Below are 69,906 nucleotides of genomic sequence, written 5' to 3' on the forward strand. Positions count from 1 at the left end.
CTGGAGATGACGCGTGCCCTAAAGACGCGGGTGAAGTGTGTTTGCTCTCCGAGGTGACAGGGAGGGCTTAGGAGGGAGGAGGGGGCCCGGGAGGCTGGGCACACAGCTCTCTTCCTTGTTAGAGTGGGGTGGGCACAGCGGGGGCGTCTCTCTCTCTCCTGCGGGGCGGCTCAAGGACAGAGCTGTGTTCCTATAGCGACACGGCCGCGGCTCTTTCCTTTAAAACCTGAGCAGCAGCCGCGGCAATGCTGAGAGGGACCTGCAGGATGACGCCTTCCAGCAGGGAGAGCTGGGCTCGGTTTCCTGACTTTGGGGAGAAGACTTTGCTCTGGGAGGCGGCTGGGAGCAGGGCTCGCGGGCCTCCTCCCGGACCTCCTGGTTCTGTGCACCACCAGGGCCTCGGATGGCCCCCCGTTTGCTGGTAACACTAGTTGCAAGCCCTGACTCTGGAGCCTGCAGGCCGAGACGCAACTGTGAGCACTAGCCCCGTGCAAGTCAGTGAGCCTGTGCCTCAGTTTCTTCACCTGTAAAATGGGAGACTCGTGGGGTCACAGGGCCTGCCTTCGGCGCCCCTTGATCGTCTGAGTCACCTTGGCTTCTGCGTCCCCCAGCTTGTGCCCGGGCTGGCTCTCCCCGGCTTCACACCTGCATCGGTTTCCAGATCCTGCGGGATCTGCTTGCGGGAGGTCCTATCTACCACCCTCCTCTCCTCTCACCTGGATTGCGGCCATGGCTCCCCACACGGTTACCAGGTGCTCCTGCTCACAGCCAGGCGGATCCAGTTGCCCCGGCATAGCCTCCAGCGACTCCTCCCCAGCCAGATCGACACCTCCTCGCCCCCGCCTGGCCTGGAACTGTGTGCACCCCTTTCCCTCCCAGGCTGTGGTGGGCCCCGGCCTCATCTAGTCTCTGCAGCCAATTCTGGGGTCCGTGGCCATGTGTGGTGTCCTTGTGGGGGCTGGAGGGGAGGAACCCTGCTCCATGGGGCGGTCACCCTCACACCGCCCCCCCCCCCCCCCCACTGTCCTTTCCTGCACAGGCAGCCGGGGCTGGGGAGGCAAGGCCGGTATTAAATGTTGACACTGAACAATGAGATGCTGAATGGCAGCCTCTCCTTTTTGCAAGCACCCCCAGTCTTGAGTTATTGCCTCGGGCTCACCTTCCTAAAGAACCTCCCCATGGCTACGTTCCCGGATGCAGTACGCTGTGTGCCCTGGGGAAAGTTACTTAACCTCTCTGGGCCTCAATTCCCTTGTCTGGGAAGCCGGGATAATCACCCTGTCCACAGAGAGACCTGGGGAAGGGTTCTGGTCCCGTGTCACCCCAGAACCTAGTGTACTGTCTTGCCCCGAGAAGGGCCTCTGTCCGTACCTGTTGAATAGCTCATTGCTTGGGATGCGAAGGTGTGAGCAATGAAATGAAGCAGTCATGGAGGGATTGCGGGCACCTGGCAGGTGGGGTGGGGTGGGATGGGGTAGGTGCTGGAAGCTGCCTGTGTGCCCGACACCCCCCACCCAGAAGCCAGCCCATTCTCTGGCCCAAGTTCTGCGCTGCCTCCTGGGCTTGCTCTCCTGTGGCTCCTACGTGGGCCACTGAGCAAAGGGACTCTGAGGCCCCCTTCAACCCCAAGAAGGCCCAGAATTTCTGGAGCAGAAGTGGGCAGAGTGGGTGGGGGTCTGGGGACAGTCCAGGCTCAGGTGGGGGCTTGAGACTGCTGTTCTAGAAGGCTCCGAGCCACATGAGCGAGGAATGTGGACCATAGAGTAACGCGTCTCCCTAAGATCGTGCTGGGAACCGAGCCAACCTGGGAGCTCACGCCTGTTGCCAAGCTCACGACTGAACTTCCCCAGAATGCCTCGGGAGCGTCAGGAGAAAGACGCCGGGGCCTTTGGGGGGTGGCGAAGGTCCCCCAGAGACTGCAGGGCGGGTCAGAGGGTAGGGTGGCAAGGACTCACCGGGGGAGCAGCGAGGAGCAGGCGCGCCTGGTCGGCCTGTGGGGGCCTGGGTGCCCGGCTGGGTCAGCTCCCCATGGCCCCGGTGTCTGAGGGCGTCGGCGGCAGGAGCTCTGGAAGAAGAAGCCTGAAGCTGATGCCTGGACTCGGAAACCCTACCCTCCGTGAAACAGGATCGGCCCTGCTGTCTGTCTCCGGAGGACGCCGAGGGGCTGGGCCAGGGGCGGTGGCAGGCGCAGGGCAGCGGGGAAACTGGGCAAAGTGGATTCGGGGAAGGATGACCCTCCACCATCCGGGTCAGAGCCGATGCTGACCCAGAGCCTGAATCAGCTGCTGATTCAGGCCCATTTCCCCAAAGCCGTGATCACATGGAGGCACAGAGGGGGCGGCGGTGGGCCCCGTCTCCCACATCACCCCCAGCTCGGAGACCGGCCCTCAAGGGGGTCGTGCACCAGTCCTGGTTCCCTGTGCTCCCCAGGGACTGTCCCTGGCTCTGAGGTTCTTATGAGGAATCTAGACTTTGCTGGAGCCACTCCCTATGAGAAGGGCCAGCGTGGGGTGCAGCTGGGGCTTGCTGGAATAAAGCTGCACTGGTTATGAGACGTGACGCTGCGTTTACATTTACTAGCTGGTCACCTTGCGCACAGCCCTCTTCTCTCGGAGGCAACACAACACAGTGGTTCAGCACAGGCTCTGGAGCCGACCGCCTGGGCCCACATCTAGGCTCTGCTACTAGCTGTGTGACCTTAGGCAAACTGCCTAACCTCTCTGAGCCTCCAAGTCCCCCTCCTCCTCCTCATCACCACAACCCTTTCTCTCTTCAAAGGACATTTTGCATGAAAGTCCAAACACAAAACCAAGAGAAGCTGCCCTGCTTGAGTTAGAGGCGAGGTGGGGGTCCTGACCCTGCCTGCTGGGCCCCGCACTCCCTGCTCCCTGGAACCGCTCCAGCTCCTGGGTCACAGTCTGCCTAAAGTCCTGTTTCTCATGCTGCCCCGTTGAGGTCTGACCTCCCGGTCGTCCCGGCGCCCCCACCTGGACACGTTCCCGGCCCCCTCCCCACGGCGTCAGGCCAGTGACGCAGTCCCGCGTGCTCCCTGCCCAAGAACCTGATCTCCCTGCTCCCCACTCTGACCTCTGGCTCCGTTACCGCCAGCCGGGAGCGGGCAGCGGCCTGGGCCTCCATTCGATCCGCTGGACACCGAGCCATGAAAAACAACTCCCTGATCAGATCCCGGGGCCCCTCGGGCCTTGGGCTGGGCTTGCCCTTCCGACCTACACTCCCGCACTCCCGTTTCGGGGCAAAAGGCCAGGCAGGGCCATGCACACTCAGCGACGCCTGGACCACCCCAACTGTGTGCCCTGGGACGAGGCTTGGCAGGGGAGAGGCGGCCCAGAGGTGGGCGGGTGAGGGCCACGTGGGGGTGAATGGGAAGCTGTTTCTGAGGCCAGGGAACGAACGGCCCTCAGGCCTGAGCGGCCCAGAGTGAGGACCCGCTCCCTCCCTCAGCACTGAGCACTGAGCACTGAGCATTGAGCACTGCGGACTGAGCGCTGCGGACAGCACTGCGAGCAGGCTCTCTTCCTACAAGTGCATGTTGGCCCTGCACTGTGCTCCCAGGTGGAGACAGAGAGGTAATGGGGGGAGGGAGGGGGGCGCAAAAGCAATAGGTGTGGACCTATGACTGTAAAGCGGACCTATCAGGAGCTATTGTGGGCCCAGCACCCAGCTCTGAGCAGCTGCAGGGGTGGTGGGGAGGTGGGGGGGGGGGGAGGTGGGACATGAGCATCTGCTGCAGAGCACAGAGCAGGGGACGCTCTCCTCCCTCCCAAGCGGCCTGGGCTGAGTCTCGTAGGATAAATAGGGTCCCTCGAAGCAGGGACGAGAGTACGGAGACGGCATACTCGGCACATGCAAAACGGCACGCGCACAGGAAGGCTGGGTGCATGCAACAGCCTGGTTTGCCTGCAGATTCCAAGCTCGGGGATGGCCTGCCCCCATGAGACATGACAGCAGGGACCCTTCCGGGCAGCATCGTGGAGAGCGGCTCTGGACAGACAGACCTGGGTTCCCAAGGGTGTGGCCCGGGGCGTCTCTGAACCTTTCCGAGTCACGGGCCCACACCTTGTTGCTCTTGGCCTACCCGATTTCCTCGGATGTAAAGGGCAGTTTGCTGTTTACCTTGCGAGGCTGTTATACGGGGAGACGGGGAGCACTGCAGTCACAGGGCAGGCCGCGGAGGTGGCTCCTGCCTCTTCGACGAGGCGCAGACACAGATCGGAGCTCTGGAATCAGGAGATGTCGAAAGGTCTGCTGCAGCCCCTCTCGGGCAGGAAGCCCCTCCCAGCAGAAGGGATGGGGGCATCCAGGCCCTGCCCGGGCTGCTGAGCTTGGGCGAAGGGCGCTGGCCATCGCAGCCCTGAGGCCGTGGCCACTTATTCCATCGCAGTCTGACCCTGTCCTAGGGGAGAGGCAGTAAGGGGAAGAGTGATTAGGATCGTGACCGCTGGTTCGCAGATGCAGGGGTGTAGACGGGATGTTGGCCGTCACTGATGCAGACACAGAGGCCTGTGACTTGCCAGGGTCCCCCTGGGAGTTCCTGGCAGGTCCCCCGAGTTCCCGGGGCAGCGCTGTTCTAAGCGGCCTTTGACTCCAGCCTGGTGACATCGAAGGAGCCCAGCCATCCCCGCAGGCTCTGCCCCTGGGCCCAGGGCTGTGAGCTCAGGGGGCCCTGCCCTGAGTGTCACCTGCATCGCGGTTACTGCCCTGGAACCCTGGGCCTGTGGGCAGGACCGGGCCGGACCGAGTGCTGTGACTGGGGCCTGTCCTCGCACGATCAGGGACACGGGGCCCAAGGGGTAGACTGGGGCCGGCTGGTGCGACGAAACCCACCGCCTGGGGGGAGACAGGCGGGCAGTACTTGTAGGAAGCATGCCATGCTGAGGAATGCGAAGGGGGTGTGACTCCAGCTAAGAGGCAGAGCCCGGAGCCCCCGTGGAATCATAGCATTAGAGTCAGCATTGGGGTGTCTCTCATTCCTCATCCCGAGGGGGCAAGAATGGCAGGAGCAAGGCAGACCCCACGCTGGAGGAGCGGCCGTGGCTAGGCCCTGGGAGGTGGGCTGAGACTCGGAGCCAGGCGGGGCCGAGGCTGCTACTGAGGACAGGGCCCAGCTGTGGGGACGGAGGCTACAGAGGCCGGAGCCAGGCAGGCCAGGGGCAGCTGGGCCAGGAGGGGCAGCTGGGCCAGGAGGGGCAGCTGGGCCAGGAGGGGCAGCTGGGCCAGGAGGGGCAGTGCCTCCAGATCATGGCTCATGAGCGGTCGGATGAGAGGAGGACTGGGCGGCTGGAGGGCGCCTGGAGCAGCTCTGCCACTGACTTGCTGGGGGACCTGGGCTTTTCACCTGCACGCTGGGACAGGAGCCCCGTTCCGCCGGCCTCACAGGCTCCTCCTGATGAAAAAGGAAGCTGCAGAGCCTGGCGCTGGAGTGACAGCTGCTTCCCCTCCCACCCGCCATGAGGTCCTTCCACCTGTGAGTCCCCCAGGGCAGCAACCTGGCCTCGGGCTGCCTCTGTGTCCCCAGGGTCCAGGACAGGGCAGTGGCCGCTGTGCAGACGGAGGGAGAGGACGGGCCGCACTGGGGCCAGGCTGCCAGGCCCTGGCAGTTGCAGGATGGGGAGGAGGGAACTGCCTGGTGATGGATGAGGCCGCCCGCCAGCCCTTGCCCATCTGGCAGCCTGAGCAATTTGCATAAAAACAAAGACAGCTCCAGAAGCATGAAATATTGATGCCCCAGACTTTGCAGAGCGGTATTTCAGTCTTGCTCCGCGAGGGCCCCCTCCCGCCCGTGGGAAGGAGGCTCATTCCGCGAGGCTGCAGCGCCCCTGCGGAGGGAGCCGCCTGCGAGGCCCTGGCCCCGCGCTGGCCTTGGGTCTCAGGTGAGACTGATTTTCATTAAACTGGGGGAAGCACATTGGATCGCGTTCTGAGAGGCTGTTTGTAGTCGGAGGAAGGCAGACGGGAGCTCGGTCCCCCCAGGAGGCCCTGCTCCCTCAAACCCTCACAAAACAACCCACTGACCCATCTTTCCAGAGTGGCACCTTCAAGAGTGTGACCGCGGGGAGGGAGAGGCCCCGCTCTGGGGAGGGTGTGCTTGTGCGGGGGTGCATTCTCACCGGCGTCCTGGAGGGGGCGCTCGAATGAACGATGCCCACACAGTGCAACTAGGGCCACGGTGGGGGGCTGAGCCCGAAGGTGGGAAGAGGAGGTGCTTCAGGGGCAGGCACAGCACCGGGGGTCTCCGTCCTCGGGTCAGGTCCGGGACGCTGTGAGCCTCCAGTTTGGCTTCTCCCGGAAGGCGGGGGTGGTGACCTCAAGTCCGTTCTGTGCTGTGCGGCGCCCCGCAGGCGCGGCCTTCTGGCCGCGGCCCCTCCATGTCCATCTGCCGGAGGAGCACACATTCGGCTCCGGCCAGGTCCCCGACAGCAGGCCGGTCCTGGAAGGTCTCTCCGAGCGAGCGAGCACCTCGGGGCCGGGGGCCAGGGCTTAGTCATCTCTGATCCTCGCTCCGGCCACGCGGGAGGCACCTGAGAATGTCGATGAGATTAACCTGAGCGTGGGAGGTGGGCGGGGCGGGGCCAGGGCCGACCAATAGCAGAAGGGAGCGTCCCAGGCCCCCAGGCCCATAGCCAAGGCTGTGGCTCCTGGCCGAGGGGCTGGGTAGGGGAGGCTTCCCCTGGGCCCTGGTTGGTTGACAAGAACCAGTGAGCCTCCTCTCTAGCCAGCGGCCCCGCCTTTCGTCTCTTTTTAATGTTTTTTAAATTTTATTTTCCATTTTTTTTAAATACACATTCACAATAAAAAAAAACAGTGAAAAATAGAAAAGTGTAACAATAAAAACAATGCTCCAGCCGGTTTAGCCCAGTGGATAGAGCGTCTGCCTGCGGACTGAAGGGTCTCGGGTTTGATTCCAGTCAAGGAGACGTACCTCCGTTGCAGGCTGGATCCCAGGGAGGCAACCAATGGATGTGTCTCTCCCTCTCCCTTCCACTCTCTCTAAAAATCAATGGAAAAATATCCTCGGGTGAGGATTAACAAAAAATAAAATAAGAAATAAAAACAATTACTACATTCGTAACAAGTTGAGCCTTTTCTTAAACATTCTTATTCCAAGTACAGCCGACTTGGCTGGGGTAGGGGTTGGAAAAGTAACCCTCTACTGTGAGCAAGCGATGCCAACCCGCAGTCGCCTGCCCAACCCATGGCTCAGGGAGCAAACCCCTGGTCCCGGTATCTCCCTCTCTTCTGGGTTAAGATGAGGACCCATCGCCCGTCCTGGTGGGCCTGGCAAGGTCTTGGTAAACAGGCTGACGAACCCAGACCCATTTGGGTCAGTGCCTTCGTCCAGTGACCCAGCCCTGGTGGTGCCGCCCCGGGTCAGGACCAGGATGCTGGCTGGTCCTTTACAGGAACTGGAGTGTGGAGGGGGCGCTGGAGGAGGGGAGTGGAGGAGGGGGGAGAGCTACATAGAAGATCGTCTTGCCCTGTAGAAAGGCTGCTAACTCTGAGGCCTTCTCTGAGACCAGAGATAATCCCTTTCTGAGTGCTTACTATGTGCTAGACATTGTACTTTACAAATGCGATTTTATGTAACCCTCATGCCAACTCCTCATTTATTTTTTTCATTTACTATATAACAAAGATTCACTGAGCATGACTCCCGTCTTATTAGAAACCAGGGGCCATTTCTGACTGCCTCCCACACCCCAGCCCCTCTTCTAGGTAATCACCCACCCCTCTCATTTCCGCGTCCCCAGCACCCCCCGCTCTGTCCTCCTCCCTCGTCGTCTGTCTGGCCACTGATGCTCTGAAGTGGCCTTTGTACCAGTTTCTCCTCCTTCTTCCCTCCAGTGTTCTCACCACACAGCACCCTAAGTGACTGTTCCGTATGCAAATCAGATCTGTCACTCTCCTCCTCAGCACTCTTCGGGGACTCGCCATCTGCTACGGTGCGAAACTGCAATTCCTTTCCTGGCGAAGCAGGAAGGCCGCGGTTTAATTTAGGAGGCTTCTTTGAGGATCAGATGAGACCGAATGCAGCAAGATGCTCGCGAACTAGAACGCGTGCGAGCAGTGTCAGGGGTGGTCACGCCAGGAGGAGGTGCAGGCGGCAGGGGCACCTGTGGCAGCTGTGTCATTGGCCCCGTCCTTTCCTCCTCTCTGTATCCATGCCTTTGTCGCGTGACTCTGTAGTTCCCCCTGGCCCTTGACGCTGGGTCCAGCCATGTGACTTCTTTGGCCAATAGAAGGAGGTGGGAGTAACAGGGTGCCAGTTCCGAGCCTTCAGCTTCCAAATCACTCGGCCAGCCTGCTGGTCCAAGGAGGGGGAGAACCATGAAGACCCCAGTGGCCTTAGCTGAGCTCAACTCAGTTCAGAGATTCCCAGCAGAACCCCAGGGACAGGAGCAGGCCTGGCTGGGATCAGTGGACCCACAGCACAGGAGAAATCATACGTGACCCCGGTTGGGAGCCTGAGTCTGAGGGTGGTCTGTGATATTACAATGTCTACCGATACAGCATCCCTCCTCCCTCTGACTATGTGACCAATAGTTAACGGGTCAGAGACACAAAATAACCTTCAAGAAAGAGAATGCCAACAAGACCAAAGAGACTCGATGGCAAAGAAATGTATTCACATGCACCAAGTAAGTGTCAGAAGAGAAATGAGTCCGAGACGGGAGCAGAAGGAAGGGGAACCAGCCCATGAAACAGCTGGGCCCACCTGCCCGGCTGGTGGAGCTTGTCTGGCAGGTGTCGTGGGGGGAGGGGAGCTGGTGTGCCGGTGGTGAACACCCCCCCCCGCTCCCCCCCCCCCCCGGTGGCGATGGCAGAGCAGGAGAGCCTGGTGCCATTAAGCAATCACATAATTTAATTAACTCGTATTGGCCAATTCCTCCATGTTTCTATAATTTGGCTCCTGCGGAGACATTGCAGTCGGCTTGGGTAAGTTTCCAAGCCCTCTGACGGTTATATTGCTCCTTTTGATTTAATTGGCATTCTGGTCTTGGGTTTCTAATCAGGATCCAAAACTTGATCCAATTTGATTTGGGATCCTGATGGCATTTGAGCTCACCGGTCTGTGAGAGCGAGGGCTAGAATCCTGTCGGCAGCGAGCTCATCAGAATAAAAGCTGCCTTCTCATGCCCAGCCAACAGGCCTCGAGTAGCCTCCGCATTAACCCCCATCTTTTCTTCCAGTTCCATGGCTGGGTTGTTACCCGGGCGTATATATATCTCTGGTGCGATCGCAGGAGTGATCGCTCCTGCTTAGGAGGAAAAGTTGGGTGAGGGAGGCATGGAGACTCATTACCTCACAGCATCTTTCCAGGCCCTCCCCTGCCCCCCCCCCCCCACTCGAATCTCCCTTAGAAAGACCTTCCTGGGATAGTGATGAATGCTTCCAGCCCCTCTAGTCCAACCTGCTCCCTTCACCCAATTGGGCGCTCGGGCTCAGAGAGTTTACACAAGTTGTCCAATTTCACCGTCCCCAGCCTCCTCCACGTGGGAGGGTTCACACTGGGGAGGGCATGGCTTTGTCCTCCCTGTGGGGTGGCCGAATGAGCAGAGACAGGGCACGTGGCTGAGTGCATCTCTGAGGGCAGGGGCCACGCCTGCTTGACCCCAAGGATTACTACTGTCCACGTCTGCGGGGGCCTCAGCGTGCGCTGCTGACTAGCTGAGGTCTGGGGGTGGGGAATGGTCTCCACACCCTGCCCTCTGTCCTGGGTTTGGCCGGCTGGGGCTCCCCATCTGCCACCCCTTCTCTCAAGCTGTGATCTTGGCAGGAACAACCCACTTACTTGTGCTTCATTACCTGTCCTCTCTTTCCAACTGCTCGCACGCCCAGAAGGTAATAAGCAAAGTGTTCCCGATTGAGGAGCCGCGGGCTAATTTCTCTCCTCCGTACTTCCTGCCTCCCTCCCTCCCCCCGGATAGATCCACTCTTGGCACTGAGGTTGGCTGAGCCCTGGCAGCTCAGGGGCGCTCTCTGTAGAGGAGCAAGAAGACCACCTGAGTGCCACTCCAGGTCTCAATACGGGGCAGGGGACGAGCTCAGAGGCGTCCTCAGTAAGACGAAAATGGCGAACTACCGAATTGTTTCTTGCACTCGTATTCGGTGGTTTCATTTTGAACTCACAAAAAGGTCCTGTTTTGCAGAGTGGAGACCCGGAAGAGGACTCGCCCATCAGGTGAGCTCTGTCCTTGGTGCTGAGGCCTCGGCTATCGCGTCATAGGTCCCATCCAGGAGAGCAGAACCAGCTTCGCCGAGTGGGGGCGCTGTGCACCTGTTTGACAACTAGGATTTGGATCCTAAGACACGGCTGCAATAAGCGGGCCACAGACCGGGCTTGAAGGCTGTTCACACACCTATTGTTACAGAGTTAGAGCTATGTTTTCCACGCCCCCGGGATGGCTCGGCAAAATGCCGCCCAGGAACAGTCTGTATTTTGATGGTATGACCACGTAGATTCTGGATTTCCCAGTACTGTCCCAATTTCAAGTATACTATCACCTGGCCTCCACAAATCATTGCAATGCCCATGAAGTGCTAATATTTTTGCCAACAAGCCCACATCTGCAGGAACCATAACTTGGTTATGGAAGTAGTTTAATAACTTTTTGTCCAGCTATGTATCTCGATTTCTGGCGTTGAAAATACGGCCTCGCATAGAGATGCTCTGTTTGATAGCGCGTATGCTGAGGATGCACGGCCACTGGATAAGGAGTTGCCAGGATTCTTTTTCTTTCTTTTTTTTCCCCCATGAAAAACGTTTGTGATTAGAGGGCACGCCTAGTTATGAGATGAGCTTCCATTCTCTGGGCAAAAAGGCAAAAGAATAAGCAGTTCTGAGTGGATCCTGCCTACACAATAGGACACGGAGTTAACAAGGATAAAACATAAGACAAGTGAGCACCAGAGTGGGTGTCCTCCCCTCACCCTCCACTGACTCAACCAGTTGCTCCGAGACTGTGTGGACAGAGGAGCGGTGACAGAACGGGGATAGTCGCACCGTTAATGAGTCCGTCCTCTGAGCCTGTTGGAGAATCTGGACAATGGCAGGAGGGCAGTGGCGGTCCAAGGGCAACCCGTGGGCCTGTTCGGGGTATTTCTCAAAGCCACATGGGGAAGGGTCCCATCTCGGCTCACCTCTACGTGCCTCAAAGCTCTCGCTCTCCAGGATGGGGGAGCCCCATTCAAAGTTGACACCAGCTGTTTAATCCGGGAAGTGGCTGCTGAGCAGTAACTAAGTGCCCATCCCTGTGCCTTGGGCACTGAGGACTGCAGGGGGCAGGAGTGGCCATAGAGCGAGTGGTGGAGGAGGCTGGGGGGCGAGAGGAGGGGGACTGCCTGGAACCTCAGGATGGGTATTATGAGCTCAGACTCTAGAGCACTGGTTCTCAACCTTCCTCATGCCGCGACCCTTTCATACAGTTCCTCGTGTTGTGGTGACCCCCAACCATAAAATTATTTTCGTTGCTACTTCATCACTGTAACTTTGCTACTGTTATGAATCGTCATGTAAATATCTGATATGCAGGATGTATTTTCATTGTTACAAATTGAACATAATTAAAGCATAGTGATCAATCAAAAACAATATGTACTTATATATGTGTTTTCCGATGGTCTTAGGCGACCCCTGTGGAAGGGTCGTTCGACCCACAGGTTGAGAACCGCTGCTCTAGAGCCCGTCAGCCATGCTTAAGGCCCAGCTCAGCTGCTGAACAGTTAGCTGTGTGACCTGGGGAAGGTCAGTCGGCCCCTCCTAAACCCAAACACATTAATTTATAAAACGGAGGTGTGAAAACAGCATCCCTACCCTCACAGAGTTACTGTTGTTGGAACGAAATACGATAATTTACATCGAGGGTTTAGTTCGGTGCCCACGGTTGCTCCCTCGTTGGCAGCTCTGTTTGTGACGTGCAGGTGCAGTGTACCCGCCCTTGGGCCTCCTTGGACGGTGAGGCTGCTGAAGCTGGTCTGGCACTTCCCGCTCTCCCTCCAGGATACGTTATAGTCTTGTCCTCTTGTCACATCTCCTCACCTTCCAGGTGGTTGTGCGTGGATTGTTTGGGTATTAACGCCGCATCGTGCCTGGTGCAGACCGAGTCATTGACTTTGAACCTGGAGGGTTACCTGGGCTCCCGTGTAAGGCTTGTCTCCACAGCCACCCTTTGGATGTCCTCGGGGTTGTCTCCCATCCTAATCCCTGTGAATCTACAACCCGCCCCAGTGCCTCAGCCAGACATTCAGGATTTCCTAAGCGCCCTCGGGATGTACGTCAGAGGAGCCAGCAGCTAAGAAACAGCTTCTCGGAGGCTGCTCTCACGGTTTCCTGTTCTCACCGAGTGTGACCTTTTAGCTTTCCATCCAATGAGGCACCTGGAGGAGATGATTATAGTTGGTCTTTTGAAATGAAGCCAGCAGTTCAAAACATGCTCCATGTCCATTGTCTCCTGGCCGCCAGCGGGGGCGGGGCAGTGGCAGGGGCGGCTTCCCACTTCCTCCTCCTCTTTCTCCTTTTCTACTCGGGGAATGTTCTCCTGCTTCCATCTCTCCCGGGCAAGATCTCTCCTCCCTTTCACACCTGCTCGGATCAGGACCCAGCTGCCCCCGGGTTTCCTCTGTGCTGTGCCCCTGGCCTGATGGAAACTGCATCCGAGAGCAGGTCTAAGTGTCAGCCCCTTCCCGGGGCATTCCCCTGCTCTCTCCCCAAGGCCTCTGCGAGCGCCGTTCCCTCTGTGTGGAATGCTGCTCCCTGGGTGTCGGCATGGCCCACATCCACCAGGCCATCCTGGTTCTCTATCCAAAACCCAACAGGCAAAACCAAACAAACAAATTAAAAAAAAATAGCAGCCCCCACCCCAGCCCTATCCTGCCCCCCTGCCCTATTGATCTCAACACTCATCACCATCGCATGAATCTTCCTCTGGTCCTTCCTCCACTCCAGGGGGCGGGATATTTTCTCGTTTTGTCTGCTAGACCCCCTGGTGCATGACTCACCAGGAGAAGCCTGCTCACGGTTTGCTTTGAGAAACAGGAAGTGCCCTGTGTCTCTCCCCCACGCCCAGCTCCGCAGGGACCAGCGGGGAGAGAACGGGAGAGGATCGGGCCCGGCTCTCAGCTCAGGGACAAGTGAGGTGGCCCTGGCCAGGTTGGGTGAGCCTGCCATGGAGGCATTTTCCAGTGCCGGGAGGAGTCTGTGCTGGCTCAGAGGTCTGGCCACCCGCCCACGCCCGCCACCTCAGGTCACAGAGAGGTGTCCCCGGCTGACTTGCATCTTTGGTGCATAGACCTGGGCGTGCTGGCTCAGGAGGGGAGAGTCCACGTGGCTGGGCGGCTTCTGGAGGGAGAGGGGAGGCTCAGGGGAGGCTCAGGGGAGGCCCCGAGTGGGGCTGGGAGGTGGGCAGGGAGAACAGGGGTGGGGGTCGGGGTGGGTAAAGGCTTCTGGCTCACTCTCCAGGCAGCTCAGGCTGCTAACAGCCTTCCTAGACCTTTGCCCCCCTGTGGTGAGTGGAGGAACAGCAGGGCCTTTCCGGTCACCTGGTTAAGGCCCACTCCCCCGGGGTCTGGCCCCAGGGACGCCAGATGCAAGCCAGGATGCCCAGTCAAACTCGAATTCCAGATAAACATCCACATGAGAGAGACACACCAATGGGTTGCCTCCCGCTCGTGCCCGGACCAGGGCCAGTGGACCCAAGCTGCAACCCAGCTACAGGCTCTTGACCCAGAATCAACTCCGCGACCCTACAGTCCATAGGCTGACGCTCTAACCACTGAGCTATGCCGGCCAGGGCAGGACCATTATCTCTTACTGGGTCTGAGGAGGGTCCGTACAGGAGGAGGTAAGAGAAGATAACGGCTCTCAATGATAAATATCAGAGGTAGCGGGCTGGAGGGGGCCGATGGGGGAAAAGAGGGAACATATGTAAGTAATACAACAATAAAGATGAAAAAAAATGTAAAAAAGCTATCAGCGGTATATCAAAGAAGGTGAGGACTGGACGCTGTGACTTGGCTCTATAAATACAAGAAAAACACAATCCAACTTTGCACTTGGGGTCCAGTGACTGTGGTTCCGGGACATGGTACTGAAGTCCCTGAAGTTTAGTGTGGCTGTGACACGGGACCGCCTCGGCCTCCGTGTGGGAGAGAGCGCTCTCGTGTGGTTGCCCTGGGTGACACGCGGCCGCCGAGCCTTATGCGGTCACAGCAGGTGGTGGCCTCCGTGTCAGTGGCCCGAGAGTGTTAGTCCCGAGCCTGTCCTCCGAGGGACTTGTGGGCACGACTGCAGGCCCACGAGCCACACGTCTAAATAGGTTAAAGTCTCCAGCTGCCGGCTCTACATAACATAGGTTCACTTCTTACCTCGCCTCCTGCACCTCTGTAACAGCGTGGGAGGCGTGTTCAAATCCAGAAACTCCAGCTGGCTCACCGTTCCGCCACGCCACAGGAGTGTTCGTCCCCCTGTCCCCGTCTGCAGCCCACGGCCCCTCTCGCCCTCCTGGCGCTGGCCTGCCCCTCGAGGCCTGCAGTCCATGCAGCTGCAGCCAATTTCCCCCCGCCCCCCCCCCCCCCCCCGCCGGGCCGTTTAAAGCCACAGCGATGGATTGTCTCCGGCTCTGGAGGTCAGGGTGGGCCTCGCTGGGCTGAAACCCCGGTGCTGGTGCTGTCGGGTCTGCATTCCTCTCCGGAGGCTCCGGGGAGAATCTGCTCCTCACCTTCCCCAGCTTCTGGGGCTGCCCACGCCCTGGGCTGCTGCCCTTCCTCCTGCAAAGACAGCAGCACAGCGGTTCCCAATCTCGAGCTCCTCTCCCCTCGTTCACTGATTACAGGGGCCCACCTGGGCGACGCAGGCTCCTCTCCCGTCTCACGAGGCTTCACTCAGCCTGGGGTGGGGAACCTTCTTGCTGCCAAGGGCCATGTTGATGTTTATAACCTCATTCCCGGGCCATACACAATCATCAATTTAAACTTAGCTGCTATGCTTGGTCAAACATGTAATGAACCCACCACCCTAAGGCCTAGGCAGGTTCAGACCCAATGATTTCTCGGGCCTTACACGGCCCGTGGGACAGACGTTCCCCACCCGGAACCACATCTGCAAAGTCCCTTTGCCATGTCAGGCAGCATGTTCACAGGGAGCTCAATTTGGTGTCTCTGGGGGGTCGTCATGGCCTCTCACAGGGTCCCCACGCACACGGGTGGCTCCTCCACCTCCCTGCACACGGCTGCTCGGGGCCGAGGGACCAGCTCACAGGGGCGAGGCCCGTCCTTGGGTGGGTGAGCCAGGCGACGAGTAACATGCAGGATGTGGAGGTGGGTTTGGTCTGTTTGGGCCAAGAATCGAGAGTCCCAGGCACCTGCTAAAAAGACCCAGAAGTGGGCACAGCTCCCGGTGTGAGCACCCTCTTGGCCCTGAGGACCCCTCCCGCGTGGAGAGGGACAGGGACCAAGAAGGCCCAGGGGGGTCCCCCCAGCGCTGGAGGCCAAGGGAGGGTCCCCTCTTGGCTGGGTCTACGGGAAACATATGAACTTGAGTTCAATGGACTCGCTGAAACGTGTGCAGAGCCTTGTGTGGTGTGTACATTTCTGGGGAATCATTTTTATCAAATCTCCGAAGTGACCCGGGAAAGCTGGGCACTGGGCAGGGCCGGGCCTGCTGGGTCGTCCCCGGGTCTTTCTGGCCAGTTACAGAGGCTGCCTTCTCTGAGGTGTGCCCGCCCCCAGGGCTGGTCTCTGCCTTCACAGGGAGCCTGTGCAGTGACTATTTGGGGTGCAGTGGGGCCCATGGCGGTTAACTGCACATCTGGCCTGGGGTGTGGAGAGAGCGACCACCTGAGGGAGATGGGAGGGGCTCTGCTTCCTCCAGCAAACCCACGTTCAAGGGCATTTGCTGGTCCCTACACGCCCCAGGCAGGCAGAGCTCAGGACAGGCGCCAGATGGGAGAGTGCGAAGGTGGCCTTGGCCATCAGGGGCGGCTGACAGGTGAGCAGAGCTGTTGCTGTCCTCGCGGGGGAGGGGAGGACGCGGACACGGTGGCATCCCACCGTGAGCTCTTTATTTTCCAAGAAATTAAGCTGCGTTTCTTCCTCCCAGTGAATTTCCTTAACAAGGATATTTTAAAGTCTTGGAAAACATGCTTGTCCTACTTTAATTGTGTAAAGACTGGGTGTGCTGGAAGGGAGAGAGGGAGGGGGGAGAGAGAGGAGGGAGGGGCGGTGGGGAGCGGGGAGAAAAGAGGGGGGAGAGGTAGAAGGAGTGGGAGGAGGAGGAGAGCAGAGAGAGAATGGATTTAAGAAACTGAAGAGCAGCTCTCCCCTTCAATGAACGGTCTCTCCAGGCTTTCTCAGGCTGTTTCCTCTCCGGTCCGCTGCTACCCCAGCCCACCTGCCGAGACGAAGCCCGAGGTCTCAGGGCAAGAACTGCCTGTGGGTCCCGGCTCAGCACCAAGAGAGGGAGGCCAGGAGCATCCCGTAGGCGGCTTCTCTTCTGAGATGGAGCTTGAAATCCCCCTCCCCCACCCCCCAGAAATCCTTGCTTCTGAAGGAGAAAGTCACCCCGGGGAAACTGAGGCAGACACCAGCTACCCATTACACTGACCCTCCCCACCGCCCTGTGATACCTTACTCCTTTGGCTGATGGTCCAGAGGACGGGCTCTGGTCAGCATTGACGGGCCGTCTCGTCCTGGACCAGAGCCCTGGGAAGTCCCGGGGCCACCGAGGCAGGAACGGGCCCCGAGGTGCCCTGTGGTCACACCTGCTTGTCCGCTAGAGCCTCAGAGGACACATGGAGAACTGGGTCAGGGGAGGGCAGAGGGAGGGAACACTGGGGAAATCTCCTGAACGGGAGTTCGAGGAGGCAGGGACCTTGTCCTGGTCAATTCTGGGTCCTGGACACCCCGGCCAGCACCCGGCAGAGAGGGGCGCCCAGGGGCGGTGACATCCGGTGGACGCCGAGGCCTGGGTCTGCTTCTCTGAAAAACCTCCGGGTCTCGCGGAGCACGGGATTCTCCGAGATTCTCTGATTTCACCGAAGAGGGCTGTTCCGAAGAGGAATCTATTTGCCTGGAGTTCTGGGCGTGGAGTTTAAAAATGAGCACCCTCCTTGTCTGGGAGGCGAGGGGTGGCTTCTCCAAGCATTTGGCATCTGATGCAGGCCGGGTGCTGGGGTTCAACGATGGGCGAGAAAGACAGGGCCCTGGAGAATGCGTGGGCTGGTCTGAGAAGAAGAGGAAGCCCCAGGAGGGCTGGAAACAGGAGTGACAGGGTCCCACTTTGTGGGGTGTCACCGGGTTGGGCGGCGGGAGGGTGCCTGGTGGGACCAGGGAAGAGGCCAGCGTGACAGTTCCCACAGACGTGGCCGTGGGGGTGCAGACACATGCACGGGTCTGAGAATGTTCCGGAGGTAAAACCGATGGCCCCGGGAGCGGCATGGATGGAAAGGAGGGGGACTCCTGGTACCGGAAACCGGCCCACAGCTCACTGCCCGGTCTCCTGTGGTTACTAACCGGTTCTCAACCTGTGGGTCGCGACCCCTTTGGCGGCCAAACGACCCTTTCACAGGGGTCGCCTAAGACCAGCCTGCATATCAGATATTTACATTATGATTCATCACAGTAGCAACATGACAGTGATGAAGTAGCAACGAAAATAATTTTATGGTTGGGCCACAACACGAGGAACTGTATTGAAAGGGCCAGAAGGTTGAGAACCGCTGGGTTAGAGACGCTGGGTGTGCAAGGGAGGGCCTGTCTGTTGTAAGGAACAGGGGCTACGTCAGGGGCTTCACCACGTGAGGAGGGAACCGCTCTGCTGGGGGGACGGAGGTTGGGGGACCTCAAACTCCCCCCTCACGGTTGAAAGATGGCTGCTGAAGTTCTGCACGTCACATCCAGGGGAAGAAGAGGGGGTGGAAGGCAACGGGATTTCCAGAATGGATGAGACGCATTAGGACTAATATCACCTTCTCCGATTAAGGGCTAGTTTACCATAACTGGGCTTCTCTTACCAAAGAAGGCAAGAGAAACGGGTTCCCGGAAGGCAACCAAGAGTCTCTGCTAAGCAGGGGCCATTTCCCAGAAGCCTCCCCAGGAGAAACAAACAGGGAGAAAAAATAGCCCTGGGGGAGAAAGAAGGTGCAGGCCCCCGGGAGCGCCCAGGCGCCGTCCCAGCCGCGCGGAGCCAGCGCCACCAGCAGAGGGCGCCGCGGCGCAGACGCCGCGCAGAACCGGTGGCGGCTGCGGGTCCCGCGTCCTCCCGCACCCCGGCCCAGGGCCTCCCCGCCGCAGTCCGCGGGCTGGGCGGCCGGAGAAGGTCGCGGTTCTCCTTTAACCACCGGGAGGCGCCGCCTGATGGCTGGGCCGCTGCGGGTGTGGACGGAGACGGGGCTGCGCGCTCTGCAGGGGCCGGGCTGGAATTTTCCTCCCGGGACCTGACTTCCCTGCATCCTCCGATCCTGGCCCGAGGTTGCCAGGGACAGGCTCCTGCCGCCCGGGACTCAGCGGGGACAATGCCAGCCGAACCCCACCCCAGAGCGTGTGTGCATGTGGGGGTTGGAGAGAGCCGAGGGGTGCCCTCCCTATCCTGTCTGTGCGCTTAGCTTAGGGATTGAGTTTAAGGCAAGAACTCTGCAGGGAGGCTGAAGGCGAAGACCGTCCCGGGCTCCAGGCGCAGAACCCTGCCCCCCACTTCCATCTGGTCACCTTGGGGTACGGATCCCGCTTGCTGTCTGCCGGCCTCCTCGCCTGCACAGGGCTGGTGATGGCACCTGGCAGGAGGGTGGCTGTGAGGCCCGTGAGTCACTACCACGTGAGCAGGGCTAGGGCAGAGCCTGGCGTGGGTCAGTGCCACAGTGTTAACTGCTATTATTGTTATTATTAGTACTATTACTATTACTGCTCCAGTGTCCTTCCGGTCACATGCAAAGTCCTCAAGGGTGAGGGGAAACTCCGTTAGCGGAGCTCAGGGCGGGCCACAGAGCCGTCTGCGCCAATCACTATGGCAGGGGTGGGGCCACACGGCACAGCTGATGCCCGCCCCGCCTCCGCCTCCGGGCCTCATGCCAGAGCACGTGGTCCTGATGCGCGCTCTCCTGCCCGTCTCAGTTCAGCAAGGTTCAGAGCCTCACTTCCAATGATGCTGTGGCCCCTGTGAGCCCCAGGCGCCCCTCGCTGCCCCTCCCCAGGGTCTGGGAGAGGTCAGGAGGGACAGGAGCCTTGGCAATGAATCCTGGGTGTCTGTACATCCTTGCTTCCTGCAGACGGGCTCAGCCCTGGCCGCGTCCTTGGAGGGCTCTGCAGGCTCCTCCTGCAGCTGTGGCTCCCAGGCCTCCTTGGTGACTGCGTCTGCTGACGGGGCTCTTGGCACACGGCCTTTTGGGAAAAGGGTGCCAGTTGGGGTGCTCCCTCAAGCGCCTGCCAGCATCCCCCAGCCCCCTGGGTGGGTGTGGGCTGTCTCTCCTACCAGGAGCTCGGCTGCAGACCAGATTCCCAAGCTCCCACTCACGGCCAGTCTCCCCAACACCGGCTGGCCCCCCCCCCCCCCCCCGCAACTGTGACAGCAGGGGCCCTGGGCTGGGAGTCTGGAGGCCTGGGTTCCAGCCTAAAACACTGCCACTTGTGGGCTGGGTGCCCTGGACAAGTCACTTCACCTCTGGCCTTAGGATCTTCATTTATGAGCTGGGGACAATGAGAGCTGTCCCGCCTCCCCCCGCCCCCCCACCCCAGAGGTTCAGAGGACTATGCATGTGGGGCTTTGATGGGAATAAAAGGCTAGAAGTAGGTTGTGTTCTGGCTTCTTGTTCTTGCTGAGCTATTGCGCTGTCATCAGAGGCTCTTACTGGTTTTCTGTGGGCAGCCAAGTGGTGGCCAAGCAGAGGGGGTAGGGGAGACCCACATGAAGGACCTCCTTGATCTTGGGGGATCTCCACCCCCCATTATTGGAGAAGCAGAACACACATTCCTGAGGGCAGAGACATGCATAAATAAAGACTTCAAAGAAACCCACAAGCATGGTCTTAAATAACCATCTATAAACACACAAAAGTTTCCAAACTCACAACAGCTGGAAGTTCCAGTGCTCCAGGATAATGGGTTCATCAGGCTCAGGGAAGGTAGTCTAGGAAGGCTTCCTGGAGGAGGAAATGTTCTTTCTTTCCCTTTCTTTCTTTCTTTCTTTCTTTCTTTCTTTCTTTCTTCTTTTCTTCCTTTTTTCCTTTCTTTCTCTCTTGGGGAAGGAGGACAGAGAAAGGGGTAGTATGTGGTGGTGGTGACGGAGGTCCTGGCCAGGACAACCTAATTTATAATCATTTCAAGGCAGGAGAGATTCGGTAGTGGCTTCTGGCGTAGAGAGATACTGAAAGCACCAATGCTGCGTAAGGAATGGCGACAGGTCTCCAATGGGACCGTCCAGTGGGAACCAGAGTTTGGATGGGAGGGTGGATGAAAAGGTCGACTCGTCAAGGCTCGTCAAGGCGGCACCATCCTAGGGCCCAGCTCAGTATGGCTCCCTTTCCAAACCGCCCTCAGCGGGTTCTGCTCTGCACTGGCCCTCGCCCCCATCCTCGAAGACTAGACTGTGAGCTTGATGCGGTTGGGGCTCCGTCTCTGTCCTGCACAGGACACCTGGGGACAGGATGAAGGTGACCTCTGCCCTCATCCTCAGCCTCAGCTGTTGCCGCTCCCGCATGTGTCGTTTATGCTGCAGCCACTGTGACCTCCGTGCCTTTGCACAGCCTGATCCCTCTGTCTGGAGTCTCCCTGCCCCCAGACCAGATGGGGTGAGTTCGCACGGGGAATGCTCACCAGGTTGCCAGACGCCTGTGAGCCCGATAGGGGTGCTAGGCGTGGCTCTTACCCCCTTCTCCTTGGACACCCTCTGCTGATCACCGTCCTAAAGGGGACCCGCTCTTTGTTTGAACGGCTCGTTTACGCGTTTGTCTCCTCAGGGGCAAACAGGCCTTTGGTAGCAGCATGTGCTTAGCTTTGTACCCACAGCAGCTAGTACAGGGCCTGGCACATAGTAGATGCTCAATAATACACGAGTGAGTGGAAGACCGCGTCTCCCAGGGAGACAGTCTGAAAACACTGACTTTAAAGCCTTTGGAACGAGGGGCCAGTTGAGTCAGAGGAACTGCGACTGGCCAGGTGTGACACCGTCCCTACTGAATACTGGCTGACTGACTGGGTCCCACAGGCAGAGCGGGAAGAGCTGGGCTGATGGCCGGGATTTGGAAGAGGCTGGGGGCAGGGAGGGCGGGCAGGAGGGGCATTTGCAGGCCATACTGGCCCAGCAGCCAGGTGTGAACTGGGGCGGGGGCGTCTGAGCAAGGCCCGCCCCCCCCCCCCCCTCCGACCTCGCCCAGGTGAGCTTGGGACGTGCTGCTGCTGCTGCTGCACCTCTCTGCCTGCAGGGAAGGTGCCGGGGCCATTAGTCATTCTGACAAGTCCCGGAGGTCAGTGTCAAGGCCGCAGAGCTGAGCGGGTGCTGAGTCAGCCGGGCGATGGCTGCAGGGGAATGGGTTTAATATTAGCAGGAAGCCAGGGACCCTGGGCCAGGACCAATGGCCTGTGTTCCTCAAGGGGGTTGGCCGAGAATCCCACTTGGAGGCAACAGGCCAGTGCGAATTCCCCGTCGTGAGAGCATGGCTGAGTGCAGACGTGTCCGTTTCAGGGGGTTCTTGGTCAACAAGGGCCTTGCTTTTTCCCGTCCACCAGGCAAGCACATTGGTCAGCCCACTGGGCCCGCCTGGTGGCCTGGCGGTCCGTCAGCCTGGCAGGCAGAGACAGTTTGTCCACAGTCAGCGGGGTGGGCCTGGGTCGGCGGGTAGCAGTGGGTTCTGTGCGCGTGGCTGGTGGGACCAGGTCTGGGTGCCGAGGGCAGAGGGAGGCAGCAGGAAAGAGAGGAGGGGCCCAGTCTCGGCCCGGGAGCCTCTAACAGTGGTTCTCAACGGGCCGCCTGTCCCCTTAGAGACCATTGGAAAGCGGGGTGGGGGTGGGGTGGGGGGGTGTCGGTTGCAACAGGATTGCAAGGGGTGGGTGTTGCATGAAGGATCCAGGGCCTGGAAGGTGACGTGTCCTGCAAAGGAGGGTGACCCCACACGACCAGGAAGGATCTCACTCCAAAGGCCAGCAGCGCCCCTTGGAGAAACACCGCGTCTAGGCAAACGGAACATTTGATGCAAATGATTTGCAGGGTTTGTGCCCATGGTCCCGCCCCCCCCCCCCCCCCCAGCTCACTCCCATACACCCAGCTCCGGTGACCTCTCCACGCCCCCTTCCTCCTCGGCTCTGAAGACATGGCAGTTGCTCACGTGGCGAGTTCGCAGAGTGCCATGAGCTGCGGGGAGCGAGGTGACAGCGCGTGACAAGTGGGAGCACGCAGGCAGCAGGGGAGGCGGGCTCCCGGCAGGCGCATGGCTGGGGGTTCCTCCCCTCTGCACCCAGCTCAGGACGAGCCCCCAGCCCAGCCATGGAGGGGGCGGCGCCCTGCTGCTGCCTGTCCTGGTGTGGGCTCCACAGCGCCCCCCCCCTCCCCGTTCCCTCCCACATCTCAGGATGCAGCCTGTGCAGCAGGCACGGAAGAGGGGCTCCTCGCCACACCAGATGTCCTGGAAGGACACATGGAAAAATATAAAAAGCCTCTGGTCTTGGAGGCGGATCACACGGCTGGGTGGCCTGTCACCCCAGCTGGCGGGCTTTCGCTGTCTGAGAAAGTTGAGGCGCTGGTTAGACCCAAGGCTGGGAGGGGGGGGCGGGACACTGGGCTTGGTGAGAACAATACCTCTGTCTGCAGAGTCCTTCCTCCCGGAGAGGCCTGCCAGCCCCCTGGGGTCGGCCGGGGGGGGGGGCATCTTCACACCCATTTCTCAGATGAGAAAACCGGGGCTCGGGTCCATGGCTACCCAGTGGTGCCGTGACTCACCCCGCGTCTGCGGACTCCGGATTCGGGGCGGACTCCTCCACAGCAGGCTCCGGCTCCCTCCTGTAGGCCGGGAGCCGGAACAGGGAGCAATCACCGGAGCCCTTGACCTTGACCTTGTTCCATGGAGGTCTGTGTGGAGGCTCAGCCTCCTCGGCTGCGCCCAGTGGAGAAAGTGTGAGCAAAGGAGGCCCGCCCCTGGGCTGCTCCAGGCTGGTGTGGGCGTGGTGCCCGGCCGCCGGGGACCACATCTGTAGTCACCTCAGCGGGGGAGCGGGCAGCTGCATCCTTGGCTTCTGGAAGGATTGGAGAAGTGGGTCTGGGACACAGTTGCCCCCTCACAACCCCCTCACGGACACAGGCAGCCCAGGGGCCAGGGCAGGGCTACGCTGTTCAGGCCGCCTCTGGTCCCCTGACCGCCAGGCGCCTCTGCCCCCAGCGTCTTTAAGAGCTCTGCGTAATGCCCACGGATTGTCTCGGGGCTCCCCTGGGTCTCTGCTCGGCCCAGCAGCCTGGGCCAGGCTGAAAGTGAAGCCGTTAATAATTCATGTCCTCGCTCCCCCTCACTTCCCCTGCGTGGCTGGCTGTAAAGATTTCACGGGGTTCGGGGGGGCAGGCATGGCCCAGAGACCCCCAGGATGGGGCTCGAGGAAGCTCACCCTTTTCCTGGAGGCTCCCGGCCGCACCCTGGCAGGAGGGGACCCCCCTAACCCTCCTGCGGGTCTAAAGGTACAGGCCCTCCATCGGGGGAGCCCCGCCTTCTGTCTTCCTGGCATCGATGGATGTCCTTGGCCGTGGAGGCGAGGCCAGCACAGTGTGAAGGGGGGTGTCCTTCTCACTGTCTGCATACACACTGGGGACTTCTCTCAAACTCCCCCCAAAACCTGGTGCGAGTAGTAATCCTTGAACATCCATCCATCCACCCACCCATCCACCCATCCATCCACCCACTCAGCTAGACAATGTTTCCCAGACCTGGGACCCGAGAGAGCAAGAGGGCCCCAGTCCGTCTCCTCGCTCTGGAATTCCGGCCTGGAATTGCCGTCGGAAGACAGTCCTTTCCACCCCGCCCCCCGCCCCCCTGCACACACACACACACACACACACACACACACACACACTCCTCTGGTTGGCATCCTTGGATGAGGTCACGCATCCTCGAAGCTTCGTTTCTCTGCTGTAACCCAACGCTGATAATAAGGACACAGTGACCTGGCTGGCTGGCAGGAGGCTGCAGTGAGGGTCGAGGAAATGTCACCGTCAATTTCACTGTCATCGCCTCCCTCACTGCAGGCTTCGCTGGCTGCGCGCGGAGACGCCTTCGGAAGGAGGCCGCACGTGGGCCGGGAGGAAAGGACTGAATTTATAATCAGCTGAGGGTGGGTTCAGAGGTGGCACCGTGGGAGCGAGCCCCGCACATCCGCTGGGCTCCCCTCTGCGGGGCGGGCCTCCCCGGCTGACACAGCTGAGGATGCGGAAGGGGCAGAGGAAGCTGCCGCTAATGAAAAATTCAAGCTAATTGTTTGTTAAAAAGCCCTGTCTGCTTCCATGGGATTCTCTGGGCCGGGAGGGGATGTGGGTGGCCTGTGGCGGCTGTTAGTTCATTGGGATTTGCTTCCTGGAGGCCCCAGGGGCAGGGTCTGGGCCGGATGGGAGCTTCCTGGGCAGGCGGCCAAGGGCTGGTGTCTGCTTTGGGGGGAGGGGGTCCCCACGGAAGCTCTGGCTGCCATTGTGTTAAAGCACAACACCTCTGTCTGAACAGCTGAGTCCGTGTGGCAGGCGTGTGCTGTGTGTGTGTGCATGTGTGTGTGCATGTGTGTGTGCGCGTGTGTGCGTGCGTGTGCGCGCATGTGTGCGTGTGTGCATGTGTGTGTGTGCGTGTGCTGTGTGTGCGTGCATGTGTGTGCGTGCGTGCATGCATGTGCGTGTGTGTGTGCGTGTGTGTGTGCTGTGTGTGCGTGCATGTGTGTGCGCGCGTGCATGTGTGCGTGCGTGCGTGTGTGTGTGCGCGTGCATGTGTGCGTGTGCGTGTGCGTGTGCGTGTGTGTGCGTGCATGTGTGCATGTGCGTGTGCGTGCGTGTGTGTGTGTGCGTGTGTGTGTGCGTGTGTATGTGTGTGCTTGTGCGTGTGTGCGTGCATGTGTGCATGTGCGTGTGCGTGCGTACGTGTGTGCGTGTGTGTGCGTGCGTGCGTGCATGCATGTGTGTGTGCATGTGTGCATGTGTGTGTGTGCGTGCGTGTGTGTGTGCGTGTGTGTGCGTGTGTGTGCGTGTGTGTGTGTGCGTGTGTGTGCGTGTGTGTGCGTGTGTGTGTGTGCTTGTTGGGATGTTCCTGGAGGAAGACAGAGGGGCATCTGTAAGTCACCAGAGTGTCCGGGCCCCACTCGCGATTGGCCCGTGAGTGCAGCAGCCCATGGGGGAGGCGGCTCACCCCCCGCGGAGGAGAGGTGGGCCGACTCTGAGCCAGGGGAAGCCAGACATGGTTTGGGAATAGGAACTCGCGATGCGTTGGCTCAGGGGTCTGGGTGGCCGCCTCGGGCTGGGGTGATGTGTGCACGGAGTGAGAGTTATGAGACAGGCCTGGCCAGTGGGGGGTCAGGGGGAAGGATGTGGGAAGTCTCCTGTGGTGGGGATGCTGGGAGAGGTCCCAGAGGCAGGGATGGAGGCGGAGGAGTGAGATCAGACTACTTGATACACAGACGGAGGGGGCTAGACGCGGCCGTTAGCATCAGCTCAAAAGAGGAAAGCAGAAGGATGGAGGGGTGTAGGGGGATGTCTGGACGTGGGCCCAGTGGGGAGACGGAACCATGGAATTTGGGGTTCTGGAGGCCACGCAGAGAGTGGCTTCAGCCCCCGAACTGCACTTGAGGTCCAGTGAGGACAGGCTGTGCTTCCCACGGCCACGGCTGATGGAGGAAGCTGGGCTCTCGATGGTGTTGCCCAGGCACGGCTCATCAGGGGGCATCGTTTGCGTGAAATTCTCAGGCTGGTTTCATTACAATCTGTTTGCCTGGCCCGGGCCTCTCTCGTGGAGTGTAATCCGCGCCCGAGAGGTCCTCGCCCTGGGGTAGGCTTTGGCGTGGCAGAGGGAGAGGCCTGAGGCCTGGTCCCATAGCCCGAACCCCGATCTCGGCTCGCGGCCTCACACATGTTTCCTGGCCCCGGCACTTACGCGTGTCCGTCTCTGAGCGCCAGCAGCGCAGGGTGGCATAAGCTAGACTCGTGAGTCACCGTCGAGCGAGTTTTCATTGTGTCTCCGCCTGGCACTGGCCTCTCTGTGGAGTACACGCAATCTGCACCCCAAGTTCTCCATTGTGGGCGTCTCTGCCTGCAGGTTCCATCCCAGTCCTGGTTGGGGAGATGTCTCTCTCTCTCTCTCTCTCTCTCTCTCTCTCTCTCTCTCTCTCTCTCTCCCTCCCTCCCTCCCTCCCTCCCTCTCTACAAAGCAATGGGAAAAAATATCCTCAGGTGAGGATTAACAATAAATTAATGAAATAGATAGATAGATAAAAGTGCGGTGGGTTGGTAGACTGCCACATGGTCTGTAAAGTCGGTTTTTACAGGAAGCAGCTCTTTGAAATCACCTGATTCGCTATTTTCTGGAAGGAGAGCTGGCCATGCAGAGCCGCTCACCCATCCTGAGCTCCCGCGTGACGATGCCGTGTGGAAGGTCGGCCGTTCTCAGAGGAGGAAGCTGCTGGCAGTGCCCACCACGTGCCAGGAGTGGTTCCCCCTCCAGCAGGGGGGGCTCCAGCCTGGTGCCCACTCCCGCCTGCCCCCGACTCCACAGTCATACATGTTCCCCTAACACACGTCCAGGAGGCAGTTACTACGTACCAGGCGCTGCTCCGAGGGTTGTACCCAATCAACCCACTGAGTCCCCTCACCACGGGGTGAGATAGAGGCTGTCCCCATTGTACAGGTGGGGAAATCGAGGCAGAAGGGTTGAGGTACTGGCTCTTTACCCGTCACGCAGGTGCACAACCTGGCAGTGTGTCTGAGCCGCGTGAGAACAAGGCCTCCCAACCCTTGCCGGTTTGGCTCAGTGGATAGAGCGTCGGCCTGCGGCCCAAAGGGTCCCGGGTTCGATCCCTGTCAAGGGCACGTACCTTGGTTGCAATTTCTCACATCGGTGTTTCTCTCTGTCTTTCCCTCTCTTCCACTCTCCCTAAAAATCAATGGGAAATATCCTGGGTGAGGATTAACAACACCAACGAAAAGACCTCCCAGCAACTCTTCTAAAACCTGAATAAACCCATTTCGCCCCACCCTGTGCATTATGACATATGCTCCTGGGAGAAGACCCAAGTCCATCCAACAGGCAAGGCACCTAGAAATCGGAGACATCTTCTCCCAGCATTTTCCATCTTTCCTTCTGGGCGCTTCTCTGTGTTTTTTCTTTAGACGCCGTGCCCGTGGTTTCATAGCCTGCGTTTTTCACTCACAGCCCAAGTACTTCCCCGTTTCATTAAACACTCTCCATCGTTTGTAACCACCACCTATCAGCAGGGAGGCATTTGATTGTGTAAAAGTGTCTTCCCCTGTACCTGTCACCTTTGTTCCCAAAACAACATTGGCACCGAGCAGGTGTGACTGTCCCCGTCCTGGGGAGGAAAGTGGCGCTCAAGGCGATTTCTGGGCCGTCCCCGGGTGGCAGAGCGGCTCCGTGGCTGGCATCTCATGGGACACACCGTCCGCCGGACCTTCACACCATCTCATCGCCCCCGCTCATCGCCGATGAGGAAGGTGGCCAGGAATGATCAAGGACCGGGCAGGGCAGGACCAGGCCCGGAGCCCCGCCTCCCGCCTCCAGATTTAGCTTCTCGCATCCCCGGGGAGGGCTCTTTCTGCAGCAGGAGATCTAGTGATGCCGGTTGGCAGCAAGATTTTAGAAACGAGAGGTCATTGTTGTTGCTGGAGGGACAACCAAGTCTCTGATCAATCCGGACATCATTTATTTATAACTGGAGAGGCTCGGAGAAGGTGCATGTCAGCAGAGGGAGGGGGTGGGGGGAACGGAACTCACCTCAGAAGGAGCCAAGAGGTGTCCTGACCCAGAGCGGGCCGGGCACTGGGCAGGGGGCAGGGAGCCCAGCCTGGCCCCGTCCTGGCAGAGAGTGTGTCTCCGGCCCCCGGCCTGGGCCGTGGAGCGGTCTCCTGCCTCTGTCCTTGAAAAGAAAGGCGACTCTCTCGTCCAGCCCTGGCCTCCCCCGGACAGAAATAACCTCAAAGAGGCTGCCCTTGTGGCCGGAGCAAATGGAGGCTTTGGTGTTTCTCCAGAAAACAGTGGTCTCAGCCTGGTTTTTCCAGAACCGACCTGTCCGGGAAGGTTTTCCAGCCGTGTTCAGACTGCGAGCCCTCTCCGCCGAGTCACTGTCGCGGGGGTACAGCGGGGCCACAGGGAGGCGGCGGGGAGAGCTCTGCCTGGGGCTCAGAGGCCTGGGTCCCACTCACGGCAGCTCCGGTGCCTTATCTTCTCTGCTAAGCTCGCAGTGTCCTTCGCTCAGAAATGCGGGGGGCGAGGAGATGGTGCCCAAGGTCTACGCGTAATCCTGGCGCCCCTGGATTCATTGGGAGGTAACATCGCTGCTGGGACAGGCCTGTGGATTCTGGGGCCAGAGCCAGGCTGCCTGGATGTGCACCTCCGTGACTGGTAAAGAGCCAGCACCTCAACCCTTCTGCCTCGATTTCCCCACCTGTACAATGGGGACAGCCTCTACCTCACCGCGTGATGAGGGGGTCTCAGTGGGTTAATTGGGTGCAAACCTCGGAGCGGCACCTGGCACATAGTAACTGCCTCCTGGACGTGTGTTAGGGGAACATGTATGACTGTGGAGTCGGGGGCAGGCGGGAGTGGGCACCAGGCTGGAGCCCCCCCTGCTGGAAGGGGAACCACTCCTGGCACGTGGTGGGCACTGCCAGCAGCTTCCTCCTCTGAGAACGGCCGACCTTCCACACGGCATCGTCACGTGGGAGCTCAGGATGGGTGAGCGGCTCTGCATGGCCAGCTCTCCTTCCAGAAAAATAGCGAATTGGGTGATTTCTAAGAGCTGCGTCCTGTAAAAACTGACTTTACAGACCATATGGCAGTCTACCAACCTACTGCACTTTTACGTCTTTAATTATTTGTTTGTTTAGTTAGTTAGTTAATTAATTCTTACCTGAGGATATTCTTTCCCATTGGTTTTTAGAGTGGAAGGGAGGGGTGGATGGGAAGAGAGAGAGAGAGAGAGAGAGAGAAACATCGACATGAGAGAGACACATCAATTGGTCGCCTCTTGCACCTTCCCCGACTAGGACCAGGGATTGAACCTGCAACCCAGGTATGTGCGCTTGACCAGGAATCGAACTGGGGACCCTTTGGTCTGCAGGCCGACGCTCTAACCACTGAGTGAGCAGGCCGGCCAGGGCACTTACCAGGCTTTTAAAAGTCACTTTCCTTATTGTTGAACATTGCGGCTATTTTCAATTTTAAGATATCATTACAGGCCCATTAAATTAGTAAAAAAAATAAGTATTTCAGAACTTGAGACGCAGTTACATGCTTCCTGCTGACGGCGCCATAAACGGGCCCCGTTTTTCCAGGGAGCCAGGCAGCGGGAATGCGTAAGAGCTGTAATATTATTTCTACCCTTTGACCCGGTAAGTCCGCTTCTGAGAGCACATTCCCAGGAAAAAGCCTCGAAGAGAAAAAGAAAAAGTAATTTGTACTTAGTTGCTCTTAGGAATTCTATTTATAAACATTGGACGCAACCCAAATGCCCAGGCACCAGGGTTTGGCTTGAAACCCACGGTGCAGCTACCTTCTAGAAGGTGATAGAGCTATCACCAGTGACAACCATGGGAACTGTGTCAGGCACCCTGTGGATGCGTCCGTACCTGCGAAGCAACGGCGGGCCGGACGTGGGCTACGCGGCCTGTATTTTCTGACGACAACGATGCGGCACTCAGGCCTGTGTTCGTTCTATGAACTGACAGCAGCCGGCATCGACGTCACTCCTCATGGAGCGGTTGAAGCGAACAGTAAGAATAAAGCGGTTCTGTTATCCTCCTGGCGAACCGGACCAGCTCCACCGCGTGCGGGGCTCCCCGCACAGGGAAAGCGCGGGGCGCTCGGTGCGAAAAGAGAAGTTCGAGGTCGTGGCAGCCGAGCTGTGAGCTTCGCCAGGGAGCAGACGGAGCCGGCCGCGTTCAGCTCTGCTCAGAAAGCCCGGGAAGCACCCCCACCCCGCGCTCCTCGCAGCTTGGAATCAGGGCCCGGGTGACTGACCTCGCGAGGACGTGGTCCCGGGACTCAGGCCCTTCCTCCCCAGGCCTGGCTCTTCCGCTGGACGGCCGCCGCGCTCGGTTCGCTCATCCTTCGTTCGTGTATCGAGCATTTATTCAGTAGTTGTGTGTCCCGGACGCTGCAGGGAGTGATGGGATCTGGAGGACAAGGACACGGGAGCTTCGGGCTCGCTTCCAAAGTCAAAGGAAATAGCGATTGTCGGGCACACCTGTGAAAGCTGCGATAGGTTTAGACTCGTGGTTTGGGCAGCTCTTCTGAGGGAGCTGACACCTGAGTCTTGAGAAAGGAGTGTCATGATAAAGAAAGTGAGGGGTAGCCCCAGCCGGGTGGGTCAGTGGTTGGAGCATCGGTCTGTGCACCAAAGGGTCGCAGGTTCAATTCCTAGTCAAGGGCAAGGGCCTGGGTTGCAGGTTCGATTCTGGGCCCCGGGTGGGACAAGTGTGGGAGGCAACCAATTTATGTCTGTCTGTCTGTCTCTCTCTCTCTCCTTCCTTTCCTCCCTTCCACTCTCTCTAAAAGCCAATGGAAAAAATATCCTTGGATGAGGATTAACAACAACAAAAGAAGGTGAGGGGTACCCGGGTACCTAGGAAGCAGCATGTTTACGGAGCCCGAGTGAGGGTGGCACGTTGGGGAACTGCGATGGATGGCTCTGGGGGGCAATATCACAGATTTCTTAATATGGAGACCAGTCAGCCAAAGCCCCGAAGCCTTTGCCTGAAGACACGCTGCCCAGCGAGGGTTGCCCACTGTCTTTAGCTGCCCCGGTCCCTTTGCAGCCCATGGACTCTTCTCAGGTGGATGCCGACATCTCCCTGCTTCCGGTGTCTCCTCTTCGGTTGGATCAACTTCTATCCGTTTCCTCATCTGAATGGTGTGGGAACGCTGATCAGGACAGGGCCCACCCCCGGGGCCAGCCTCCACCGCCGCCTCCACGGGAGACGTTCCTGGTTCCTGAGTCGTGCACAGGACCCCGAGAGAGGCTCTGCGGACCGCTGTCCTGACACCAGAGCACTGAGATTTTCTGACCAATCACAAAGGAAGCTGGCAGGTTGCCCAGGGTTGTCTTGGAGATCCCACGCGGCTTCCAGGGGGCGCTGCTTGCGACTCTGAAAGCTCATAGACACCCCAGTCACTCCCCACACCCCAGACATTTCTGCATGGACCTGACTCCTGAGAACCAAAGCTTGTCCGTGGTGAGCTTAGAAACAAAACACAGACCTCTTTCCTTTCTCCCCCCTCCCCCTCCCCCTCCCTCTCTCCCCCTCCCCCTCCCCCATGAGCAAGGTCGGGCCAGGTGCTTACGGTTGGAGAATAGATTAGTGGTTTCCAGGGGTTAGAGTTGTGGGGCTGGGGGAGGAGTTGACTACAAAAGGCCAACACAGGCCATTTTTGGGGTGATGGAACTATTCTGTACCCTAATTATGGTGGCGGATCCCTACACAGCTGCCAACATCCATAGAGCCGTATACCACAGAGCGGGAATTTTACTGCATGCAAATGAAAACAACAACAACAACAAACCTAAACCTAATCAAATGCCTTTTCCAGAAAAACCACATGAATAAAAGCGTGTACTGCACAGCCGTTTGGGTCTGGCTTCTGTCACGTAGCAAAACGCACCTGAGATCCACTCGTGCCCCTGCGCGTAACGGGAGCTCATTCCACCTCCTCCCGAATGCGCGCCATTGTGTGGAGGTGCCGGCTTGTTTATCCAACAACTGGTTGAAGAGCATTTGAGCCGTTCCCAGCTTTCAGTGATTGCGGATAAAGCTACTATGAATATTCACACGGTGGTTTTTGTGTGAATGTAAGTCTTCATTCCTCTTGGGTAAATATCTCGGCGTGGGAGTGCTAGGCTGCACATCGAGTTTAGGTCTGGCTTTATAAGGAACTACTAAACGGTTTGATAAAGTGGCTGGAGCGATTTGCAGCCAGTCACGTCTGCGAGTCCAGCCCCTCCGCGTTCTCAGTAGTACTTGCTGTCGTCAAGGCTTTTCATTTCAGTCGTTCTAATGGGTGTGTAGCGATGTCTGCACAGACGGTAAAGCCACACACGTGCGGTGTTAATGTGCGTTTCTTTCATGTGGAGCCCCTTGGAGAGAGCTTGTTTTCCACCCATCTATCTTTTTTAGTAAAACATCTCAACCTCCTGCCCGTTTTGAGAGGAGGCTGTCCGTGTTTTCTTACGGTTGAGTTGCGAGAGCTCCTTATACATCCTGGATGCAAGTCCTGTGTCGAATGCGTAATTTGCAAACATTTTCTTCCAGCCTGGGGTTTGTCTTTTCACTCTCCTGACAGCTTCTTTCACAGAGCAAGAGTTTTTAATAAAGTTCCATTGATCATTAAAAAAAAAACGATTGTGCTTTGGTGCCACTTCTAAGAACGGTTTGGTTTGCCTAACGCAAGATTATGAAGATTTTCCTCCCCAGTTTTCTTCTAGCAGTTTTACAGCTTTGTTTTCTAACCTTACGGCTAGGATACATTTTGAATTAACTTGTGCTTATGGTGTAAGAGTTCATGCGTGTTCCGAGGGGGTTTGCCTGGACCTGGGGTAGAAGGCCCTGCCCAGGGGCGTGGGGCTTTTTCTAGGGCCTGAGGATGGACAGACAGAGAGAAGAAACCAGGTTTCCCTTCACTGTTGGACATGACACCTGGGACTGGGACATTGTCCCCAGAAAGCCTCAAGGAAGAGAGGGCTTGGAATGGGCATGGGAAGCAGGCTCCAGGAAGGGTTCATCCGGAAAGCTGTGGTGGGTGGGGATCGGGTGGGGAGGAAGGCCTGGGGTTCTACAGGGAGAATATTTTAAAAAGAATTAAAGAAACAGCCCTAGCTAGTTTGGCTCACTCCCTGGCCCTGGTCCGGGCGCGTGTGGGAGGCAACCAATCAATGTGTCTCTCTCACATCGATGTTTCTCTCTCTGTGTCTCCCCCTCTCTCTTCCACTCTCTCCAAAAATCAATGGAAAAGTATCCTCGGGTGAGGATTCACAAAAAACTACAACAAACAAAGAATTGAAAAGGTGACTCTTTTGTTGGACAGTTCACCTGTGCCAGGCACTTCATATGCACATTTTCTCACCCTTAAGCCACTGGCCAGGAGGAAGGACTGTACTGCACAGGCGAGAAGCGAAGTTCAGAGAAGTCGCTGCCAGGGCCACTGCGTGAGAGGCTGGGTTTCACACCCAGGCTGGCCACCGAGGCCACTGCTCTGCATATTCCAAACCGCTCTCTCCCGTGACGCGGGCTCAGGGCACACTGCATGGAGGCGGGCAAAGGGCAAAGGGCAAGGTAGCCTTGCCTGAGGCCGGAGGACACGTGGCTCTTGGACTGGGCCTGAGCGGGTCCATGCTCTGGGATGTTCTTCCTGTGATGTTTTCTGAAACAACGTTGAGAACAGCGTTGGGCCCACAGGGGACGTGACAGCCGGGGCTGGACGGAATGACCCTGCTGGCCACCGGGGGAGCGTGTCACTGGCGTGGCCCTGACGGAGCCATCTGTCCTGCTGTCCTAGATGCTTCCTTCCGAGCCGACTTTGTCATTTTTAGGTCGGCCCCAGCCTGGGAGGCCGTCTGGCGACGAGATGACCAAAACACAAGCTCCTGCCTGCCAGATGGGCACCTCCACCTCCCCTTGGCATCCCGGGCGGGGCACAGCAGCACCACGAGGGCCATCTAGGGGTCCTGGGGGTGGTGGGGCAGGGGTGTCCCTGCTGGGAGAGCAGGGCCTGGAGTCCGGGAGAGGTGGCCTTGGCAGAGGACGGTGCTTCTGGACCGTTCTGTCGTCCTGGGTAAAGGTTTTCTTCCTCTGCCAAATATGGTGACTCTTTGGCCTAGGTCACTGAGCTATTCCTGGAAGGCGGGCAGCCTGCCAGTGTTCCAGGCGGGAGCTGACCTCGCTCTGTAAACAAATGCAGTGGAGCCACGGCCCAGCACCCCCAAGCAGGGCTCCCAAGAGGTGAGGGCCAGAGAGACAGGGACCTGGAGTCCATCCACGGCCGACCTCTAGGTGACACCAGGTGCGGGTCCCACCCCCCTTTTTAGGCCCTTGTTCTGGAGGCACGTGGCACCTGGCCTCGGGCTCCTGAGCCTGGGGGTGAGGGTCCAGGTGGGCAGTGTCTGTGTGAGCCTGGCCTGGGGGTGTGGGGGCAGGTGGGAACTCCAGGGGGAATGGGTGCCACCCCTAGGGCAGTGGGTCTCTCCTTAGACCAGAGAAAGGCAAGCTGAGAGGGCATGAGAGTCACATCAGTGAATTCAGGAAGAGTCTCAGGAGTATGAACTCAGACTTGACATTCATCATCCAGATACTGGAGAGAGAGGGGAGCGTGGGCGGTGGGCTCACCCCAGCTCCCCTCGACTAGCCGGGCAGGTTGCATAAGTGCTCTGAGCCTCCGTCTCCTCAGCGATAAAGTCCCAGGGTGTTGGGAGGAGTAATGGACCCCTCGGAAGTGCTCAGTATAGTGTATGGCTCCTGGCCAGTGCTCGGTAATGAGGGCAGGGATCACCTTCCCCACCACCGTCATCACCACCATCACGTGAGCCTTTTATTAATGAGACGTTGGTTAGAGCCTTTGGGGTCACAGATCTGAGACCATTTAGTTCTTATGTGACTCTGGTGAAGTGACTGGACCACGGTGAGCCTCGGTTTCCTGATCTCTAGAATAGGGCTCATCATCATCATCATCATCATCACAATAAAACCTTTCAGAAAGTGTTGGGGGGAAGTAAATGACTTACTATGAGAGCAGCTGGCTCAGGGCAGGCAGCACATAACTTAATTAGATGGGGAAGACCCTCATAAAACATCAGAAGGTCATTTTAGGGTCCTTCCCCCAAAGAACAACTTTACAAGGTGGGGGTCACCACATGGGACTTATTACCTCAGAGACATGCAGATTAGTGACTGAGTCAGGAGGGTTTCAGAGGCAAGGGAAGAAATCCCGTCAAATTCGCTTGAGAAAATAGACACGGTGCCCGAGGGGGTTCAGCTGGGCTTCAGGCACGGCTTGATCCAGGCATTTTTAACAATGGGGTCTGTCTTTCTCAGGCTCTCTTTCCCACGTGTCTTTCTCAGACAGGCTTGCTCCTCCTTAGGGCAAAGCTAACTGCTGTCAGTGCCCAGTTTGCATCATTCCACAGCTTGCTTCAGAAAAAAGAGCAACGCTGTTTTGTTGTAAGCACAGCATTTCCTCAAAAGGACTGGTTGGGTCCTATGACCACCCTTGGACAACCGACTAGATTGGGTCTGGGTCACATGCCCAGCCCCGTGGCAAAGCCTGAGGGCCCTTTGATCGACAGCCCCACTGGAATCCGGGGTGGGAGGAGCGGCATTCCCATAAAGCAAAGACGTGTGCAGTTACCAGAAGGCAGTGGGCTCACTGGGCAGCCAGTTGCAATAGCTGTCGACGTGAGTTAAAAATATGCTCTAGGTAAACCCCTGGGTGAACTGATGCATCATCTTAATGGGTTGTTAAGGGGAAGGGAATGCTCTGAGATTTCATCCTACGGGTCTCTCGGAGCCCTGGCAGGGCAGGATTCAGAGACTGGGCGCCCACTGGGCTGCCTTGTCCTACGCACACAGCAGACCCCCAGGCTGCCCCAGACCACACCCACACCCTCACCCCTGCCTTCAAGGCTGCCTGGGGAGGCCAGACTGCCCCCTTGCTAGGGGGGAGGGTCCTAGGCATTTGAGGGTCCGAAGGCTGCAAATTCATACCTGCTTGGATGCCTGCCGGGAGGGGATGGAGTGGGATGCAGACGGCCCGAAAAGAGCCCTGCCCTGGGACTTGGCAGCTGAGGGACTGCCGCCAGCCCCGCCCCATCCCAGCTGCATAACCTTGGCCACAGACTGCCTGCTGCCCTCGGTCTCCCCCTCTGCCAAGCGAGGGGCCGGGCTGGCTGGTGGCTGACGTCTCTCCCCGTGCTGACATTCTGGAAATCTATGAATGTTATTAAATTCATGAATCGGCTTCTTTGCCTGGAACAAGTCAGCTTAAAATACATGCAAATGGCACTAAGTATAGCTGTTCCCTGGCTGAGGAGGCAGCCTGGCAGTCACATCCTTTGAAATGGGCTGCGGCACGCAAGTGGGAGCCGCACCGGCCGAGGCCGGCCCGCAGCAGCCGCCTCCGAAGGCAAGTGGGGCTCTGGGCCCTGCCCAGCCTGGAGTCGTTAGCAGGGAGGGGAGAGGCAGCCGCTCTGGATGGGAGCCTGGATGGGCCAGGATCCATCTGGGCTCTCGGCCTGCGCTATCTCATTGAATCCTCACGGCAGTCCTCAGAGGGAGTCTTCCTGTTCCCCGGGAACCCGGGAGAAAGCCAAGGTCTACAGCTTGCCCGAGTCGCACGGGAGGCAGCGCTGAGGTTAGAACCCGGGTCTGGCTGACTCCAGAATCCCCGCGCCCCCTCCCACCCCGGGCCAGCGGGGTCTCCCCTCCACACGCCCAGCTCAGCAGGGTCACCACCGCACCTGGGCCCTGCTCTGTGGCCCATGCAGAGCCTTCATTCATTCCCGCCGTCAGCCTGTGCCCCAAGCACCTACTGTGCGCTGGCCCCATTCCAGGGACTCTGAATGGAGGCAGAATTGTAAACAGGACAGACGTGCTCATGGAGTCAGCGCGTGAACAGGGGAATGAAGAAATGAACTGTGGGTTGTGATACGTGCTCAGAAGGGAACAGAGCAGACCCCGAGACCTCCAGGGGCCCGGCTTGGAGGGGCTGTTTAGGAGAGACCTTCCCCCCGAGCTGGTGCCGCCCTAACCCAGCGCAGACGGGGAGGCCCCGGGCCCCTGTCTCAGCACTTGTTCAGGTGCCACCCTGACCAAGTCACTTCCTCTTTCTGAGCCCCCGTCTCCCCATCTGTGAAAGGGAGGAATGGTGCTCCCGTGAGAGGGTGGCCCTGGGGATGGGAAACTGTACCGTATGCAAAGCGCCCACCGCGGTGCCTGGCCCGTAAAATTTACCTGTTTTTACTGTCACTGTACTTCCTGTCCTGGGCCCGGGGCTGCACCATCGAGTCCCTCTGTGGCTGAGCCCAGAGACCACCAAGTGTAGGGCAGATGCAGGGACCAGGCCAGGAAATGGGGTCCCGGACCCAGTCCTGGCTCTGCTACCTGCTTCTCAGTGACAGTGGCAGGTCAGGGAACACCCAGGGTCTTGGCGGGTCCCCACCTGCCCCCCAGGATGCCTGTGACACACGGGATATAAAAATGCTCCGAACAGCTCTGCGTCAGTCCAGTTGCCCGTCCAACCAGCTGCACGACCTCGGCAGGTTTCTTTGTCCCTGGGCCCAGTTTCCTCTTCCGCCGGGACTAACAATAGCCACCTCGCTATCACTGTGAGGCCCACATGACGGGGAGAAAGGGGAGGCCGCCAAGCTTGGCCCAGCTGTCCCCGCCCTCCGCCAGCCGGCAGGAGCCTCAGTGGGGACTCCTGGGGCCCAGAGAGAAGACGGCTGGCTGTGGGCTGGTCCTGGAGCTGCTCTGCAGGTGCCGGCAGGCCTTGCATCTTGTGAGCCAGCTCTCCACAGCTGTGCTCAATGGGGGGAATGGCTGGGTGACGTCAGTATCCTACGTCACCCACCCTGAGGAACACTGGACTCGGGTGTGTACCTGCCTCTGGACAACTGGAAGGGACGGAGGCAAACTGGCAGCCTCAGGCCCCGCTGCGTGCCAGGGAACTCTCACACCGACCTTTCACAGGGCCATGGCGCGGTTTCAGAGAGGTTAAGTAACCTGCCCAGAGTCACACAGCTTGGAACTGAATTTGAACCTAGGTCTGTCGGACTCCAGCCTGCTTTGGCATCTCCTTGTGTTTCCTGGTCTGGGAGGGGCTGTCTGCTGGAGTTTCTCATAGCACTTGGGGCTCCCCAGGCCTGGTCAGCTCGCCGGGGTTCAAGTCCATTTCTGATGGTCCTTCTTCTTTCCCAGGAACCCCAGCTGTTCAAGCCACAGCAGGCTCTGCACCAACTCCTCTGGCCTAGAACTAGTCTGGCCCAGACTCTCCTCGGACTCCAGTGGCCAGTGGCAGGGCCGGCGAGCCTGCTGGACGGGACCCAGGGGTGGTGTGTGAGGCTAACTCCCTCTGACAAGCCCGGGAGCTGTGCCCCAGGGGCTGGCCAAGCTGCCCCCAGGAGCGCTCCCGCTGGCAGGGAAGCTGCCGGATTGATCTTGGAATGAAATCGGGGCCAGGCCTGGCTGGACATCTGGGCTCTGACCCTGCCCGGCTCCCACAACAGCCCTTGGCTCCCACAACTGGCCAGGGTTTGCTTCTGAGAAGGCAGGAGGCTTCTGGCCAGGGAGGGGGGGACATGTGGGATCCCGAATGAGAAGGGCTATCTTCATTCCGTCGGTGGCTGAGAAACGCCCCCTTAGGAGGCTCAGGTATCCACAGTGAGGGCTGCGGGGGGCAACGGGGCGAGACTCCTAAGGCGGGTGAACCCCTTGGTAGGTGGACGCTGGCCTCCCGGTGCAGGCTGCTCTACCACAGGATGCTCGGGCCGAAGGCGTGGAGTCATCCTGGCCGCTTGGTTTTCTTCACACCGTGAATCAGGCCCAATCCTGTGTGCTCCACCTGTGCCTCCAGGTCCCAGATTCCAGCTCCTCTGCTGCCAAGGGGATGATGAGTGTCCACCCCATAGGGTAGCCAGCAAGGACTAAATTAGCTAACATGTAAGGGCCTAGGCCAGGGCCTGGCACGGAGTAGGTGCCATCTAAGCATTTGTTATTGTCCATCCCGGGAATCATGCCTTTACTCTGCACTCACTTACCGAGAGCCCATCCACGTGCAATTGCTGCTTCGGGGTTCATGTGCCCCCTACCGTCTCTCCTGAGGGAGGAGGCGTCTTACCAGGTGGGAGTCTCGGCATCTTCGCTTCTGATGCCCAGAGCCTGCAGAGCCACGCACAGGGCCGGGCTCACACGGCTGCTCCGCAGATGTTCGCCGAATGAATGACTGGCAGCGTGGGGCGCCCGCCCTCGGCAGCATTTGGTGAAGACCGATGGCCTGCGATCAGGGCCTTGTCCCCACAACAACTCTGCACGGTGGGCGGCAGCACCCGCTTCATAGATGAGGAAGTTGGGATCCACGAGCTCAGTCACCTGGACAGAAAGCAGGTGCTGGGTTCCGGCCAGAGCTGAAGGTAGTACTTAGTGAGCACCTGCTGTGTACCAGGCCTTGTGCCGGAGACTTGCAAGATGCATTCATCCTCATGGCTGCCCCTTCCCCCAGTCCCCGGCCTCTGAAAGGCACATCAACCAGGGAGGCAGGGGAGGGGTGCAGAAGCCCCAGGCTTCCTCCCTTTTTCCCTTGGAGGACCGGAGGCCCAAGGGACCAGAGCTTCTCCAGGAGCTTTTAATAGCGTGATTGCTCATCCACACCCCGCAGCCTTGTGAATCCCATTGACAAAAACACCAGAGGGTGTTCGCACTCCATCCAGTGCACCTGTAATTCCCAGCTTCCGGACTCTCCCCAGGAGCCTCATTCCTCTATTTCCCTGGAGGCTCCCTGGGAGCCAAGGACTCGGGGACAGAGCTGGAGTCTTGGTGATGTTTACTGCAGCGTCATTGTAAGGCTCCGGCCGGAGCTGGCCACCGAGGCTGAGGTGTCACACATTAGACTTGGCTTTGAGGGCTCCAGCGGCCTTGGACCTGAATCCTGTCTGCCCCTCTCGTTAGCTGTGAGAGGCCCGGCAATTACGACGCCTCTTTGAGCTTCCATTTCCTCGTCTGAAAGTTGAGATGACCATGATCCTACAAAACGGTTGCAAGGATTAAACGAGGGAAGGCAGGCACAGTGCCCAGCACAGTGACTCACGGGGTCACGTTCCTTGCATTGCGGTTGCATCTGACCCGTTGGTGCACTCAGCATATTTACTGAAAGCCCACTTTGCCTGAGGAATCCGTCTTTTTCTTGATTCCATAGCTTTCCAGGGTCAAGGCCTGAGGTTAGGCTCAGGCGGAATGGAGGCAGGTCCCGGGACTTGGTGAGAAGCTGTCCAATGGTGTGCATGTGCATGTGCCATTTGTGTGCACACGTGTCCACCCATCCCCAGGTGGTTCTGTCCCAACTTCACCCTTTGAGGGAGGAGGAGGAGAGCCCCTCCACGCAGCCACAGCCACCATCGGAGGCACCGTGTGTGGGTGGGTAGAGCAGCGGTGGGTGCAGGAGGACCGTGTTGTCGGAGGTCAAGCCCAGCCGCACAAGGACTGGGCGGGCCAAGGCCTGAGGGATGGCCCTGGCACCTGCTGCCTTGGACACGCAGATGACTGAGGGCTGAAACAGGGCTGAGATGGTTCTTCCCGGGGCTGGTGCCTTCCCCACCAACCACAAGTCCCTGACGCCACGTCCAGGGCTCAGTAGGCCAGGGCTGAGAGAGCAGGCGGGGGTCCGTCCTGGCGCACCCAGGCGGAGTGGGAGGGACTGCTTTGATAGCATCAAGGCTCCTTAAGGCACATGAGGTTTTCTTGTTCGTCTTCCTGTCAGACGGGCCTAGGAGCCCTCAACCACAGGAGGGGAGAAGGACTAACACGTATCAGTGATCATTCTTGCTAAGATACGGGCTTTGGCTTCACCAAGGCTCTGCCAGTTATGAGCTGTGTGGCCTTGGGCTAGTTACACAGCCTCTCTGAGTTATGGTTTCCTAATCTGTAAAATAGATAGGAACACCTACGTCACAGGACGGCTGTGAAAACTAGACAATATGATGCATGTCTGGCACCTCATGGAGCAGCTGGCCCAAAGGAAGCCTTTGACAATATATATATTACATATGCTATATATTGTATACACATATATATATACAGAAAATATGTAAATATAATATATAGTATATATACAATATAATACATGTGAAATACAATAATTCAATACATACACATTATATAGAGTATATAATGTATTTCATATAAATCAGCATATTCAATATATTAAAATATAAAATATATAAATACATAGCTTTTTAAAAAAATGTCATGACAACCCTGTGAGGTAGGCATTTTCATCTCAAGTTGAGGCAGAGAAACAGAGGTGTCACCTTCCTTGTTAGGGTCACATGGATGGTACAGTCCACTGTACAGTGGACCCAGGACGACCCCAAGGCCCGCCTTTTTCTAAGGCACCGAGATCCTCCCGCCCTCACACCTGGGAGCCTGCAGAAGCCCTCAGAGCTCTAGGCCAGGGGTGGGCAAACTTTTTTACTTGAGGGCCACAATGGGTTCTTAAACTGGACCGGAGGGCCGGAACAAAAGCATGGATGGAGTGTTTGTGTGAACTAATATAAATTCAAAGTAAACATCATTACATAAAAGGGTACGGTCTTTTTTTTCAATAGTTTTATTCATTTCAAACGGGCCGGATATGGCCCGTGGGCCGTAGTTTGCCCACGCCTGCTCTAGGCCCTTGGTGTATGGGAAGGGTTTGGCCCCAGGGCTGGTGTGGGTTGGGCAGGCTTGGGAGGCAACTTCTCTGGGACCGACGGGGATGTGTGGTGGACACAGGCCATTCACTGTGTGGCACCTTGACATCTGACTCAGGTGACTCGGCCCATCGGTACCTAAAGGCCACTCTAACTTCAGAGGATGGAGAGACACCTCTGGTGGGGCCAGAGAGAGGTACAGGGTCAGGGGGTTCCAGAACACAGCCCTGTCTTTGCTGTCCCACATCTTGGCCACCATTGTGGCTCTGCGATGTGGCTGTTCACTTACTCCGCAGCTGCTCATGGTGCCGGGCACTGTGCTAGATGCTGGGAACTCAAAGATCAACAAGACCCTTAAAGACGCCTGGTTTAAGCTATAGAGCAGCGGTTCTCAACCTGTGGGTCGCGACCCCTTTGGCGGTCAAATGACCCTTTCACAGGGGTCGCCCAAGACCATCCTGCATATCAGATATTTACATGACGATTCATAACAGTAGCAACATGACAGTGATGAAATAGCAACGAAAATAATTTTCTGGTTGGGTCACCACATGAGGAACTGTATTGAAAGGGCCAGAAGGTTGAGAACCGCTGCTGTAGAGACTAGGCCCCAAGAGCCACAGGACAGAACAGGTGTGGTTTTACTCACATGGCGGCTGGTGGCTCTCCAGGGATCAGTGGCGAACATGCAAACCTTCCATCAGGGCAGATGTGAAGAGGTAGATCTTCCTCAGCTCAGGAAACCAGGTAGTGCTGTATCCTGACTTTACTGCAAGCCAGAAAGCATGGCACCTGGGCCAGCATTTAGGCTGGACTGGGTGGGGAGGGGCTACAGAGCCTGTGTCCTTCCTTGACACGCCATGGAGTTATGGCGGTTTTGCTGACAGACCTGAGGGGCGGGGGAGAGGGGGTGGCCTAGGGGAACAAAAGGGAGAGGACCCTCAGAGCTGACAGTCACTTTCAGAAATGCCCCAGGGGCTGGGGTCAAGGAGACACAGACTCGCTCATTTGCATATCATTTAAATAGCACGCAGTTCACACCCAGATCTGTGCTTTCCCTACTTGGGTGTTGACCAGGCCCAGCTGCTGCTGGGACAGGTTCATGGGAAGGTGTGTCCCGAGAACAGCGAGCCCAGAAGTATTTTTTGAATCAGTATTTTTTTTTTTAAAGGACAGTGACTCTGGGACAATCACTTTTTCTCCCAGGACATTAGAGAGAACTTGAGGGGGTTTAAGTGGGACCAATAGTTTTAATGTGTGGGGCCGAGGACAACACCCTCCATGGAAAAACACCCACACCTCACATGTCGTGTAAGTTCAGGAGTTTTCCAGACCCTCTGAGGTCACCTCTGTACCTCTGGGCCCAGGTCAGGAACCCCTAGACAGACAGGCTGAAAGCCCTTCACCTCCCACACCTCGGACTTCGGAGACTCCTTGTCCACTTGGGCCTTAAGAGCGGGGACCCCGGGGAGTGGACGCAGGCGCTGCTTTGATGGGGCTCCCCTGTGCGCCCGGTGCTCGTTCAGTCTCCACAGGGCGAGGGAGGCATCCCGGTGCCTTTTCTGGAGACGAGACACCTGGGGCCCAGGGTCACGGAGCTGATGCGCGGCAGCTGGGATTCTCTGGGGTCGACTTTGCTTCTCAGTTGCTCCAATCCAGCTCCCGCCTCCTGCTCACCAACGGGCCCCTTCGCGCCCCATCACGCACCTCTCTTCCTCGGGAGACACCGGCGGGGCGGAGCCCAGGGCCCAGCCTCTGTGGGGGGAGTACGCAGGGCAGGTGCCCAGCCGTGTGCCTGAGTGGCACGGGTGGTCTACACTTCAACTAGCTGAACGCCCCGCCCCCCATAGCGAGGAAAGGAATGGGGACCTTGATGCGGTCGCTTCCCCACATCTCAGCCCTTTCCTTTCCCCCTTCAGGTATTTGCCTGGCACCAACCTCTCCCAGCACCCACCCCTCAGCTCCGTGGGGGCAGCAGCTCCGTGTCCGGCCGGAGGAACCAGCAGGAGGGCCCCGGCCCCGCGGGCCTGACTCAGTTTCTCACCTCTCTGGGGGAAGGAGCCGGCTTGGGGCTGCTCTGCTGGAGTCCGGAGCTCTTCTGGGCGCTCCATGCTTCCCCTCCACGCTGGACGGAGGCCCACGTGCAACCTGGTCACTGGGCGGTCTCCTCGGGGCAGAGCATGGCCCCAGGGCAGGGGCGAACCCGCAGCTCGTTAATGAGGGACATGGGGTGGGGTGCGCTAGCTGGTGGCCGAGGGCAAGGACCTGTCATAGGCCACCCCATGGCCACTTTGGAGCTGTCTGAATGCTGGGGAGTCCAGCTTTGAACTAGATGAGCCCTCGGAGGAAATCAGACGGATATGCCTCAGCAGCGTGTGTGTGTGTGTGTGTGTGTGTGTGTGTGTGTGTGAGAGAGAGAGAGAGAGAGAGAGAGAGAGAGAGAGAGAGAGAGGGAATCTTCTCCAAGGAGGTGCCACTGCATCACCTTGTGGCTGGAGGCCCAGGCCCCTCCTCCTGGGGAGGCAAAGGGTGATGGGCTTCTCCCGTGAGAGTTGAGAGCATGGTTGCTCCAGACCCCTGGGCACCTGCAGGAGGGGGGCAGGGTAGGGGTGGTTTGAGGATGCGGCCTGCAAAGGTGGGTGCAGTGGGAGTTGGTGAGTCCCAGGGGTCTGACTGCCTCTGGTCTTCAATCTGGGTCTCCCTTCCCACGCATCCCCCAGCTCCCCAGAAAACACCAGAGGCACCGATACACTGACGGGGGCGGGGATCTCACCCCCTGCCCACCCTCGCGTCCACAAACTCTGCTTGCTCGTGTGCCCCGGGCGCAGGCTCCTGAGCTGCCAGGAGAGCCGCCCGGTCCTGCCCTGGTCTCCAGGGCCCTCACCGCTGCAGACCCCCGGGGAGACGGACAGTGAGGAAGTCACACACGCATGACGTCGGGACAGTCCTCCGATCGGGCAAGCAAGAAGGTGGAAACGCTCACTGTCTGTCAAAATTTTTATTTTATTATTATTTTTTTTATTTCACACAGAATGATGTTAAAATAAATCCTCAGTAATATATATTTATACACTTATTTACTCGTGTGGATATTTACAAAAGACTGTGGCGCTCTATGAAGACTATGTACACCCATGGTCAGGTGGACAGGCAATGTTCATTGAGGCACGTATGTACACATATATGTATAACCTATGTACAGATATCAGACCCTACTGACACAGGAACTCTCAGCTGCAGAAATCCTGGGCGGGGCAGTGTTGGTGGGGCTGAAAGCTTCCGGAATATGTCAGCGAGAATGGTAAGACCTATACATCCTGTGCAATGCAGGGGCAGCTGGTGTCTAAATTATCGTGAAGCAAACAAACAGTTAAATGACTCCCAACACCCATGAGTCTTCCCCAGAAGTCCTGCTCCGCCGCCTTGCGCTCCCATTGGTCCCCAGCCTCTTATCACCATGGAGACCCCGGTTCCCTTTTGGCATCATCCTTACGAAGCTTTAGCATCAGCTCTGGAGTTCCTTCTCCTATCGATCCCAGGGAGGTTTATTTGTCTGCCTCTCTCCTCTTTGGGTTTTCAGCGAGCATTCGAGACGGCACGGGAGGGAGGGCAGCTACGGAGCCATGCTCAGCGGAAGGAAGCTAGTGCAAACCCGAACCAGAGGCTGGGCCGCATGAGCCTGCGAGAGCAGCCATTTCCACGCTGTGTGTGTGTGTGTGTGCTGTATGAAACCCCAGAGACAGCCTATAGAAGCACATCAGCACGCGGGGCTGGGAAAGGAGACGGCCCCTGCACCCCTGAGCCTTGCAGCTGGGTCCCTGGAAGCTAGAGAATCCTCCTCTGTTCCAAGATTGCCCTTGGTGGAGGGAGGGGTGCAGGACGCAGAGCCCAGGCCGAGGCTAATTTGTCTGGGGCGCTGTGTGCTCCGCGGGCTGCAGCTCGATCATGGGGCTTCCCAGCTTCCCGGGGCCCTTCAAATGCGGGAATCGTCCAAGCACGACAACCGGAGAAAACTGGGTCGCCGGAGCCCACGTGAAGGCAGAACTGGGGCAAGCGCGGAGCGTGCTCAGACCCTCCGGAGCTGGCGCGCACCCTCGCCAAAGCCAGCGAGCTTCCTGCTCTCCTCCCCGCTGCCGAGGCGCCGGCCCAGCCCTCCCCGACAGGCAGGTCAACGGTCATCGGCCTGACCCTGCACTTCACCAGCTAACAGGCTGTCATTCAGCAGCCGACAAGGCAACTGTTTGGTGGCAAAGCGAGCCCCAAACGTGCGTCCTCCCAGCTCCTGCCCTGGCTTCCTCTAGCAGCCCCGAGTGTGGGTCCAGCTGGTGTCTAGGGGATGGTTTTCGTGAAGCAGGGCTGGGAGGCCTCTCGGGAGGATGGAGAGGGGACACAGGACCGAGTCCTCTGGGTCACTACCAGAGGGCCTAGCCGGAGCCACCTCCATCATCCGTCTGTGGCAGCAGCTGGCCATGCTGTTATGCGATCACACCTGCCCCGTGCATTGCCAGTGGAATGATGCCAACGCATCTGGAACATTCTGACTATGTTAGGAGCAGAGAGAAACACAGAAAGTTACATCTGTCTCCACGCCGAGGCTCACGCAGTGTGAGAAGTGGCCCCGCAGACCGGCTGCCCCGACAGCCCGTTTACCAGCTGGTCACGCCCAGCCTGGTTCATGGGCTTCTCCATCTGACCGGCGAGGCCAGCATGGCCGGTGCTGGGAATGTTGGGAGGCAGGCTCCCCAGCATCACCTCGATCGCCCCAGATACCAGCAAGGGATCTCCCAGGCCTGTCCAGGGAGAGCGCACACAGCGAAGCGCAGGAGGGGAGGGTGGAACGGACTCCCTGGGCCTAAGACGCTGCCAGGGGAGAAGCCGGATGAGATCCTGGTTCAGCGCGGATCCGGCCGTTTCTCCAAAGAGGCAACTGAACTAGAGCTGCTCTGCTGCCCACACCCACAGCCTGGGCTGGCCGCCATCAACCACAGGGCAGGTGTGTTCTTGTCACCGCTGTCAGACACCTCTGTTAGAAGAACTTTGCTTTCAGATCGCACGAAATGCGAGCCTAGGGCACCACGGCCAAACAACAAAGAGGAAGCTAAGACGGATCCGTCCAGGGCCAGGTCTTGGGGCTCCCCCTGCCCCGGAACTACCAAGTTTGGACTCACTTTCCTGGTCCTCAGCCGCGAGGTGACAGCCAACCAGAGCGGGCAGCACAAAAGACGAAGCACCTGGCCCCGAGGTCAGACTCCCCCGGGTCCCTGAGTCAGGCGCCACCGGGAGGGAAGGGAAGGGAAGGGAGCCTGATCTTTTGCTATGAAAGAACCGTCTCTGGAGAGTTCTCTCCACACGAAAGGATACGCTGAACTGGAGAAGAGGTCAGAATGCAAAGGAAGGTCATTTGAAAAATTCAAGTGAATTCGGTCGATTTCTTGGGGTGCCGAATTTATTCAGTGAGGCTCAGGGGACCGGTTCCTGTATAACTCCCTAGTTTTTAAACAAGGGCATACATATGTACATATACTATACATATATACACACAGTCATATGTATATACGGAAAACCCCGGTAACTCAGGACCATGAACCCAAACCTCCGCTATCGAGGATCCTGTTTCCTGACTAAACTTTCCGTCGAAAGAGGCAAATGCGGGCAAGGGCGCCATCCGAGGAGCCACGCTCCGCCCGGACGGCCGGCTCCGGGGACGCGGCAGCCAGCGCCCGGGGGCCTATCTCTTTGGTCTTCTCCGTCCACGCTCTGCACGGGGAGCTCTGAGGTTGACGCTGTTGACCCTGAGCGACGCAAGGTCTCCCATCGTCTTTGAGCACTTGACTCACTAAGGCGGGAACGTTTCCACTCACCTACTTAGGAAATGTCTGTTTTTCTTTTTCTTCTTCTCAGTAACAAAGGTTGGACCAACACCTGCTTCCCCAGCCCCGGAATTGCAAAGCAAAGCAGGGCGGGCCTTCCCTGAGGATGTCGCCGTCGGTTCACTGAGGTGTCGCTGTGCACACGTGTATGGAGCAGGGTAGATGGGAGAGGACTGGGGCGGGGGGGGCGGGGGGGGCACCCTTCCCTGATTGTCCCGCTGAATATCAGTCTCACAGGTTTTTGTATTTTTTTTTTTTCAGGAAAGGGGCCTCTTCTGAAGCCCCCAGTTATGTGTGCAAATATTTGTGCAACTGCACACGTAGTGGGGGCCGGGTCTTTATGTCATGAGCGTCACGTCCTAACCACCCAAACGTCCATCCCCGAGGCCTCTGTGCACGACAGCTCGCTCCCCTCCGTAGCTCTCGGGAGTCCCTTGGGTGAAACGAGGCAGCTTATTGTGAAGGACAGCCGGAGGGCAAGTCCCCAGATCTGCCGGGGCCACCAGTCCCAGGTGCCCTAACCTCCAGACCACATTCCCCCTGCATCCACGTCCCCCGGGAGGGGAGGGGAGGGGAGAGGAGGGGAGGAAACGAACGGGTCGAGTGATGGCTTTTAGTGCATGGAAATGATCTAATGGCTCAGGACGCCTTACTCTTACCTACTGGGGAGCGCTTGCTGCAGGCTTTCGTTACGCCCTGCCAGACTGCCTGAAAGTCAGCGAGAAGGGCTGCCCAAGGTCACCCAAACTCAGGGGTTCCATGCCCAGAGGTGGTGCGAACGCCGTGGGAGAGCAGACAGAAAGGGGAGGCAAAGGGGGGGGGGAGAGGGACCCAGAGGTGCAAAGGGAAAGGAGACAGGTGACGGAGGATGCCTTCTCCTGGGCCTGCCGTGCGTGCGCACCGCACCCCTGCATATATGTTTACATTCCAGAAGGAGGTTTACATTCCGGGACAGGGGCACGTGAACTTGAACCCGTGGGGAGGAGAGGGAACGATGGAGACGGGACTTGCACCACGGGCATTGTCTGAGAACCCAGGGACGACTGCTTCAGTCCTGAGAACAAGATTTTGAAATAGCTATTGCTAAAGAAAACAGTCACTGTTTATTTTATTGCACTTTTCCTCTTTAAAAAGATTCAAACATGAACTATGAGAGATGGAGCTGAGCTTTGGTGGGAAGGAAGCAGAAAGAAGGGGCCACGTGAACTCAAGTTGCTTCAGGAAGAGACCAGCCCAGCTCGTCAGGGATCCGACACCTGCACCTGCCCCGCCTGCTGCTTCGATGGGCTGGTCTCACCAAGGGCCAAGTCTGAGGATAGAGATGATGGTCCCAGTGGCCACTGGGACACCTCCCTGCACCCAGTGGCCGGCCAGTCGGCTCAAATGGCTCACGATCTTAATAAGTTCAGGGTCGGGGGTTCACACCTGGCCATGGACACTGTGCCAAGGCTGGGGGGCCCTCCGTGGTGTTGCCAAGGGGCACCCTGGACATTACAGCCCACGGGGACCTGCCCTCTCGGACCAGGTGGCCATCACCTGGTGGAGGCTCATGGCAATGTCCCCCAAAGAGCCAGACCCGGGGCACGGGTGCCCACTGTCTGCTGGGTTAACACTTCAAAGCACTGCGCTCTTCCTGCCGGACCTGGGCGGATGGTGCCGCCTGGCGTGCAACTTGCTAACTGTCCCGTGGCCTCCTTCGGAGAAAGCCGGCTCCCGCCCCTCTTCTCCACTAGCGTGGGCAGCACCGAACCCCCAGCCCGAGCCTGTGCCGAGGGCACTGCCCTTCTCCACGTGGGCCGGCCCTCATACATACGCTGACCAGGAGGTCGTGGGCCAACAACCTCACTGCCATGGAGTGGAGGCCCAGAAAGAGCGGACAGGGCAAGGAAGCCCTACTGTGCGCCCCACGGGGCAGCCGCACAAGCACCCAGGCTGGGGGCTCAGGCCAATTGAGGGGAGCCCTGTCCACATCGGGCAAGGGAGTCTGGACACACTCCCCCGGGGCCCCGTTAGAAGGCTAACGTCCCGGTGACACACCTACTCGTCCTCAAAGCCCAGCTGGGAGGGACAGGGAGGTGGCAGACAGGAAGAGCGGGGGTCCAACACCACAGAAGCTCCCGGGGCACGGAGCCTGAACTCCGTCCTTCGTTAACATCGGCTCCTGAAGAGCTTCCTCTGAAATGTGACCAGCTCGGCCCACCCCCACCCCCCCAGGCTGCCGCCCCGCCCGGAACCTCGTTGCCTCCAGCCTCCGGAAAACTCCAACTTTCCTGAAAGGCTGACCCGGCAGAGGCCCCTGCTGAAGCTACAGGGAAATGGCTACTTGGCTGGGACACCCTGGAAAGGCCAGCATTCTGCACTAAATGTGCAACTCTGGGCCCATCCATGGGTCCCTGCTGCCACGCTCCTCTTGCGGAGACCGGGAGCTGTGACGGTCCCTGGGAGAGCAGGTGGGACACACTACAGACCCGGAGGCCTGGTCAGACGCCTGGCTTCACCCCCCAACTTCCATTCAAGGAGAAGACTCTGCCTAAACACACCCAGCTCCTAGCTGGCCCTCCCGACGGGAAGGACTACCTCTGTGGGCAGTCCACAAGCGGGCCATCTTCCCAAGCACCTCCCGGGCCTGGGAACACAGGATCAAAACCAGGCCCTGTAACGCAGTGCTGCCCTTCGCTTGTGCAGCATTCGGCTCAGCTCTCATCATGGTTTCCTTAGGCTGGACGGGTGTGCGGTTCCTCCCGGGGCAGCAGTGGGAGGGGGCAGGGCATCCAGGCGGAGCCCCATGGGGGCAGGAGAAGCCGGGGTTGAACGCCCTCCGAGGGGACCCACAAGCACGAAGGGGCTCATTTTAAGAGAGAAATCTGTATGAAGTCCCGACGTGCCGACCAGGCCCCCCAAAGCCACTGGGGTTGGAGGGGCAATAGAGTCTGTCGACGGAGAGCATGTTGGGGCACCTCCACTCTGGTTCTGGGCCCAGGACACACATTCCTTAAACCATCAGAAGTGGGTCTGAGTCCAGAGATCCCGGGATTGGGGGCCGGGGGGCCGGGGCTACTGGGTTCTCTGTGTGGACTGGCTTTGAAGGAAAGGGAGGGGCAAGGAGGTGTGTTCATAGACCACAAGCTGTCCCAGGTGCTTCCACACTCTGAAGCTAGGTTTCTGGTGGAAGGTGAATAGGTAGAAACCCCATGAGATCCCCAGCCTTAATCACAGATCTGACCATGGGGGCCCATCTTTCTGCTTTACACGTTGGGGGTTACCTCTGTGAAATCTGGGGCGGGGGGGAAGGAGAGGAGAGACCAGACGAAGAGATTTCTTGAAGGATGCTGAGGGGTATGGGCACAGGCCAGGGAAAGGTGATTAAATCTCCTCTTCTGTTTTTTACTGAGTTAATTTATAGCTCTGGGGGCGGAGCAATGGGTCTGAGTATATGTATGCATTTCATGTACGTGGTGTGTCCTTGGTTGCGTGTGCTGCATTTTGTGCGCCTTGTAAGAGTCAATGCATCGTGTGTTTGCACCGAGTTTGTGTATGTGGGGCGCAGAAACAACAGCAAATTAGCCTTTCTGCATTTTGTACGTGCACTCCTTGTGTTCGTGTCGTTTTTGTGTATTTTGCACCTGGGTGCAGGTCATGTCTTGTACACGGTGCATGTAGGTCTTTGGATAGCTTCTGTATTGGTAAGTCCATTCTCTGTGTGTGCTGGATGCGTATTTTGGATATGGGGATAACCACGTATCTATCTTCATTTGGTCTCTGTGTATTTTGCATGTGTGTTGCATGTTTTGTGTATGTGGCAACGGTGTGCCTCCTTTGTGGTGGGTGTGCACGCATGTGTGCCTGTGTGTGTGAAGGTTTTGTAGTCCTAGGTCAAGGACATGGGGATAAAATACCCTTGACCTAGGCCTTAGGGATGGGAGGGGTCCCCCTTCCTCATGTCTCGGAAATTCAGCACCTTCTCCCGCGAGGAGGGGGAGAGAAGCACAGAGACTCTGAGCTGGGCCTGGGATGCCCCGCAGACACCTGGGGACGTGGGTGACCAGGAAGTAGTGAGCACCCTGGGCCTAGCACCCTGAGCTGGTGCCCCACCCCCAAGGTAACTGCAGGTGCTAAACAGCCGACAGTGAGGCTGGGGCTGGGCCTACGACGGGGCAGCCCGACCGCACACCTCACTGTGTTTGGGACATGTAAGCTATTATGTTGAAAGGTAAAGAGGCCCAGGCTGTGAGGCAAAGCCTCCCCACCTCCCCCCGCTCCAGGGCCAGCCTAACCCTGCCTCTCAACCTCTCTGGGGGTGGGACCCTCTCCCGCCCTGTGGTTTGTGGAAGCAGCTCTGGTTGCCAATTTAATAGGGAGAGTCCGAGCCAGTCCATCACAATGATGCCTGTGGCTCGTCTAGGGACTTCACCCGTTGGTCCCCAGGCTTTAGAAGTTCCCCATGGAGGGGGCTCCCTAAGCCCAGACCCTTGGAACTGAGTCCCCAGAAGCCCTCCTCGCTGGCACCCTTGGCTTCAAAGCAGGCGATCCACGCTGGCCCTCAAGGGAAAGGTTCATGGAAGGGACCGATGCAGAGCCAATGGCAATGACGGCACGGGGTGGAGAGCGATGAGAATGGAGGTGGCGACCATGAAGGACGGTGGAGGGGAGGCCTGGGGCGGGGTGGCCCAGGACAGCTGGAGCCGCGAGGGCCGCGGGGCCCCTGTGCACTCGGTAAGACAAGCCTCAGCCGTGGGGACTGAAGCTGCAGCACATGGAGGGCAGAAAGACAACTCTAACGTCTACGACTCCACGGAGACTGGAGCGCCTGAGGCAATGGCAGCAAACCCAGGCCCTGTGGGGTTACCAGTGAGATCAACCAACCCACCAAGCAGTGGATTTGCTCCTGAACCTGAACTCCAGGGAGTGAATATATGTGTGAGTGTGTGTGCGTACCGACACACGCACACACACACGTATGTATATGTGTACATATACATACATACACTATAGTGCACATAGTCAAAACACATGCATAAATTGCCCTGTGTCAAAAATATTGCATAAGCTTATACAAGGTCCAAATGCAATTGTTTCTAGAGCTAGCCAGTAGAGGAACTGGTGAAAGAGACTCAGGATATATTTATATACACTGGATCCATAGCTCGCCTTCCTCGGGGCCAGATGCCCTGGACGGCTGTACAGTCCTGCCCATGGCTCAACTGCTGAGGTGTTTAGACACTGCCTTCCCCGCTCGCTCTCCTGGCTTTGCAGAGGTCTGTGCCCCCATCTGGAAGAACAGGGATGGGGTGGGCTGGAGGGCCAAAAGTTTGGGTCCCCATTCTGAACAGTCAGTCTATTTTTTTCTCCTGATTGAGGGCTTTTATCTTCCGATGGGGGAGACGGGGTGAAACACCCTAGTTCAATGCCATTCCTAGGTTATTAATACTCTAAATATGAATACTGTGCAGGCTAAGAAAATAGGTTATCTCCTGTGTTTGAAATATTGAGATTCATGCAACGAACACCCATGCAGCTCTATAGCATTGCTGGAGATTCCACTGCAGTGTCAGGGTAGCTGGGCCTCAGCACTGGGAGAGCAGACGTCTGCAAACTCCCGGGCAACCAAGAGATGGGACGCGCTTTTGTGACCCCGAAGCCTGAAAAAATGGTGACATCTGAAGTGGAGAGGTCCCCGGGTGTGTTAGCTTCTCTCCATAGGCCTAAGGGAGCAAACGAGGGACTTGGCAACTTGCTACCGGTCACACTAACTGTCCCTCCCCCGGGCTTCCCTCTCATCGACACTGCAGAGAAAAAAAACCCAAATGCAGCATTTTCCGTTATGAAACGCAAGCCTCCCGAGCATCTACTTGGCAGCTGCGACTCGCAGACCCCAGCCTGTGACAAAGAAAGGGATTCCAACACACAGGACCGTGTGTTCTTTTCAATGCAAAATGGAAACGACCTCTCGCGTCATTCCCAGCACTTTCAAGCCAAGCCACTGTGGTTCTCTGTGCAGGTGGGCTCAGATGGGAGGGGCGGGGAGTGGGGGGCGCGGGGGGGGGGGCGGGTTCATCTCCTGGATACTGTGTGCATTTACCCAGGAAGCAAAGGTGGGTCTCAGGTTATGTATGTGCTACGAGGTGGCCTCAACCTCCTGGCTCCATAGGTGACTCCCATCTGTGGAAACCCCTAAGCCGGCGATGAAGATTCGCGTGAAAGCCATGGACAGCTATTCTGTGTTCTAAGTCAAAAATCAAAAGATCAAAAGTCACTTGCACGACTATTGCTTCCCATGCAGAACCGGATGACACACTGTGGAACAGACTGACTACAATGCAGGCTGTTATGCAACGCCTGCACTCCGTTCCGTGGAGCTGTGGGGATGCTAATAGGTTGCCATCAGACATCGGTGAGCATTTTGGTGATATTCACATAGTTTGTATTGGCCAAAGTGCAGTTGGCCGTTTTCAAGTTTTCCTCTCTAAAGTCCTCGTTGCTGTTGTTCACCCCCTCCTGGATCTCCATGTAATCAGACTTACTAATGGTAGAGGCACTTCTACTTTTCTTTAGGTCAGGGGAGGACGGGATCTTTGGACAGCTCGTCACTTGCAGGTACTGGGCCTGCTCCTCTCCCTCTGTCTCCCGGTGGTAGAAGTAGTTGAAATTGGACACTATGACGGGGACCGGTAAGGCAATGGTTAACACACCTGCAATTGCACATAGGGAACCCACGATCTTGCCCCCGATGGTAGTCGGGACCATGTCTCCGTAGCCTACAGTTGTCATGGAGACGACTGCCCACCAGAAGGCATCCGGGATGCTGGGGAACTGGGAGTCTCGCTCATCGGCCTCCGCGAAATAGACAGCACTAGAGAAAAGGATGACCCCGATGAAGAGGAAGAATATCAGGAGGCCCAGCTCTCTCATGCTGGCCTTGAGGGTCTGCCCTAGGATCTGGAGCCCCTTGGAGTGTCTGGACAGCTTGAAAATCCTAAAGACTCTTACCAAGCGGATGACGCGGAGGATGGCCAGCGACATGGCCTGCTGGCCCTGCTGGGCGTCCTCTGGCTTCTCGGCCAGCTCCGTCCCCAGGGTGATGAAGTAGGGGATGATGGCCACGATGTCGATGATGTTCATGATGTTGGTGAAGAAGCCGGCTTTGCTGGGACAGGCGAAGAACCTCACCAGGAACTCGAAGGAGAACCAGATGATGCAGAGGGTCTCCACGATGAAGAACGGGTCGGTGAAGGAGGTCGACTGCTGGTACCCGACGGTGCTGTTGGCGTAGGTGTGGAAGGCCACGCCCCCGCCGTGCAGGTCTTCGTTCTCGTCCCGGAAGATGGGCAGCGTCTCCAGGCAGAAGCTGACGATGGAGATCAAGATCACCATGACGGACACGATCGCTATAATCCGGGCAGGCCCCGAGCTCTCCGGGTATTCGAAGAGGAGCCACACCTGCCTCTGAAACTCATTCTCGGGCAGAGGCCGCTCTTCCTCTTTGATGTAGCCTTCGTCTTCCCGAAACATCTCCATCGCCTCTTCCCCCAGCTCGTAGAACCGAATCTCTTCCGAGAAGATATCTAAGGGCACGTTCACGGGGCGCCTCAGCCGGCCCCCCGACTGATAATAGTAGAGGATGGCGTCGAAGCTGGGGCGGTTCCGATCGAAGAAGTACTCGTTGCGGAGGGGGTCAAAGTACCTCATCCGCTTCTTGGGGTCCCCCAAGAGGGTCTCTGGGAACTGGGCTAAGGTCTTCAGCTGGGTCTCGAACCGCAGCCCCGAGATGTTGATCACCACCCGCTCGCAGCACTCGTGGTCGGCCTCCGGGTCATAGGTGTCCTGCGGGTGCCCAGGGAGGGCGGCAGCCTCGTCCGCCGGGTCTCCGGTGGCTACTGTCATAGTTGGGACTGAGAGAAGCGCCTCACGCTACGCCTTCCAGCTGCCTGGTGGCAGGGAGCTCAGGGTGCTGCCGACGGTCCCAGGAGACGCGGGCACATGGGCCTGCGCGCCTGCAGGAGAGCCCGGGGGGCTCTCTCAGAGCCAGGGACGCAGCTTGGCTGAAAGACAGAGGCAGTTAGGACGTGAGGCCACTCAGCGTCGGCTGGGTTGCTAGTCTATTTGTCCCATCAGAAGCATGACCACCACCACCGAAAAGCACAATTTGATTTCACCTCGGAGCCTGGCTGGGGATCATGGGGGGCGGGGGAGGGGGACCTGGAATGCCCTGCACTGAGGGAAGGTGGCGGACCCCTTTGCACCGCATGCAGGAGCATAACCCCGGACTGGAGGCTGGAAGAGAGCCCTCCCGCAGGCGCTGAGCTAAGGTCTTGCAGATGCCTGCGCCCTGGGAGGTACTGGCAGTGGCAGACCTTAGACCTGGGTCCCCCTCACCATCCCCACGCAGCGACTCCACGCGTGGCTGTTAGGAAATGAGAGACTGGCTTACCTGGGAGGCAGGACGGGAAGCTCTCTCCCTTGCAGAGCTGATCAGCTGGCGAGGGAATCCTAGCTACACACACGGGCAGCCTGACTCCCCATCACGGTTTGCGCTTCAGCTAGAAATAATGGTGAGTCATCACGGGCAGGAGGGCAGGCGCCAGGTCCTGGAGGTGAGCTCCAGGTCTGGGCTGGGCCGCAGGGGCGGCGGGTGCCTGGTCAGGGGCACGCGGGAGGCCAGGACAGCTGCGCGTGTGGCCGGAGCCTGTGGAAGGAAGGAGGCGAGATGCAAAGGTCAGCAGAAGCCGGAGTCTCAGGAGGTGGGACACAGCAGCCAGGTGGGGCCAGGGCTGTGGGGCAGCTGGTGCCAAGCCTCGGGGCCCTGGCAGCCTTCCTTCCACACGCCCTTCCCGTTCTGGGGTCACACCTGAGACTCTCCCTCAGCCTCCCAGCCTCCTCTGGGCAGGCTTTCATCCGCTGGAAGCATTTTCTCCCCGGGAACAAGCCTGCAGGCTTGGCTGGGTCTGTCTCCTCCAGGGGCCTCCCAGGGCTGAGACGGGTCCCCTGCTGGTCCTCAGCAGCCACCAGGAGGGACTCTGGGCCGAGCCCTCCCACCCCAGGTCAGGACCAGCCTCTGGAAAGGGGAGAGCTTCCCACACTGCAGCCTACCAAGCGCTCCGACCCCCGCGGGGTCCCCCCAACACACACTCCTGCAGAGCTCGGCCAGGGGACTCCTCCCGCAGAAAGCTGGGCTCCACGAAGCTGCCTGGCTTGGGCCCAGGACTGATTCGCCCTCGGGTATCCCTCGGCCGCAGGCCTCCCTCCCGGCGCTTGGCATTGGAGCCGGGCAGGCGCCGGACCACCGATTTCTCCCCCCGAGAAAAATCCCTCCCTCCTCCTGGGCAGGGGCGGCAGGGGGCCAGCCGGGCTGCCCGGCGGCTGGGCAGCAGCGAGAGGGGAGCCTGGAGGAGGCCGGCTTCTGAGCTGGACTCCCCGCTGGCCCATCCCGCCGGCCCCGGAGCGGGAGGGGTCTGGGCCTGGGCCCCCTCCCCTGCGCCCCGGGCCCGGCCGGGATTCCACCGCGCGCGCTCCGCGCTCGTCTCCGCGCCGGCGGCCTAGACCCACCGGCCGGCCGCGGCCGCCTTAACTCCCTCCTGCCCGGCCCGGGGGGCTCCCCGGCCTGTGCAGCGCAGCCGGGGGACCGCCGAGGCGCCCTCCCCACCCGAAAACTCCGGAGCCTGAAAGGGGGACGGGGAGCGGGCGGCCTCCCCGGACCCCAGCCTCCTCCCGGCCGCGGGGAAGCGGAAAAGCCCTTCCCGGCCGCAGAGCCGTGCGGATCCCCAGCCGGAGGCGCCCGCAGCCGGCGTCCCGGGATCCGGTCCCGCCACCGGGGCCATTGAGCAGACGCGGCTATGCGGCAGCTGCACTCGCATCCCCCGCCGGCTCCCCGCTCAGCCTCCGCCCGCGCCACGCACCGCCCGGGGTCCCGAGCCCACCCGGCGTCCTCCCTCCGCGGGGCGCCAGCCCCTCGCCCGGCTTTCCCGCCCGGGACTCAGCCCGACCCGCGCTGCAGGTGGCGCCGGGTGCCCGCAGCCCCGGCCGGGGGGCAGCACGCGCAGCCCGGCGCCCCGACCCCGCGTTACCCTTCCGGACGGGCTCCCGGAGCCTCCATGTTCCCGGGGCGCGGCGGCGGCGGCGGTGCGGGTGCGGGCGGCCAGCCGGGAGCCGGCTCTGCAGTCCCGCGGGCGGCGCGTACGGAGCCCCGGCCGCCGCCCGCAGCCGCACCGCGCCACGCAGCGCCGCACCTGGCCCGGCCGCGAACTCGAATTAAAGGGGCCGGCGGGGGCTGGAACCGCCGGGCGCGCGCCCGCCGCCGCCGCCGCGCTGGCCGCCGGGCTGAGCCCCCGGCCGCGGCCCCCGCCCCACAGGAAAGCGCCCCCTTCGTTGGCAGGGCCGGCCCACCAACCAGCAGCTGGTGGAGGGCTCAGCGGGGTGCCGCGGGCGGGGAGCAGGGGAGCAGTTGAGGCTGGGTCAGGAGGGCTTCCTGCCAACCCTGAAGCAGGCAGGGGGGGCACCGGGGAGCCGCGACCGCTACCCCAGGCTGGCCGGCCGGGGAGGCATCCGGCCCCCGGACAGGGGTTGCGATCGTTCCGATGCTGCCATGCTGCCGGCCTGGATCTGAGGACCCCTCTTTGGCCGCCTCCAGCCCTGCCTCTCCACCGCGCTCTTACCCAACCGCAGCTTGGCTCCCAGCAACGCAGCAGGTGCGGGGCTGACCGCAGTGTGGCACGAACTTGCTGCTGCGTTGGCCCTCACCGCAAGGAGCCTCCAGCCCCTCCCCCAGGGCCAGGGCAGGGACGGCTGGGGGACCTGCAGCGACCCTAGGGAAGGACCCTCTCAGACCTTGCAAAGCCAGCTGGAGTGAGGGGTCTGAGATGGGGAGTGCAGCTCACAGCACCCCGGGGTGGGCCAGAGGGGATACCCTATGCTCTTGGAAGGATGCGTGTGGGGACGCAGCCTGCCCTCTGCTCAGAAGGGGGACCTGGGAGGGTCCAGGGTGCCCTTGGGAGCCCCCGCCCAGCCCCAAGCCCCTGGAGTTCTGTTCTCCAGGCTCTGCCAGGATCCCTCTTCCTGGAGCCCTGACTGCAGTGCAGAGGCCAGGAGGCTCCTGCTGGCCTCCCCGCTCAGAGGGCCTCCTCTCTGGGCCTGTAGCTTGTGGTGGAAGCTTCCAGAGCCCAGAGGTCCAGCTGGGTGGGATCCTGCTCTTTCATCTGGGTGATCTACCCAGAGCTGCAGGGGTGGGGGTGGGGAGGTGTAGGGGGGGTGCGGGGGGGGGCAGTGACCCCAGTGAGCTCTTGAGATGACAGATGATGCTAAGGCAGGGCTGGTTGGTTTCAGGCTCCTTGAAGCTGGGCTGTCCATGTCCCAGCCAGAGGATGGCCTGGGCATTTTGGAACCGGCCAGGCCGAGACCTGGAATCCCTGCCCAGTTACTAGGCATGTCTCTGACCTCGGTGCCTTCATCTGCTAAACGCCGATACCTCCTGGGCTGTTGTCAGGGTGACGTCATTTACAGAGACCTGAGCGCCCAGCAGACACTGCGCTGGCCTCCCTAGGACACTCCCCACCTAACTCCCCGCCTCCAGCTCAGCTTTTGGCTGTTCCTCTACTGGCACCGTCACCAGGTTCTTGAGGCCCCGTTCTCTCTGCTTATGAGCTTGCCCCACCCTCACTTTCCCCGAGACCCCAGCCATCCCCACCAGACTGTCCCCCAGGACCCCACTCCACACCCCTGGAGCCTCCCTGGACCAGCACCCGGGGGCTGTCTCTCCTTCTGGCTGCATTGGGTTCCCATGTCAATGGCCTTTTCCGTTCGATTGTGTCCATATATTTTCTTCGCTGTTCTTTGTTAAAACAAAAGCTGTGTACAAAGAAAAACTCTTGCGGGAGAATGAGCAATCCTGCTGGTCGGTGACAAGTGCCTACCATGTGTCAGGCCCTGTGGAGGCCTCCAGCCCAGGGGGACATGTCATCCTTGCAGCTCTGGTAGCTTCTACATCATCACTATTTCAGGGAAAGGAAACGGAGGCAGAGAGTGATGGCTCCGCAACTTGAATGAGGCCTTGAGTCTCTCGGACACATGCCCCGGCCCCCACACTTTGCCGCTCCGGGGGATGGATGGTACTTGGCCTTCATTGCCCTCTTGGGGATCTTTCTCTGACCCCTGTTCCATCTGATGGCCTCGGGGTTATGTCATCCTACCTGCCCCCTTTAAAGCCTAAGTTTGAACAACAACAAAAAGAAACTAACTGAAGAAGGAAATTCAAAAGCAAAAACACCATCACCAACAGTTGTCCAGGAGAGTGGGGTGAAGCTCCCGCCCCCAAAGTTCTTTTGGGTTCGCGGGGCTGGGTAAGAAAACCACGGGCCCATGCCTAGCTCTGACACCTGCCAGCTGGTGTGAACTAGGGCGGGTTAGTGACACTCTCTGTGCCTCAGTTTCCTAGCTTGTTGAGTGGGACAGCAAAACCACGTCACAGGGCGGAGGGGACAAAATGAGTCGTCAGGGGCGGACAGCCAGCAGGCTTAACCTGGGGGCCTAGTCACCGTCAGCTTGCTTCCCGGTGATCGTGTCTTAGAAGCCCGGCTGAGTGCCCCTGGATCCCTTCCTGGGGCGGGTCAAGCCCACCCCCTCCTGCCCCTCCAGTCTGTCTCCTGCCCCGGCGCTGTGACTACAGGCGGTGAAGGGAGGGTTTCAGGCCGTGTGCCACGCCCACCCCACCCAGGACCCGGTCTCCCATCACATGTACCAACACAGAAGACGACACCTTCTCAGGTGTCACTCCCAGAGGACCGTGGGCCTGACACCCCCAATGCTCGCTCCCCCACGACCCCACCCGCCTGCCGTGGTGGCAGCACAGCCCCTCCAGCCTACGGGGAGCAGGGAGGGAAGCGTGGGGTTCCGGCCCAGGCCCCGGGCTGACAGCTTCTCAGAAGTCCTTTGATTTAATCCTCGCAGCCGCCCTGTGGGAAGGATGCCATGATCTCCATCTCACAGTGGACGCTATTGACGCTCAAAGAGGACAGGTCGCTGTCCAGGGTAATTTAGTGGGGAGGCTGGGACGGAACTCAAGACCGTCTGACTCCACAAATCACCACCGCCTCTTGCTGCCGGCTTCCTCCGCTGGCTGGGCCGGCCTCTGGGCTCCAGTCCTGCCCATAGCAACGTGGCGTCAGGCCAGGAGAACTCGCAGATGCTCAGGGCGGACCCACACGGCCAGGGAGGCTGCCCAACCTGGCGGGAGGTGTGCTTCAGACTGGGGGTGGTGCTGGTGGCCAGGAGCTGTTCACACCACAGGAATCGGGGCAACATTGCAAAATCCAGGACCTGAGGACACGGTGCTCTGCTTGCTTCTCACAGACCCAGGGTCCCTCACCCTGGCACAGGGAGCAGGATGCAGCGCCTCCAACCAGGGCTGCAGCCTGGGATTTAGTCTCGGCATGCAGGGCTGTGTGACCCCAGGTCGCTCACTTGACCTTTCTGGGCTGCAATTTACTTGTAAAATAGGAAGGATAACATTTCCCCTTCTTGCCCTCCCAACCCCCACAGCCACACCCCTGGCTTCCTGGGGTTTGAAGGGAGAGGCAGGAAGGGAGGAAAGAAGCATTAAAATCTCCTTGTTAGGATTGGAGAGGAGACAGTGTGGGCATGCTGGGAGAAGCAGAGGCCTGGCCAGTGTGGAAGAGTAGCTCACTGTTCTTGTCGTCACTGCTGTCATGGTTGTGCCCGCAGGGTGCGCCATGCCTGACATCGGAGGACTTCCCCTGGAAGTCGAATGAGCAGCCATTCCAGCTTCCTAGTGACCTAAGGGCTTCCTCCTCCAAGAAGCCTTCTGAGATTAACCCCAGCTGCCTCTAAGGAACTCCTGTGTGGAGGCCTGGGCCTCGGCTCCTGTCCTGCATTAGTGCCCTCACACTCACCCCACTCCACTGCCAGCCTTGGCCAAATAAAAGAGTGTGTTGACAAATGGCTAAGGGGTGGGCCTCCCGCACGGTTCCTCGCTGTCACCGTCAGGCACTGTGCGGGCTGCCTCACCATCAGACTAACACCGAAGGCAGAAGAGCGTGGTTCAGTCCAGCCCTGGGGCCAGCAGACCTGGGGCCTCATCCCGGGCCTGCCCTGCGTAGCTCAGTGACTCAGGTCCTGGCCCGTGCGTTTTACCGCGTGGCTGGAATGTAAGGCACTCAGAACAGAGCCCGTCCCAAAGCAAACACCCAGTGCCAGCCGTCAACATGTCATCCTCGCGGCACCGCCACCAAGAGACTCCCCGGTCAGGGATGGAGGCGGGGGAGGCTGGCGATGACGGTGACAGCGACACCTTCTGTGTGCCAGGCCCGTGCCCTGGGCCACCTGTAATTCCAGCTGCCCGAGGAGGTCTGCTCCTGAGCGCGGCCGTGTCCTCTCTCAGCCCCCCTGTCCCCCGGCTCGTGGGGCTCAGGGCCCTTTCTGAGCTGTGATGCCCGGGGGGTCTGGATGTCTGGGGAGGGAACGCTGAATGCCCCTCCTCCCGTCTGCAAGAGGGACAATTCCTGTTCCATGCGGGCACCCCACCAGCTCCCCGGTGGCTCTCAGAGGTGACCAGCTGGCCTGGGCAGGTCAGAGCCAGAGCAGAGGTTGCTTGTCCCAGGTCCCTGGCACTGCCCACGGCTGGCCCCTGGACGCTCTGTCTCCAGCCCAGGCCCCTCTCCGGGGCAGCAGAGCCATCAGCCCCACTTCCCGGGCGCTTCTCCCTCACGTTCCCCTCGTTGGGAACCCTGTTGCCCAAACCGGAAACCAACGGGAAAATCCGTATCTGCTCTCTCACCTCGCCACCCCCCGCATCCGGCCACTCCCTTAGCTTTGGCATCTGCCCACTTTTCTCCGGTTCCCTGACACTCCCCTCTACCCTGGTTCAGGCCACCAGCAGGCATGGCCTGGGCAGCTGCAACCTTCCTGCTCCCCCGCTTCCAGACCAGCCTCCCCCCCCCCCCCACTCCCCACCCCCGCCACACCCCGGCTCCTCTCCACACAGTTGCCCTGGTGGTCACTTACCTCTGAACTCTCCCTGGCCCCCTGTTGCTATGATACAACCTGCATGTCCTGAAAGGCACGCGAAGCCCTTTATGATCGGATGCTTCCCGCCCTCCAGCCGCCCCATCCTACGGCGTCAAACTCAACTGCCTGGAAGGCTCTCGCTGGTCTGAGCAGACGGATGAGGTTAAGACCTGCACTCAACAGGCCTGGAGGTGAGTCCTGGCTCGGCTGCTCACTCCCTAGTGACCTCGGGGGGCCGCTTTGTCTGGGCCCCATAGTTACTTTGACCCCGTGTCCGTCCCCGCCCCCTTTCCCGCCTTTGGTCCATGGAGAAGGGAACAGGGCGAAGGAGAAACAAGTTGATATCATGGGAAGACCATCGGCCTAGCAGTGCCAGCCCCAGTTCTGCCACTGCCGGGGCGACCTTGGGGAGGACGACCTTGGGGAGGATGACCTTGGGGAGGACGACCGTGGGTAAATCCCTTCTCCTTTTGGGCCACAGCTCCCACATCTGTGAAATGGGAAAGGGGACCCCATCATGCATGTGACCCCTTCTTGTTCCTATGACCAGTTCTCTGACCTCACCCCAGAGGGGAACGGGGACCATGGTATTAGACGGAACCCTGCTATAGCTATTTGACTGAGCGGACAGTGAGGTTCAGCGAGGTCATGTGACCTGCTCAAGGTCATGTGTCTCTAGGAAGCGGCAGGCCGCCCTGGTGCCCAGGCTAGCAGTGCCCCCAGCACGTCTCTCCGTGTTGAGAGGGAGGGAAGAACGCCGGAGATGCCAAGTCACACTGGAGACGGGCCCTGATGAAATTCAGGACAGTGCGCCCTGACGCTCAGTGCATCTTAATGCTGCTCTCAGTCCCAGGAGAGCCATGGCAAGGGGAGTGTGAGGCCTCCCACTCTGCAGCCCCCAGAGAGAAAATGGGCCCAGGCTGCAGGGAGGGGGCTCAGTTAGATGTGGGGGACACTGGATGGACGAAGGGACCAAAAAGGGGACCTTTAAGAGCAGCCTGACCGTCACATACCCCTCAGGTATAGGTTCCCCGGGATGCTAAGAAGTAGAACGAGTGAGAGATTGGGTAGGAAGCTAGCAGATGGCAAATCCGTGCCTGCTGACCGGAATGCGCCTGGTCTGCGGAGGCAGCGGGACCTTGCCCAGGAACCCGGATCCGGTGCCGGATGACAGCCTCTCTGGCCGGGGAGGAAGGGGAAAGGGGACATAGAGGATGGAGGAGACGGAGCCATCGTGGCACTTTCCTGCGCTGCGGAGCCAAGATGCGCCTGGGAGAGGGAAGACAATCTAGGAATGGACAGGAGCCTGCGGCATGCGGGGAGGCTGAAAGGAGGGACAGGGCGTGGAATCCGGGCCTCCTCACCCCGCCGCACTCCCAGCCCAGTTGGCCTGCCTGGCACTTGGAATTCCAGGGTCGTCCAACAGTGCCACCCAGTGGCCATGTGGGGGAAGTACAGAGAGAGGCCCAGGGAAGCCGACTCTAGATAGGAGAGGGCTCAGCCACCAAGACAAAAGGAGAGCTCAGAGCCTCTTCCTGCCGTGAGGGTGTGGCGCAGGGCTCGCCACGCGTCTCTGAGCCTGTTCTGCCGCAAAGACTCCCTCTGTTCTCTGACCTCTGGCCAGGGCTTCCCTAATCCAGACCCCCAAGACCCCCTGGTGTGGACCTGAAGGGGCAGGGGTCTATACCCCTCCCCAGACCTCTCTTCCTGGGATGTGAGGGGCAGAGAATGCAGCTGCCAGATCTCCCTGTCCCCTGCCCTCAAGTTCATCTGATAATGGTCAAGGTCATGGTCGCTGTAAGGTCAGCAGTGGGGTCGGGGGCAGCAGTGGAAGGGGCTGGAAGTCACTCTGCAATGGGCTGCACCCTATGGGAGGTCCACAAGCTTTCAGACAATAAGCAGACGTTGGACCTCAGGGTGAACTCAGAGAGAGGGGCCGTGGCTCCGAGGGGAACACTGGAGAACCTGGAAATAAGGGTCTTGTTGAAATTCTCCCTCCAGGCTCCTGCCATATGGCTGATACCTAACAGCAGCTTCATTCCCGCTCTACAAATATAGAAACCGAAGCTTTGCGAGGTCGAGTAACTTGGCCAGCTAGCAGCCAGGTCTGTGTGACTCACCAGCCCCAGCTCCACACCAGGCACGAGCCAAGCCCGCGGGGACAGCAGAGCTTGGCAGACAGGAGCTGCCCAACGCATACTAGTTGCATCAGGACCTCCTTCCCTAGAGCTGGAGAGGGAAGCAGAGTTGTGAGCAGTGAACTTGAACGCAGGGCAGATGCATTGGCTTGAGTTGGGGGAAGAGAGTACGCAGTGCATGAGGAAAGGAAGCCTTCACAAGCAGGCACCATTGGGAGGTGTCTTTAAGGAGAATGTCCGGAGGCCCTGAAAGGGACGTTGAGGCACCGTCGGGCTTCCTGCAGAAATCTGCACGCCTCCGCCTACTTCACTCACTCACTCACTCCCCGAGGGCGGCTGCTGGAACCGCCTCCACGTTCCCTTTCCCCTTAGGCCAGGCCAGCTGCCTCCTTGCCGGTTGGTCCTCAAACCCAGCACACACACCCCTGCCGCAGGGCCTGCACCTTCACCATCCCCGTCACCTGGAAGAAAGACTCTTTCCCCAAACATTCCCCTGACCCCTCTCTCCCTTTATGGGGTCTCTGCTTGCACGTGACTTTCTGAGATGCCTGGCATATATTGGGGGGGTAAATGAATGAATGCATGATAATACCTGCGTTAACCTTGTCCCCGACAGAGAGGACGCCCTCTTGTAATAACCAGCACGTAACAATCGACTGGCCTAAGCTCTCCTGCCTTGGCTGTGAGATCTGCTCCCACCCCCAGAAGTCAGTCCCACTGGACCTACATAGCAAAGCTCTGCAGAAAGGGTCAGACGCATGCGCGGCCCGTGGCCACCAGAGGGCGCCAGACGCACCGACATCTGCACACTGCAGCGCAACCTGGGGATTGGAGCCAGCCTCCCCCTAGGGCGCCAGGAGAGGGGGAACTGGACGTCCCTGGGCCAGGGTTTCTGAACCAGCACCTGCCTCCCGTGTGCCCGCTATCCCAGGTCCTGGGGCTTTTTAAAACACAGCAGGTGAAAATTTGAGGGTAAACACGATTTCCCCCTCCTATTTTTCAATCTCCAAATGCCAGCACCTCCAGTCACCTGAGGTCAGGTCCACACCCATAGCGATGGTGCTGGCATGAGCTTCCTGAGAGCAGACAGTGGCTCAATGAGAGAGAGAGAGAGAGAAAGAGAGAGAGAGAGAGAGAGAGAGAGAGAGAGAGAGAGAGAGATTAGGCACTAACCTGGTGAGCAGCCAGGACCAGGATGCTCCTATCCGACTTCTCAGCTCCCAGAACGTGTGACATCTCCGGGCTTCCAGGCTCCCCCCTGTCCGCACACCCCTGTTACTCCTCCAGACCCCTCTCCTCCAGGGGAACCCGCGCAGCCCCCCCCCCCCACAGTGCCACAGAGGTCACCTCCAGGCGCCCTGGGAGCACCCCCAGGCTGGGACTTACTGCCCACGATCCCACCCCATCCCAGGTCCTGGCCCCTGGGACAGGCTGGCCCCTGGGACAATGGAGGAATGTCCTCCTGGTGACAGTGAGCCCGTCCCCAGGCGTGGCTGCCCGTGGTCTCCCCTGGGATTCCTGCTGACCCTTCTCAGGGGCTGAACGCCATGCAGCTAAGAGTGGGCCCTCGATTGGCAGAGGGTCAGGTCAGGGTGTGGGCCGGGCCAGAGGGTCAGGGGGTGGGCCGGGCCAGAGGTCAGGGGGTGGGCCAGGCCAGATGCAGTGGTTCTCAACCTTGGTTGCACATTAGAATCACCTGGGAATCTTTTTTAAAATCCTGGGTTCTGGGCCTCATCCTCCGGAAATTCTGTTTCTTTGTTACTAATGTTGTGGCCTCACCCCACAACAAAGAAACAGAATTTCCGGAGGATGAGGCCCAGAAACCAGGATTTTAAAAAAAGATTCCCAGGTGATTCTAATGTGCAGCCAAGGTTGAGAACCACTGGGCCAGAGGGTCAGAAGGTGGGCCGGGTCGATGTGAGCCGAAGGCTCAGGTCCCACTCCCATCTCCCACACAGCTCCTGCTCTGTGGTCATTCCCACTGAAATCTCCGTATAAATGATCCTCCCACTCACCCCCAGGCGCCCGCAGAACCAGCTGCGTGGATTAGGTGCGGTTTATTATGTGACGGCACGCATGTCTGCCCACGGCTGCTGGGAACGTGTATACCGGCCGGCACAGCTCCGGGCCAGCGCGGCTGGGACGCCTCATGCAGTGCAAGGATTCAGCCCCAGGAGAGCGCCTGCCATTCCACTGGCTCGGGCAGCCTCGTCACAAGTAAAGGTGTGGCTTTTCTGAGGCTCCTGCAATTCTCCAGCAGCCAGAGCCAGGCGTGCACCCCGCAGACACCAGTCTGCAGAGTCCTGGGTTGGACACTGGCGTTGGCACCTGCTTTCTTTTGTCCTGCGAAGCCCCATTCCTTAGGACGCCGTGCTTTGCTGCGGGAATAAGGGTTCATTCGCTTTTTTTTTTTTTTTTTACAAGTTTCCATAAAAAATGCTGGATAGATGTTTATGGATTAAGTCTGAAGAAAGAGAGTAGGGAAGCAAAAGGAAAAAGAAAGAAGAAAACTAAAATACAACTAGAGGCCGAAACCAGTTTGGCTCAGTGGATAGAGTGTCGGCCTGCGGACTGACAGGTCTCAGGTTCAATTCCGGTCAAGGGCATGTACCTGGGTTGCGGGCATATCCCCAGTAGGAGATGTGCAGGAGGCAGCTGATCGATGTTTCTCTCTCATCGATGTTTCTAACTCTCTATCTCTCTCCCTTCCTCTCTGTAAAAAATCAATAAAATATATATATTTTAAAAAAATACAACTAGAGACATCTACAGATTACTTGAACTAGAGGACGTTAGTGCCAGGCTTGGGGTGAGGGGGAAGTGAGAGAGGCAAAAACTCGCGTGCATTGGACAGGAAGTGACACCCAGGATAGGAATAGAAAAGAGGGCGTTGAAAGTAGGGAGGGGCCTCTCTTGGGCAATGCTGGGAGCTGGCATCTCCGTCTTGATCCGTGGGCTTAAAACAGTGGTTCTCAACCTTGGCTGCACATTAGAATCACCTGGGAATCTTTTTAAAATTCTGATTTCTGGGCCTCATCCTCCGGAAATTCTGTTTCTTTATTATGGGGTGGGGTCACAGCATTAGTAACAAAGAAACAGAATTTCCGGAGGGTGAGGCCCAGAAATCAGGATTTTAAAAAAGATTCCCAGGTGATTCTAATGTGCAGCCAAGGTTGAGAACCACTGGCTTAAAACAAGAAAGGAATGGGCGAGATCTGGCCAAAGGGGCGCGTGCTTTTTCTCCAAGTTCGCCCTCTGCAATCCCACCCACCTTTGGGGGTTCACTGACAAAAACGTATAGCCTTGGCAGAGAAGGGGAGCTCATTAGGAAGAGAGGAAAGAGAGCAGACCCCAGGAGGAGATGGCATTAAAAGTGGGGGCGGAAACGCTGAAGGCGAAGGGGAGGGAGTGTTGGCTTGTGTTCTGCGTGTAGGTAAGTCGGGCCGGGAGAGGTACACGTCTTAGCCAAAAGGGCTCAGCGTGAGTTAACATCTGTAAGCACCCCGCGCCTTTTCTCCTTTTTCGGGTACTCATCACAGTGAACACCCACGAATTGCCCTGGTGTTATTTGCATAAGGACTCTCTTCTCTCCCCGCCATCAGCTCTGGGAAGGCACATCCTACCCTGGGCGTCCACCTCCGTGTCCCCGCGCCCGGGACGATGACTCATCGCTGTGCTCAGTGACGACTCACCCTCGCCAAGTGACTCAATGGGTGGCTCACAATTTCAGTTCCCTCTTTTATTAAAAGATCGTAACAGACTCCCCCCAGGGTTGTTGGAGGAAGACGCTGGGTGGTATATATAAGCACCTGCTGCATGTTAGTGCATTACTATTACTGAGAAAAACAGCAGATACTGGTACGTGCTCTTGGCCAGGCCCTGGGCTAAGTGGTGGGCAAAAAGGGACCAATGGAAATGCAAAGAAATTGTGCCTTTTAGAAAGAGTAACGATTTGTGGACTCCGCTTCACCCTCTAAAGGGCCTCAGCAAACTCCACCCACAGCCCACTCCCTGGCCACAGGCCGCGCCCCACCTCCCCCTCCTGTCCCTGCAGCAAGTCTGGAACCACTAAGGCTGGTTTTCTATTCCTCCACCACCAGATGGCAGCACAAAGCCCGCAGACCGCTGGGCCTGAGGCTGGCCAGGGATATGTCAGCCTGGGCGCAGGGTCTGAAAGGGGGGAGAAGGAGGGGACCCAACCCTGCCCCTCTGGAACTGAGGTGCTGTCTGGGAGTTGTAGTTAATGCTCTGGGATGGGCCCCTTCTTTCCATGGCCCACCCCCAGATTGGCAGGACACCCAGGGTCCTTGTTCAGAATCCTCCATCCCTTCCAGGTCCAGCGTTGCTTCCTGCAAAAGCTCAGAATCCCCCGTCTGCTCCTGACGATGCCTCCCCATCAAAGCTCATCTCCTTCCTTCTGGCCGGAGATTCATCTATTCTCTCCATCTTTGCTCACAACATTCCTTGTGTGTTAACGCCCACACACCCAGGCTCATGCTTGATGACCTCCCCCCCCCATCCGCCTTTTCTCTCATCCCCTGGGAAACCCAGCTGAAAGCTCGCCTCCAGGAAGTCCTCCAGGCTCGCCCCAACGGCGCTCAGCGTACTGCGTGCCCCATCAGCACTTCCTTTCTTGGTCAGAGCTCCCTGGGTGTCGTTGGGGTTGACCTGCTTGCACGAGGCTTCATCAGCAATCTTGAGCTGTTTCCTGTCCCCCAGCAAGGGAAGGCGAGAACAGGTCTTTCTCTGAAAAGAAAAATAAGTCTCTTTTCACTCACCTGGCCTGTGCTCTTCCTCTTTGCTCTCCATTCCCACAGCCCCCCAAAAAGCACCTGTCTGTGGCCTGGCGACGGCCGCTGTGGCTGAGGCGGCAGGAGAGATGCTGACCCTGGCTGGGGAGGCGCAGACACAGCCTCCTGAGCCCCTGCCCTTCTGTCCGGATCCCCGCTCTCTGCTCACCCCCAGGTGTTGTTCTGCCTTGTGAGGCCAAGCCGTTTTCTAATGCGGATGTTTGAGCAGGAGGCCTGGATCTAGCCCTGATGGAGGCCGGCTGAGACGGAGGGGTTTGCCTGAGGCAGCCAGGAAGCAGCTGAGACAAAACCGAAACGGACCTGTATCCCCTCATTCCTCCCGCCTGCAGGAGCCGCTGTCCATCCTTCCGTGGGAATGTACTGCTCCCCTACGGCTAGGGCCACAAGCCCTGTCATTGCCGAGCTGGCAACACCGATTCGTTGTGTAACCTGGGAAACGCA

At 58.8% G+C, this 69,906-nt stretch overlaps 1 protein-coding gene across 1 annotated transcript; it reads right to left on the reverse strand.

Moving 5' to 3' along the window:
- Positions 1-44,617: 44,617 nt before the first annotated feature.
- Positions 44,618-55,385, reverse strand: KCNA2 (potassium voltage-gated channel subfamily A member 2; the record flags this gene model as incomplete). The annotated part of the gene is made up of 1 exon (XM_081112180.1): positions 44,618-55,385. One exon carries the CDS (start codon positions 55,383-55,385, stop codon positions 53,886-53,888), a length of 1,500 nt encoding a protein of 499 aa, XP_080968306.1. The 3' UTR covers positions 44,618-53,885.
- Positions 55,386-69,906: the final 14,521 nt, after the last annotated feature.

The sequence above is a fragment of the Myotis nattereri genome (genome assembly GCF_964212035.1).
Source record: "Myotis nattereri genome assembly, chromosome: 18".
In the NCBI taxonomy this organism is placed as follows: Eukaryota; Metazoa; Chordata; class Mammalia; order Chiroptera; family Vespertilionidae; genus Myotis; species Myotis nattereri.